This window comes from Aethalodelphis obliquidens, unplaced genomic scaffold (assembly GCF_003676395.1).
Source record: "Aethalodelphis obliquidens isolate GAN/ISIS:26980383/991018 unplaced genomic scaffold, ASM367639v1 scaffold53, whole genome shotgun sequence".
In the NCBI taxonomy this organism is placed as follows: Eukaryota; Metazoa; Chordata; class Mammalia; order Artiodactyla; family Delphinidae; genus Aethalodelphis; species Aethalodelphis obliquidens.
In genome coordinates, this window is record NW_020837997.1 from 8,108,499 (window position 1) to 8,180,587 (window position 72,089).

Consider the following 72,089-nt stretch of genomic DNA (forward strand, 5'->3'; position numbering starts at 1 on the left):
CTGAAGCTCTACCCTCAGGATTGGCAGAAAGACAGACTCCAGCCAGAGCCTCCTGATGGGGATGACTAGTCTGGGAGGAGGAGGCACAGGTGTGAAGCCTGCTAGACAGGAACCGGCAACTTGAAGGGCTGGAGACACAGGCTGACTATTTACAGTTGCGGGGCCTTGAATGTTTGATGCACAGAGCTCCTAATTAGCTAGATTAGTCCATGCCCTCCATTTTCTGAAGACTTCACAACTTTGGGAGAACCACAAGAAGAGAAAAGTCAGTGTCCATGGTTCAGCTCAATTACTTCTGAGCCCCACGTCTTCCCAGGGGAAAGTTCACTTGGCCTCCTCTCGTCACATATCCAAAGGGCCCTTCCTGTAAAGATCAGGCTTATCATTTCCTCACCTTAAAATTCAATTGCAATATTGATGACTGAAATTGCATTCATGATGAAATAATATCAGGAATATTGGCGTCTTTATTGTTAACATTTACCATGCTAGAATCCAAAAATATTTCCATGTTTGAACACTTTTATATGAGCAAGAAAACCTTCACAGTTTTCTCAATATAAGTCCTTCTCATTCCGTGTAGAGTTTAGTCCGCATTAATTTTTTGTTGCTAATTTAAATTATATCCTTGGTTTTTTTTTTTTTTTTTTTTTTGCGGTACGTGGGCCCCTCACTGTTGTGGCCTCTCCTGTTGCGGAGCACAGGCTCCGGACGCGCAGGCTCAGCGGCCATGGCTCACGGACCCAGCCGCTCCGCGGCATGTGGGATCCTCCCGGACCGGGGCACGAACCCATGTCCCCTGCGTCGGCAGGCAGACTCCCAACCACTGCGCCACCAGGGAAGCCCAAGGTGGTGGTTTTATAAGTATGTACACATGTGAAAACTTATTAAATCATGTGGCTTACTGTGTATCAATTATACCTCAACAAAGCTCTTAAAAATGTACTTACGGTTGGGTGAGAACTCTTAGGATGTACTCTTTTAACAGCTTTCATATATAATGTATAATAGTGTCAATTAGCTTTGTCATGTTGTGCATTACATCCTTAGTACTTATTTATTTTATAGCATAATGTCTGTGCCTTTAACAACCTTCATCCAATTCTCCCTCCCCCACTCCCCATTTCTGGTGGCCACAAATTAGATCTCTTTTTCAATGAGTTTGTTTGTTTTTTGAAGTATAATTGACCTACAACACTATGTTAGTTGCTGGTACACAATATAGTGATTTGATATTTCTATACATTTTGAAACGATCACCATGACAAGTTGTCATCTGTCACCATACAAAGATATTACATGGTTATTGACTATATTTTCCACAGTGTACATTTCATATCTATGACTTATTTATTTTGTAACTGAAAGTTTGTATCTCTTAATTTCCCTCTCCTATTTCTATCTCCCCTCACCCACCTCCCTGACAACCACCTGTTTGTCCTCTGTATCTATGCCTGTTTTGTTTAGTTATTTGTTTATTTGTTTTGATTTTTAGATTCCACATACAAGTGAAATCATACAGTATTTGTTTTTCTCTGTCTGACTTATCTTACTTAGCATAATACCCTCTAGGTCCATCCATGTTGTTACAAATGGCAAGATTTAATCCTTTTTTTTATAATATTCCATTGTATATATATACATACTTATGTATATATATATATATCAATCTTCTTTATCCATTCATCTGTTGATGGGCTCTTAGGTGGCTTCTATATCATGGCTATTGTAAATAATGTAATGAACATAAGGGTGCATGTATCCTTTTGAATTAGTGTTTTCATTTTCTTTGAGTACATACCCAGAAGTGGAACTGCTGGTACTTCTATTTTTAATTTTTTGAGGAATCTCCATACTGTTTTCCATGGTGGCTGCATCAAATTACATTCTCAACAAAAGTACAGGAGGGTTCCCTTTTCTTCACATCCTCATCACCATTTATTTCTCTTGTCTTTTTGATAATAGCCATTCTGACAAGTGGTTTTGATTTGCTTCTCCCTGATGATTAGTGATGTTGAGCATCTTTCCATGTGTCTGTTGGCCATCTGCATATTGCCTTTAAAAAAAAGTCTATTCAGGTTTTCTGCCCATTTTTAAATTTTTTTGGATGTCGCCATTCTGTCACCATTTTATTGTGTCACAAGGAGAGGTAGCCTATGCAAAAGGGAAAAACCACAATGATGAATAGTTTCAGATAATATACTTCTACTCAAGAAAAACAACTAGAGGCACTCTTAGAATAAAGAGTGCTAGACAATGCAAGTATACAATTTAATTATTTTCTACTATGCCAAAATAAACCAATTAGGAATAAATAAAACCAAGGGGCTTCTCTGGTGGCGCAGTGGTTGGGAGTCCGCCTGCCGATGCAGGGGACACAGGTTCGTGCCCCGGTCTGGGAAGATCCCACAACAGTGGGAGGCCTGCGTACCTCAAACAAAACAAAACAAAACAAAAAAACCCCACCACCTTACTCAAGATAATAAACGTATTCATCAGCCCCAGAAGTTTCCTCTTTGTCCAACGCAATTCCTCCTTGCCATCCCTCTGCCTTTCCCACCAGGCAACCACTGATTGGATTTCTGTCACTATAGATTTTTTTTACATTTTCTAGAATTTTAAATAAATGGAATCAGGAGGAGCTTCAAGATGGCAGAAGAGTAAGACATGGAGATCACCTTACTCCCCACAAATACATCAGAAATACATCTACATGTGGAACAACTCCTACAGAACACCTACTGAATGCTGGCAGAAGACCTCAGACCTTCCAAAAGGCAAGAAACTCCCCACGTACCTGGTAGGGCAAAAGAATAAAGAAAAAACAGAGACAATAGAATAGGGACGGGACCTGCACCAGTGGGAGGGAGCTGTGAAGGAAGAAAGGTTTCCACACACTAAGAAGCCCCTTCGCGGGCGGAGACTGCGGGTGGCGGAGGGGGGAAGCTTCGGAGCCATGGAGGAGAACACAGCAACAGGGGTGCGGAGGGCAAAGCAGACAGATTCCCGCACAGACTATCGGTGCCGACTGGCACTCACCAGCCCGAGAGGCTTGTCTGTTCACCCGCCGGGGTGGGCAGGGCTGGGAGCTGAGGCTCGGGCTTCGGTTGGAGCGCAGGGAGAGGACTGGGGTTGGCGGTGTGAACACAGCCTGCAGGGGGTTAGTGCGCCACGGCTGGCCGGGAGGGATTCCGGGGAAAAGTCTGGACCTGCCAAAGAGGCAAGAGGCTTTTTCTTGCCTCTTTGTTTCCTGGTGCGAGAGGAGAGGGCATTCAGAGCAATGCTTAAAGGAACTCCAGAGACGGGCGCGAGCCGTGGCTAACAGGGCTGACCACAGAGATGGGCATGAGAAGCTAAGGCTGCTGCTGCAGCCACCAAGAAGCCTGTGTGCGAGCACAGGTCACTCTCCACACCTCCCCTCCTGGGAGCCTGTGCAGCCCGCCACTGCCAGGGTCCCGGGATCCAGGGACAACTTCCCCAGGAGAACACACGGCGCCTCAGGCTGGTGCAACGTCACTCCGGCCTCTGCCGCCGCAGGCTCGCCCCGCATCCTTGCCCCTCCCGCTCCCCGGCCTGAGTGAGCCACAGCCCCCGAATCAGCTGCTGCTTTAACCCCGTCCAGTCTGAGCGAAGAACAGATGCCCTCAGGTGACCTACACGCAGAGGCGGGTCCAAATCCAAAGCTGAACCCCAGGAGCTGTGCGAACAAAGAGAAAGGGAAATTTCTCCCAGCAGCCTCAGGAGCAGCAGATTAAATCTCCACAATCAACTTGATGTCCCCTGCATCTGTGGAATACCTGAATAGACAACGAATCATCCCAAACTGAGGAGGTGGGCTTTGGGAGCAACAATATATATTTTTCCCCCTTTTTCTCTTTTTGGGGGTATGTATGTGTATGCTTGCAGTCTGTATAGCTTTGCTTTTACCATTTGTCCTAGGGTTCTGTCTGTCCGTTTTTTTTTTTTTTAGTATAGTTTTTAGCACTTGTTATCATTGGTGGATTTGTTTTCTGGTTTGGTTGCTCTCTTCTTTCTTTCTTTTTTTAAATATTTTATTTTTTAAAAAAATTTTCTTATTACTTTAACAAAATTTTTAATAATTATTTTTTATTTTAATAACTTATTTTACATTATTTTATTTTATCTTCTTTCTTTCTTTCCCTTTCTTTCTTTCTTTCTTTCTTTCTTTCTTTTTTCTCTCCCTTTTATTCTAAGCTGTGTGGATGACAGGCTCTAGGTGCTCCAGCCAGGTGTCAGGGCTGTGCCTCTGAAGTGGGAGAGCCAAGTTCAGGACACTGGTCCACAAGAGACCTCCCAGTTCCATGTGATATCAAACAGCGAACATCTCCCAGAGATCTCCATCTCAACGCCAAGATCCAGCTCCACTCAATGACCAGCAAACTACAGTGCTGGACACCCTATGACAAACAACTAGCAAGACAGGAACACAGCACCTTCCATTAGCAGAGAGGCTGCCTAAAATCATAATAAGACCACAGAGAGCCTGAAACACACCACCATATGTGGACCTGCCCACCAGAAAGACAAGATCCAGCCTCATCCACCAGAAGACAGGCACTAGTCCCCTCACCAGGAAGCCTACACAACCCACTGAACCAACCTTAGCCACTGGGAACAGACACCAAAAACAATGGGAACTACGAAACTGCAGCCTGCGAAAAGGAGACCCCAAACACAGTAAGTTAAGCAAAATGAGAAGACAGAGAAACACACAGCAGATGAAGGAGCAAGGCAAAAACCCACCAGACTTAACAAAGGAAGAGGAAATAGGCAGTCTAACTGAAAAAGAATTCAGAATAATGATAGTAAAGATGATCCAAAATCTTGGAAATAGAATGGAGAAAATACAAGAAACATTTAACAAAGAACTAGAAGAATGAAAGAGCAAACAAACAGTGATGAATAACAAAGTAAATGAAATTTAAAATTCTCTAGAACGGATCAATAGCAGAATAACTGAGGCAGACGAACGGACAAGTGACCTGGAAGATAAAATAGTGGAAATAACTACTGCAGAGCAGAATAACGGAAAAAGAATGAAAAGAATTGAGGACAGTCTCAGAGACCGCTGGGACAACATTAAATGCACCAACATTCGAATTATAGGGGTCCCAGAAGAAGAAGAGAAAAAGAAAGGGACTGAAAAAATATTTGAAGAGATTATAGTTTAAAACTTCCCTAATACAGAAAAGGAAATAGTTAATCAAGTCCAGGAAGCACAGAGAGTCCCATACAGGATAAATCCAAGGAGAAACGTGCTGAGACACCTATTAATAAAACTATCAAAAATTAAATACAAAGAAAAAATATTAAAAGCAGCAAGGGAAAAACAACAAATAACACACAAGGGAATCCCCATAAGGTTAACAGCTGATCTTTCAGCAAAAACTCTGCAAGCCATAAAGGAGTGGCAGGACATATTTAAAGTGATGAAGGAGAAAAACCTACAACCAAGATTACTCTACCCAGCAAGGATCTCATTCAGATTTGATGGAGAAATTAAAACCTTTACAGACAAGCAAAAATTAAGGGAATTCAGCACCACCAAACAAGTTTTCCAACAAATGCTAAAGGAACTTTTCTAGGCAGGAAACACAAGAGAGGGAAAAGACCTACAATAACAAACCCAAAACAATTAAGAAACTGGTAATAGGAACATACATATCAATAATTACCTTAAATGTAAATGGATTAAATTTTCCAACCAAAAGACATAGACATACAAAAACAACACCTGGATACATGCTGTCTACAAGAAACCCACCTCAGAGCTAGGGACTGAAAGTGAGGGGATAGAAAAAGATATGCCATGCAAATGGAAATTTAAAAAAAGGTGGAGTGGGCTTCCCTGGTGGCGCAGTGGTTGGGAGTCCGCCTGCCGATGCAGGGGATACGGGTTCGTGCCCTGGTCTGGGAGGGTCCCGCACGCCGCGGAGCAGCTGGGCCCATGGGCCTGCTGAACCTGCGCGTCCGGAGCCTGTGCTCCGCAATGGGAGAGGCCACAACACTGAGAGGCCCGCGTACCGCAAAAAAAAAAAAAAAAAAAAAAGGTGGAGTAGCAATTCTCATATCAGACAAAATAGACTTTAAAACAAAGACTATTACAAGTGACAAAGAAGGACACTACATAATGTTCAAGGGATCAATCCAAGAAGAAGATATAACAATTGTAAATATTTATGCACCCAACATAGGAGCAACTCAATATATAAGGCAAATACTAACAGCCATAAAAGGGGAAATCGACAGCAACACAATCATGGTAGGGGACTTTAACAGCCCACTTTCACCAATGGACAGATCATCCAAAATGAAAATAAATAAGGAAACACAAGCTTTAAATGATACATTAAACAAGATAGACTTAATTGATATTTATAGGACATTCCATCCAAAAACAACAGAATACACATTCTTCTCATGTGCTCATGGAACATTCTCCAGGATAGATCATATCTTGGGTCACAAATCAAGCCTTGGTAAATTTAAGAAAATTGAAATCGTATCAAGTATCTTTTCCGACCAAAACGCTATGAGACTAGATATCAATTACAGGAAAATATCTGTAAAAACTACAAACACATGGAGGCTAAACAATACACTACTTAATAACCAAGAAATCACTGAAGAACTCAAAGAGGAAACCAAAAAATATCTAAAAACAAATGACAGTGAAAACACAATGACACAAAACCTATGGGATGCAGCAAAAGCAGTTCTAAGAGGGAAGTTTATAGCAATACAATACTACCTTAAGAAACAAGAAACATCTCAAATAAACAACCTAACCTTGCACCTAAAGCAATTAGAGAAAGAAGAACAAAAAAACCCCCAAAGTTAGCAGAAGGAAAGAAATCATAAATATCAGATCAGAAATAAATGAAAAAGAAATGAAGGAAACAATAGCAAAGATCAATAAAATTAAAGCTGGTTCTTTGAGAAGATAAACAAAATTGATAAACCATTAGCCAGACTCATCAAGAAAAAAAGAGAGAAGACTCAAATCAATAGAATTAGAAATGAAAAAGGAGAAGGAACAACTGACACTGCAGAAATACAAAGAACCATGAGAGATTACTACAAGCAATTATATGCCAATAAAATGGACAGCCTGGAAGAAATGCACAAATTCTTAGAAATGCACAACCTTCTGAGACTGAGCCCGGAAGAAGTAGAAAATATAAACAGACCAATCACCAGCACTGAAATTGAGACTGTGATTAAAAATCTTCAAACAAACAAAACCCCAGGACCAGATGGCTTCACAGGCAAATTCTATGAAACATTTAGAGAAGAGCTAATACCTATCCTTTTCAAACTCTTCCAAAATATAGCAGAGGGAGGAACATTCCTAAACTCATTCTATGAAGCCACCATCACCCTGATACCAAAACCAGACAAAGATGTCACAAAGAAAGAAAACTACAGGCCAATATCACTGATGAACATAGATGCAAAAATCCTCAACAAAATGCAAGCAAACAGAATCCAACAGCAAATTAAAAGGATCATATACCATGATCTAGTGGGGTTTATCCCAGAAATGCAAGGATTCTTCAATATATGCAAATCAATCAATGTGATACACCATATTAACAAACTGAAGGAGAAAAACCATGTGATCATCTCAACAGATGCAGAAAAAGCTTTTGACAAATTCAACACCCAATTATGTTAAAAACCTTCCAGAAAGTAGGCATAGAGGGAACTTACCTCAACATATTATAAGGCCATATATGACAAACCCACAACCAACATCGTTCGCAATGGTGAAAAACTAAAATCATTTCCTCTATATCAGGAAAAATACAAGGTTTTCCACTCTCACAACTGTTATTCAACATAGTATTGGAAGCTTTAGCCACAGCAGGCAGACTAGAAAAAGAAACAAAAGGAAACCAAATCCAAAATGAAGAAGTAAAGCTGTCACTGTTTGCAGGTGACATGATACTCCACATAGAGAATCCTGAAGATGCTACCAGAAAACTACTATAGCTAATCAATGAATTTTGTAAGGTAGCAGGATATAAAATTAATGCACAGAAATCTCTTACATTCCTATACACTAATGATGAAAAATCTGAAAGAGAAATTAAGGAAACACTCCTATCTACCACTGCAACAAAAATAATAAAATACCTAGGAATAAACCTATCTAAGGAGACAAAAGACCTGTATGCAGAAAACTATAAGACACTCAAGAAAGAAATTAAAGATGACACAAATAGATGGAGAGATATACCATGTTCTTGGATTGGAAGAATCAACATTGTGAAAATGACTGTACTACCCAAAGCAATCTACAGATTCAATGCAATCCCTATCAAACTACCACTGGCATTTTTCACAGAACTAGAACAAAAAATTTCACAATTTGTGTGGAAACACAAAAGACCCCGAATAGCCAAAGCAATTTTGAGAAAGAAAAACGGACCTGGAGGAATCAGGCTCCCTGACTTAAGATGATACTACAAAGCTACAGTCATCAAGACAGTATGGTACTGGCACAAAAACAGAAATATAGATCAATGGAACAGGATAGAAACCCAAAGATAAATCCATGCACATATGGTCACCTTATCTTTGATAAAGGAGGCAAGAATATACAGTGGAGAAAAGACAGCCTCTTCAATAAGTGGTGCTGGGAAAGCTGGACAGCTACTTGTAGAAGAATGAAATTAGAAAACTGCCTAACACCATACACAAAAATAAACTCAAAATGGATTAGAGACCTAAATGTAAGGCCAGACACTAAAAACTCTTAGAGGAAAACAGGCAGAACACACTATGACATAAATCACAGCAAGATCCTTTTTGACCCACCTCCTAGAGAAATGGAAATAAAAACAAAATCAAAAACAAATGGGACCTAATGAAACTTAAAAGCTTTTGCACAGCATGGGAAATGATAATCAAGATGAAAAGACAACGCTCGGAAAGGGAGAAAATATTTGCAAACGAAGCAACTGACAAAGGATTAACCTCCAAAACATACAAGCAGCTCATATAGCTCAATATCAAAAAACAAACAACCCAATCCAAAAATGGGCAGAAGACCTCAATAGACATATCTCCAAAGAAGATATACAGATTGCCAACAAACACATGAAAGCATGCTCAACATCAGTAATCATTAGAGAAATGCAAATCAAAACTGCAATGAGGTTCACCTCACACCGGTCAGAATGGCCATCATCAAAAAATCTACAAACAATAAGTTCTGGAGAGGGTGTGGAGAAAAGGGAACCCTCTTGCACTGTTGGTGGGTATGTAAACTGATACAGCCACTATGGAGAACAGTATGGAGGTTCCTTAAAAAACTACAAATAGAACTACCATATGACCCAGCAATCTCACTACTGGGTATATACCCTGAGAAAACCATAATTCAAAAAGAGTCATGTACCACAAAGTTCATTGCAGCTCTATTTACAATAGCCAGGACATGGAAACAACCTAAGTGTCCATCTATAGATGAATGGATAAAGAAGATGTGGCATATGTATACAATGGAATATTACTCAGCCATAAAAAGAAATGAAATTGAGTTATTTGTCCTGAAGTGGATGGATCTAGAATCTGTCCTACAGAGTGAAGTAAATCAGAAAGAGAGAAACAAATACAGTATGCTAACACATATATATGGAATCTAAAAAAAAAATTGTTCTGAAGAACCTAGGGGCAGGACAGGAATAAAGACGCAGATGTAGAGAATGGACTTGAGGACATGGGGAGGGGAAAGGGTAAGCTGGGACGAAGTTAGAGAGTGGCACTGACATATATACACTACCAAATATAAAATAGATAGCTAGTGGGAAGCAGCTGCCTAGCACAGAAAGATTAGCTTGGTGCTTTGTGACCACCTAGAGGGGTGGATAGGGAGGCAGGGAGGGAGAAGCAAGAGGGAGGAGATATGGGGATATATGTGTACATATAGCTGATTCACTTTGTTATAGAGCAGAAAGTATCACACCATTGTAAAGCAATTATACTCCAACAAAGATGTTAAAAAACTGTTTTTAAAACAGAGGAGATTTAAATTAAAGATAATCTATCATCATATTTTCCTGTAAAAATACTTAATAGGTAAAACAGATATGTTTGTGTCTCAAGTATTATTTTTTTTAATATAGATGATTTAAAATAAAAAAGAAACAATAGTGCAGCCTTTGAGCAGGAATATACATAACAATATCTTTGAGTTGTTTTGCAGATACTGAAAACCCCACCAGGTGGAAGAACTTAACTGTGTGCTGCCCACAGGCACGTAGACCCCAGATCGATTGGAACCAGAAGGTTGATGACAGTGACTCTCACTTCACCGTCAACCAATCAGAAGAATGTCCAGGAGCTGATCATGCCCTCTTTGAACCATATTGTAAAACTCCTCACTACCCACTCCAGGTTGGGACACACAGTTTTGAGGGCATTAGCCTGCTGTGGCCCCCTTTGTCTGGCAAAGCAATAAAGCTATTCTTTTCTACTTCACCCAAAACTCTGTCTCCAAGTTTTAATTCGGTTTTCGGTGTACAGAGGTCAGATTCAGCTTCAGCAGCTCTCACTACTTGTACCTGGTAGCTTCACTACTAAAGAGGAACTGGATTCAACATAGCTGCTCAGGACTAAAAACATATATCTATATCTATATCTATATCTATCAGAAAAGAATTCTGATTGGTACAATCATGTCCCCTTTCCACGCTGGACAAATCAACTGTGGTCAAGAGACAGTGTGACTGGCAGCCCCTTCAGAGCCACATTCACTTATTCAATTTATCAAACCTATTTTTAATGAGTATTTACTATGAGTCGATCATTATTTTAGGCTCAACTACCACAGGATAAAGAGAATCAGGAGCATGGGGAGGACAGGTTGTCCTAGTAAAAAAGGGTGGTCCTAGTAAACTCATTGAGAAAGTTACATTGGTGAAGATGGTGAATGACTTAGGTGAGTGGTTTCTGGGGAAAGAGTGCCCCAGGCAGAGGGTAAGGTTAATACAAAGATCCTGAGGTAGGAGGTTGCCTGGGGGGAATGTAGCTGGAGCAGAGCGAGTGAGCACAGAAGAGGAGAACAGGATCATGGGCTGATCGTGTGAGGCTTTCTCTGCCACTGAAGGACTTTTGCTTTCATTTTCTCTGAGTGATGTGAGGAATAATTGTAGGGTTTACAGCAGACACATGACATGATTAGGAATTTTAAAAGATTATTCTAGATGCTGGGTTGAGTGTGGATTGTAGGATGTGAGGAAGCCTGCTTGGAGTTTACCTGTAGGCAAGCTAGGTGAGATATAGGTGGGTAGGACCAAGGTGGAGATAGCAATGTAAGGGTTGAGAATCGGTCTGTTGAGCTATATTTTGAAGGCAGAGCCAAAAGGATTTGCTTCCAGGCAGGATACATGTGTGAGAGAAAGAGAGGAGACAAGAATGTCTCCAGGGTTGGGGCCTGATCAACTGAAAAAATGGAATTGCATCTATTGAGACAGGGAGGGCTGTGGGTGGAGCAAATTTGGGAAGGAAAAGGGACATTAGAGATTCAAGTTTGAAATGTCAAAATTGAGATATTTCAAATGGATATATATTATATGATTCCACTCACATGAGGTAGCAAGAGACAGAAAATAGAATGGTGGCATCCAGGGGCTGGAGGAAGGGAGGAAATAGCATTAGCATTTAATGGTTACAGAGATTCAGTTTGGGAAGATGAAAAAGTTCTGGAGATGGATGGTGGTGATGGTTGCCCAACAATGTGAATGTGTTTAATGTCAAGTGTACACAATTATACATTTAAAAATGCTTAAGATGGAGATGGATCCAAAAAATATTGCTGTGATTTATGTCAAAGAGGGTTCTGCATATATTTTCCTCTAAAAGATTTTTAGTACCCGGTCTTACATTTAAGTCTTTAATCCATTTTGAGTTTATTTTTGTACATGATGTTCAAGAATGTTCTAATTTCATTCTTTTACACTCATGTTATGTAACTTTGACCACAATAAAAAACATTAAGTAGTGCAAAACAATGGAGAAAGATTGAGATTTATTTCAGATAATGTTTTCAATGTCATTATAAAATAATAGAGATTGATTGGAATTTTTTAGATAAAAATTTTAATATCATTCCTCAACAGTCTAGACCAGGGTTTCTCAACCTCAACAATATTGATATTTTTGGTCTGTATTCTTTTTCATAGGGGACTGTCCTGTATATTGTATGATATTTAAAAGCACCCCTTACCTCTACCCACTAGATGCCAGCACTGAGTTATGATAAGCAGAAATGTCCCCTGTTATTGTGAGGTTAAGACTCACAGACTAAAGGATGGGGTTTTAAAAGCTCTAAAAATAATAAAGGGATAAAAAAGTGAGTTTAGAAATTTCCCAATTACACATCAAAAAATTAATGTGAGTAGGTTTGTGTTCTTTCAAAGATACTCATCATGTGTGGAGGAATTGAGAAAAACAAAAAGAAAAATAACTAATTGTACTGCATAAACATCAATATCTGTTTTTCATGTACCACTTCTTGTATGCTCATCTTTGGCAGTGACCCTAATATCTGATCTTTTCTACTCACAATGCTATAACTTCATTTTAACATTATTTTTGCTAAGGTCCAAACACATTAAAGGACCGCAGCATTTACCTCCAGTCTCTCCAATCCACCTTTGTTCACTTGGTATTTGGCCAAGGATACTCACCATGGAGGTGGGGGGGGGGGGGGGGCACTGGGAATTGGGAAAAGAACAAAGCATATGTCACATTATAGGACACAGACATAACTATCTTTGGTTTTAATATCCCAATTCCTATAAATTCAACTTTGTCATTGACTCTAGTAAGTTATTCATTTTACTCTCTATGAAATAACTGCATTTTAGTAATACATTTTTGCCGTGGATGAATTATTTTAAATATGTCAACACATAGTCTCTCCCTCTCATATCCACCTGTACCTATCCACCATGTGCTCTACCCTAAAAATACCCCCTGTCACTTATCCCCACAAGGTAAATAACATCCTTCTCTCTATATCCAATTTGATTTTGGTATAAAGTTTTCTTCATATCAATGACAAACCAATCTCTGCCTTCCTCAGAAAGAGGTCTCTGAGTCAGGAAGGCTGCATGGACAGGATTTAGAAGGTTACATCACTCCACTTTCCACCTACATCCCACTTTATACAGTAGAAAAAAACAGGTGAGCCCAAGCACATTTTACTTATTAAAGTCTTCAAGATCTAAGACCACAATGAAATCTAATGAAAATATATATTCTGGAGTGAGTTGATTCATCTCTACTTAGAAGAAATCATGTTCACTGGGAACATTTGTTACGTTTGGCCATGGAATAGCTGTAGATTGGCCTGGTGTTGATAGAGGGGCTCTCCTAGTGCATCAGAAACAAGGGGGTCTACTTGAGACTGCATGACCTAAAGCAGTAGAGTGGGATCTGTCGTACAAAATGCAGTACCCAATGGAAAGAAAATTCTACCCATATGCTAGTTTGTGTCCAGGGATTTTTTTTTGAGATCATGGTGGTGTGACTAATTTGGGGATATGCTGAAAAGTAGATGGACAGGGCCTGAGTCTTGAATTGCTTAGAGCACATAGTCTTTACAGAGGATGAACCCTGTGTGGTGAGCAGTATCTGAGATACTCTCACTGATCCCAACTCCTGGTTTTCATTGCTTTGTGTATCTTACTGCCATTGAGGGTGAGATGTACATAGAGACCCACTTCCAACAATGAGAATGTGGAAGAAAGGTTGGGAAGTCCCTGCTGAGAATAGAGTAAAAAAAAATCTGGCTTTCTTCTTGCTGCCTCTCTCTTGCATTCTTGATGGCTCATATTGATAAAAAAACAACTGCCCAACCTGGAGGCCATGTGTCAAGGAACTGAAAGAATTCTCTGGACAATATTCTGCAACAGGTGAATCCTACCAACAGCCTTGTGAGTGTGCTTGAATGTGGACATCTGCTGATCCAGTTTTGAGATGCCTGCAGCCCTGGCTGATCTTGACTGCAAATTTCTGTGAGGCCCACTGAAATATTTAATTAAAGTATCAGGTATTAAAGAATAAAAGTCAATAGTTTTCTAATATCCCAATGTAATTCATTTAGAGAAAAAACTTAGAAATGAAGATTCAAATTAGCACACACACACAAAAAAAGGAAAGAAAGAAGTCCAACCCAGTAATCTCTACCGTATCTAATGCCAGCTGAGCAAGGGTAAAGAAATGAAAATAAGAAGTTATCCTTAGAGACAAATATTAACTGTGAAAATGGAAAGTATCACATCCTTGGTATAGACCTAGTGCTGCATAGATTTCATGATCGATACAATGGATTTGTAGATAACAAAACCACACACTGAGTGGTTAAACTGAGAAAAAAAGTCTGAGTTTTATGTTAGAATCCTGCAAGTTAGAAGTAAGAAGGAAGAGTACAGGTGAATTTCCTCTTGAGGAGAAGAGGGACCTAGATCCTTCCCAGGACATTCACTTTTATCCTTTTTCTGTTCCGTGAATATTAGCAAGTCTCCAGAGATTGGGACAATGTGGACCAACTGACTAATTATGAGCTTTGGACATTGAGCCCTAAGGTCATACCATTGTAAATAATTGGCCAGTGTCTTCAGCTCATTAATTGGCCAGTTCTAACATTGTGGCTCCCCACCTGTGTCTCCATCCTTTGTAGGAAGCTGTATCAGAAGGTCCCAGCCTGAGCCTGTCTTCCTGCCAGTCCTGAGGGTACACCCTGAGACTTCATCACACAGCAGGCAGGAGAGGGGCAGTGAATCTGTGCTCCTTGGTCATGCTCCAGCAGAGATGCAGCCCAGCCCAGTAAGTGCTGAGGGAGAAAGTGATGGAGGAAGGGAGTGTTGGGAGCATGATTTTTTCCTCAACAAGACAAACGTGGCAGTTGGGACAGAGAGTTGGGGGGACACCAGTATACAAATTTCAGATTAGAGCCCTATGACATTTATGTTCTTGGTTCTGGTTGGGATTTCCTCCTCAAGAGGACAAATGTGATATTTGGTATAGAAAGATGAGAGGGCACGAATACAAACAGTTTTGGAATAAAGCCTTTTGAAGCTTAACGTTCTTTGTTCTGGTTGGGGTGTGAGAACTCTCATTCAGAGATCTGCTTCCACCCTCACTTGTTCTGGCTCTGGCTGGCATCTCCCCCACTGTAGCAGCAAATGGGTCTCTGGAACCTTCCCCCTAAGCACTTCAAATAGTTATGAAAGTGGCAATAAGGATGAGGAGGATGACATGAACCATAACATCAGTTATGATGTTATGTTATGTTATGTTATGTTATGTTATGTTATGTTATTGAAGGCTTCCTAAGTGTCAGCCTCTGAGGTATGACTTTTATGTTTCTTGTTTGATTACACCTGCATAATTTCTCCCAAATTATAAGTGCACACCTAAGTATTATTATAGTAAGAGGAAAGAAGCACAGCATTTTATGTAACAGGTACCAGGTCATGAGTTAGAAAGTGTTGAAGCCAGTCATTCTGGGCAGACTGAGTCCAGGCACAGGGCATCTGGGCAGTTTTCCCCCTCCCACCCCAAACAGTCATGTTACTTTCCTGTCAGTCCTGGTAGAGATTCCCTGCTCACTTTGCCCTTCCTATTTGGAGTTTTCTGGAGGACACAGGGGAGGGTAGTAGGTAGCACTTGCTGCATCAACTATAGGAAGGATGTCTAAGAACACAGGTGAGGTCATAGAAATAATTGGCACCTGACATTTCAGGGTAGATCTCTCTGTTGACCCTGTTCCTGGATTTCATGTCACCTGTCCACCTTCTCCTCTGTACTTATAATCATCTGACTCAATCATGAAAGGACACACAAAATCAGAGTCTTAAGGTTCATTCCTATTCAGGAAAATGAAAACAGTTTTAAAAATCTACCCAAGATGCATCTGTGGTTAGACTGCTGTACCTCTGCTTAAAACTTTCAGAAAGTCTGAAAACAATGACATTTAGGGCATGGAACTTAGAGAATAAAAACTTAATTTTGGAGCAGCTGATTCGGGGGCTCTGGCAGAAACTAAACACACCATTGTAAAGCAATTATAGTCCAATAAAGATGTTTAAAAAAACAAAACTTAATTTTGAATCGTGTATGCTCCACTAATTCTTAGTGTGTTATGGGACAATTTCTTAGAATCCATAAGACTTAGTATTGTCAACTGAGTTGATTCCTCATTGATTCAAACCCACTGAATCAGGACTAAAAACATAATGGTCGCCCTCTATGCAATAGCTATGTGATGGATGCATAAAGAAAGGGCAAAATACATTTTTGATATTTTGTTACTAATAATGATAAAGCTAATGCTCGTGTCATTAGACTTAAATATCTGTTGATCTGATGTTATGGTTTCCCTACATCCCTGACAGGACATTTTATTTTATTTTATACAAGTACATTCTTCATAGATGAAAAGAAATGACTGAGGCTCATTTATTTCTGATTCCCCAGAGCCTATACCTTGTTAGCACAGAAGAGGCACCAAGGATTAAAAAAAAAAGAAAACTGTTAAGTGTTGAATAAACCGTGTGGGCAATATAGCTTCCACACGGTGGACCGTTCATGCTGGTGTTTTCATCTTTTTCAGAATGTCACATAGGAATAGAGACAAGATAAAATAGTGCTTGTTTCTGTCTATGTCATGGACTTTCTAAGGGACATATTTTCTTTTCATTTAACAGCATATGCAGGATTCAATCATTGAAAAGCCATTGCAGAAATTTTCATAAGTATGGGGAAAAAAGAGTCAGAAATGGAGGGGACGACCCATCTTAATGCATGGGCTGAGACACATTTTAGGATTTCATATCATTCCATGCTCCAGTGTCCTGAGCCAGGAAAGGCTTCGATCTTTTCTGCCATATAAAACATTATTAAATTTGGGGGATTATATTTAATTAATAAACATACTATCTGAATAATGATTGACATTCTTTATAAAAATGACCCAATATTTATAAGTTACAAACATCCCTTAAGTGCCACACATGGTGTAGTGCTGGGTATTAGACTTTTTTTCCAGGAAGGTACAGAAGCATCGAGAGGAGAAGTTTATACACACTCCACATACATGGGGTGAAAAATCCAGGACTCAATCCTTGACTTGCTTATTCCTGCACCAGTTCTCAGTCATCTCCACTGTAGCTAAATAGCGTTTCTTTTCTAACCTAGTTTGTTGGCTCAGAATGTGAAATGAAGGTAGAAGAATTGATTCATCCTCTTTGGTTCAGTGAGTCTATCTGTGAATTACAGGAAATCACCAGTAGTTCACAGGGGCCAGAATGGCACTAACATGATGGATTATAGGATTTTCTATAAATAGTGATGTTGTGCAGTCCAGTTTTGAAATCTAAGGTTGAAACAATTTCCTGTATAAGATGAAAATGTCATGTGCAGATATCATGACATTGTCACAAGGTAGACCTCAGGAATATTTTCAAATGATATCTTAACAAGTGATGATGTGGTTGATAGAAAATGATATTTGCATTGAAACAAATACAGACAACATTAGTAAAACTGAACATGCATCAATTCTTAGAAACTGCACAACTAGTCACCACTCTCATATTATATACAAATTCTCATTTGTATGATACCATATGAGCGAGGTACAGAATGTTCATAGGATTGTTGTAAGAAGAAAATGATATAAATAATAGTATACTATAAAATATGTAATGTAAATTAAATATTTATTTAATAGATACTGAAAATACATTATATTATATTGTTACATTTTAAATATATGTGAAATATAAATTTGTTATATTTATATGTATAAATATAAATTTATAAAGTAAATGATGTTTTCCCTTATATAATACTGTGCATTGGGTAAATGTTTGAAGTAACTGTATGTACTTCACAAAGAGACTTAACCACAAAGTTGTGGTAAACAAGCACATTTCAGAGGAAATATGTGTAGTATTCTGTTTAGGGAAGATTTTAAGAATGCAGTTTAGATACATAAATGAATATTGACATTACAGAAGCACTGACAGGGAAATATACCCATCAACTTCATCACAATGGTGGCTTTTGGGGGCCAGTTATATAGAGGAATGGGATTGAGCTAGATACCAAGAAAGTCCCTTTTTATGAGTAAATGTTCAAATCTCTATAAAAGCTGAGATCTGAAGGAAATATTATTAAATGTTTATATTTAAAAATAGGTGTTGGTTATTGATGAGACTAATAATAGGTAATATTAATGGAAATTTTTATAAGTGTTAGGCAATATTCTAAGTGGTATTTATCAAGTCCAGCTTGACATTAGGGTGACCAAGAAACGCACATGCCGAGATTCTGAAATAGGTCCTAGGCTGAGACCAGGGTACCTGTGAACTTTAAAATAAGCACACGTAAATTACCAATCAACGGGAGATGAAAACCATTGGTCTAAGCAATATTAATAATTAAAAAAAATCTTCCAATACTACTACTAGGTAGGTTCAATTATTATCATAATTTCATAGATAAGGAAACTGCCCAACTGTGTTTACAGTACTTATTTTGAATAATTCTAGATTAAATCATAGTGTGACATGCCAAAATAATTAAACTGAGTTACCTTCAGGTAGGAGAAGACAAGGAATTGCAATCCCTGTATCAGGAAGAATTGACATGAAAATCTGCTGCATCTACATCAGAAGGCTGGGTTCAGACCCAGCTGTGGGACCTTCCCTGGTGCTGAACTCCTAAACCCTCCATAAATAGGAGGGTTTATGATGAGAACAAGACCACCAGGTATATGAAAAAGCGCTCAACATCAGTTAGTATCAGGAAACACAAGTCAAAACCTAAATCAAATATCACCTCACATCTGTTAGGATAGCTATTATTGAAAAAAAAACCATAACGAATGTTGATGAGGTTGTGGAGTTTAAGGGAACTCTTCATTTTCTTGAAAGAAACTGTGGCGTGTATATATTAACAAAGGAATATTATTCAGCCATAAAAAGAAGGAAATCCTGCCATTTGTGACAACATGGATGGACTTGGAGAATATTATGCTTATTGAAATACATACACCAGACATAGTCAGATACTGTATGATCTCACTTATGTTTGCAAGCTAAGAAAATCAAATTCTGAAAACCACAGATTAGAACTGTAGTTGTGAGGAGGAGGTGGTAGAGAAAGTGGGGAGATGTTGGTCAAAGGGTACAAGCTTTCAGTTATAAAATGAATAAGTTCTGGGGATCTAATATATAGCCTGATGACTTGTTAATAATTCTGTATTGTAGTCTTGAAATCTGCTAAGAGAGATCTGCTTAACTGTTACTACACACACACACAAGTAGAAACTATGTGAGGTGACAGATATGTTAATTAACTTGATTTTGGTAATCATTCCCAATATCTATATGTATTAAATCATCATTTTGAACATCTTTTAAAAAGCTTCACAATCCAAATATGTACAATTTTGTTAATCATGCTTCAATAAATTGAAAAAAAGGAAAACAATGAAGTAGTATTATCCTACTAGTACTATCCCAGCACAGAATAGAGTCCACAAAAAGTAAAGTGGTCTCACACATCAGACATTTTACCAACATGGTATTGGGTTGAAACAAATAACCTTGTATAAAATAAAAAATTTCAAGAGGGTTTCTTAAATTTTATTACCGTTTAATCACTGACAATGCTCTATACACTAACACCACATTCCAAGTCACCAATGCTGTATGATTGATCATGTGTACTTAAATAAACCACACTGATCAAAATTTGAAGTCCACCAAAGTCAAAGATATGAAGTATATACTTAATAACTTTTAAAACACAACCCTGATGTTTGAGTAATTACTTATTTCATGAAGGAGGGAAGACAGAGAAACCAATGATAAAACTCTGCATATCACATAAAAATGTTTTCTGATTATGGACCTTCATTTTTAATTTAGAATCCAGATGACACACTCTCTCATTTCATAGAGATTTATAAATATTCTAAATAAAAGAAATATCTAGAATTTTATTTGAGTAAAATAAGATTTATATATCTATGGCTTAATTTCTTTTTTATGGCTTAATATCTTAAATTCAAATTATATTTTTTCATAAAGAGGGAAGGGAATTTCACATTCTGTATTATTTCTAAAGTAGGTTGTATTTAACTGAGATCATGAATTTATTACCTCTAACGTTCTTGTTTCCGTTCACTTTTCAGTGAAGTTTTATAAAGAAAGAGTGAATAGACAGAGGTGAAAAACACAGAAACTGATGAGGAAACAGTTCTAAGCAGATAGAATTTGTCACACGGAGAAATATTGCTGAAGGTGCTGAGGTGTATGATCTTAGAAATGAATTGCTTGAATCCAAAATATGGACACAGTGCCGCATGCCCATATACTTGTTTCCTTTTTTTTCCAGCCGACTTTTTTTTTTTCCAAAGGTGTCTAAGCTACACAGAACTGGAAATGTAACAAGTGTCTCAGAATTCTTCCTCACAGGCCTCTCAGATGATCCAGAACTGCAGCCTTTGCTCTTTATCCTGTTCCCGTCCTTGTACCTGGTCACCATATTGGGGAACCTGCTCATCATCCTGGCTGTTACCTCTGACCCCCACCTCCACACTCCCATGTACTTCTTCCTCTTCAACCTGTCCTTGGTTGACATCAGTTTCATCTCCACCACTGTCCCCAAGATGATCGTGAACATCCAAACTCATAGCAGAGTCATCTCCTATGAAGCCTGCCTGACACAGATGTCTTTTTTTATCCTTTCTGTGTGTATGGATGGTATGCTTCTGACTGCAATGGCTTATGACAGTTTTGTGGCCATCTGTCACCCACTGCGCTACCAGATCGTCATGAACCCGCGCCTCTGTTGCGTTTTAGTTTTGGTGTCATTTTTTGTTAGCTTTTTGGACTCCCAGGTGCACAATTTGATTGTGTTACAAGTTGCCTGCTTTAAGAATATGGAAATTTCTTATTTCTTCTGTGACCCTTCTCAGCTCCTCAAGCTTGCCTGTTCTGACACTTTCACCAATAACATAGTCCTGTATTTTTTTGGTGCCACCTATGCTTTTCTCTTTTTCTCAGGGATCTTTTTCTCTTACTATAAAATTCTTTTTTCCATTCTAAGAGTCCCCTCATCAGGTCGAATGTATAAAGCCTTCTCCACCTGTGGTTCTCACCTGGCAGTTGTTTGCATATTTTATGGAACAGGCCTTGGTGTGTACCTCAGCTCAGCCATCTCACAATCTCCCAGGAAGGATACAGTGGCCTTGGTAGTGTACACTGTGGTCACCCCCATGCTGAACCCCTACATCTACAGTCTGAGGAACAGAGACGTCAAAAAGGCCATGTGGAGGTTCCTCAGCAAAACGTTCTAATCTTGGTACCTGTGTCATCTATTTGGAGTGTGGGTAGGCAAATGTAGCAAAATTAACATCCAGACCTGAAAATTCTACCTCTCTCATCACATCATTTTTGTAGCTCTTATGACCTTCATGCCTCTCCTAGCGTAACACCTGGATATTGCTTCTCTTTATGGTTTAATGTGACTGGGGGAGAACTCTAGGATCCTTTGGGTGTCATAATTACTCCTTGACTGAATTTCGTTACATCTATGGAAACTCTATAGTTTATCTTTGGTAGCCCCAGCATCCTCAAAAATGACTAATTTCCCTTTAATATATTGAAAATTTACAAGTTTTCCACAGCACTTATGTATTCTCCATAGTAAATTCTATTTTTCAATCTGTGAATGCAGCTCTGTGTGAGGATGCATGTCACTGCTTCTCAACCTTGGCTGTCATCGAAATCATCTGGGAAGCTTAAAAGTACTGACCACTGGGTCTCACCACCAGATATTCTGATTTAACTGGACTTGGGTGTGGTCTGAGCATAAGGATTTAAAAAACCACTCAGGTGGTTCTAGTGTGTGGCCAAGGTTGAGAACTACTGATCCCAGTCAGATCTTTCACTCAAAGGTGACCTGTATGCCTTGTGTCCTAACTGCTCATGGACAAATGCCCAAGATCTGAAAGAGATCAGAGGTCAAAGGGGGAAGATATGAAGAGCCTACTGTAGTAACAGGCAATGTGTTTTCCCCGTTATTTCTTTCTTTCTTTTTTTTTTTTTTTTTGCGGTACGCGGGCCTCTCACTGTTGTGGCCTCTCCCGTTGCGGAGCACAGGCTCCGGACGCGCAGGCTAAGCGGCCATGGCTCATGGGCCCAGCCGCTCTGCGGCATGTGGGATTTCCCGGACCGGGGTACGAACCCGTGTAACCTGCATCGGCAGGCGGACTCTCAACCACTGCGCCACCAGGGAAGGCCTTCCCCATTATTTCCGATTATTTTCTTCACATAGCTTCTCTACATCATACGCATGGGCCTTGCTTTGGGGTGGGGTGCTTGAAATCACTGCTCTATGTTCCATCTTGTGCTCATCGTACATATTTTCAACAGTGGTCTGTAAAAGCCTTAGTGCCCCAAATGCTCAACTGATCCCTTTATACCCCTCAAGCCCTTGGTGGAGTAGCTTCTTCCTTCAGTTATGATTACTATGTTACCACTTTGTTCTTTCTTGCCTTTCAGTCTCTCAATAATGCTTTAACTAACTCTCTATATTAAATGTTCTTCGTTAAAATAACTAATCGGCTTCTTTTTTTTTTTTTTTGACTGAACCTTGACTGATATTGTAGCACAAGTTATAAAAGTGTGTTGTGAGGTGCCTGCAATTGCATGATTACAAAATGTGCACAGGTAAGATGGGTGGTTGTCAATAATACGTCTTAGGCATGGGTATGCAACTGGAAAATAGGCATTGGTATTATTTTTCCTATTGCACTGGCTCTAATGATGCCTGAGGACCATTAAATCACCCAAGTCATCACAATAAATTTATCTTCTTTTACATGACCATAGGATTGCAAAGGATCATGTTGTCAGAATGGGGAGGTCTCTCCTTTAACTAGTATCAGCCTGGTTATTAGCACTTCACCATGCTTCACTGTCTTCAGTCAGGGTAACTCAGTCTTTGGGCTCCTTTTGTTTCCTACAAGATGGTTTTCCAATATTCCTTAGAGATGTCACACATCATTTTTGTGGTAGTTATCTTGGCTTTCTGAAAGCTTTCCATAACTAGTTTTATTGCTTTGCATTTTCTAACTGAGGATAAACAACTACTGCATTGATGGCAAACTTAGATATTAAGGGAATGCATGTGACAGAAGAGAATTACAATTATTTAGTGGGAAAAAATATTGCTCATTAAAATTATTAATATTTCTAAAATATTATATAAATATATATCTTAAAATATTATATTTTATATCCATTTATGCCAGCTTAAAAGACAGCCAAGAAACCTTGGAAAGCACCAAAGGAATGTTGCTTTTTTGTGTGTGCATGGTTTAATTTCCAGTATGTTCCGCTAAATTTACTAGCTCTTATTTTCACATAGCACCTTCTTAAAATTTTCAAAGATTGCTTCCATGTCCTGGCTATTGTAGATAGTGCTGCAATGAACATTGTGGTACATGACTCTTTTTGAATTATGGCTTTCTCAGGGTATATGCCCAGTAGTGGCATTGCTGGGTCATACAGTAGTTCTATTTTTGAGGACACAGGGAGAGGGAAGGGTAAGCTGGGACGAAGTGAGAGAGTGGCATGGACATATACACACTACCAAATGTAAAATAGATAGCTAGTGGGAAGCAGCCGCATAGCACAGGGAGATCAGTTCGGTGCTTTGTGACCACCTAGGGGGGTGAGATAGGGAGGGTGGGAGGGAGATGCAAGAGAGAGGGGATATGGGGATATATGTATATGTATAGCTGATTCACTTTGTTATACAGCAGAAACTAACACAACAATGTAAAGCAATTATACTCCAATAAATATGTTACAAAAAAAAGAAAGATTTGTGCAGAAGCTAAAAAAAATAAAAGTAAAAATAAATAAAAATTTCAAAGATAAATGAACATAGGGATTTTTAAATCTGAAAATATAATAGAATATACACACTTGAGTATTAATCTTAGATTTTCTACGAATTCATGAAATGCCTTTCCATAATGTTCACTATTGGTAAAATGGTAATAAATGCACTTTCAGGACAAGATTGGGTAAATTTAAATGATTAAAAAACAATGTGAAATTGATTTAGTTTTAAAATGTTGCCTAATGACTAGAAAATGGGATAATTTAGACTTACACTTCACCTTGTCATTCAGGACAGCTTTTTCCGAACAAACCAATTCATGTCCTCTTTTCTGGCTGTTATCCCATTCCATTAATTCTTCTGGAACAGTGGTGAACATAACTACAGACGTTCTTCTAGAGGTAGATGCACCTGTTTCCCAACAAAAATAGAGCAGCGTTTTTTGTGTTTTTTCCCAGCGTTATTGAGACATAATTGACATATAACATTGTGTAAGTTTAAGGTGTACAATATGCTGTTTTGATACATGTATCTGTTGTGACATGTTTACCAAAAGAAGGTTAGTTACCCATCCTTCACCTCACATAACTAGCATTTTGTTTTTGTTGTTGTTAGGGTTTGAACATTAACTTCACTCCCATAGTAAGTTTCAAGTACAAAACACCATAGTGTTACCTATTGCCACCATGATGTACATTACATCGCTGGAATCTGTTTCATCTTATAACTCTAACCAACATCTCCCCATTCCCATCACCCCTCAGCCCCAGGCAACCACCATCTACTCTGCTTTGATGAGTTCAATATTTTTAGATTCCTCATGTAAGAGAGATAACACAGTTGTTTGTCTGACTTATTTCACTTAGTATAATGCCTTCAAGTTTCATCCATATTGTAGCAAATGGCAGGTTTTCCTTCTTTCCCCTGGCTAAATAATATTGCATTGTATGTACTATTAGTATATCACATTTCTTTATCCCTTCATTCATCTATGGCCACTAGGTTGTTTCCATCTTTTTTCTGTTGTGGAAGATGCTGTAATAAACATGCAATGCAGTTATCTCTTCAAGATAGTTTTGTCATCGTCTTTCGACATACATACCCAGAAGTGCAATTGCTGTATCATATGTCAGTTCTATTTAAAATTTTTGAGGAATTTCCATATGGTTGTCCACAGTGGCTATACATTCCCATCAACAGTGCCTCTGGATTCCCCTTTTCTACACGTCGTTGCCAGCATTTGTTTTCTTTGGCTTTTGGGTAATAGCCAGTCTAACAGGTGTAAGGTGGGAGAACTGTTTTCACGGTGTCAGATCCCACACTGAGGTGTCTAATATGGGGTTTAAACCCCTCACGCCCTAGGGAGATTATCCCAGCCTGTACTATATTCCCCTCCTTTTCTGTGTCCCCTCCTAGGGGCACGGGTCCTGACCTGATCGCTTCTCCTTTCCTCCTACCCAACTCCGTGTGGGTCCTTCTCTACAGTTTTGTTGTTGTTGTTTGCAGAAGAGTGTTTCTGAGTTTCCAGTTTGTTTTCAGTGAGAATCTCTCCACATACAGATGTATTTTTGGTGTGTTCATGGGGGGAGGTGCACTAAGGGTCCTCCTACTCCACCATCTTGATCTCTTCCTGATAATGAAGTTAATTTTAAGGGAGCATTCCAGAATTCATAAGTTACCTGATATTACAAACTGTGATCTTGGGTATAATACAAATCATCTTTCTGTTTAACTTCCTCGTCTGTAGAATAGTGTTAAAAAAAATTCTTAACTGAGAGGGTGGTTGAGAGGAGGTAACCAAAGTACTTATTAGAATAGTGTTTATGACATAGTAATGGATCAATAAGTGTACACTATCATATTCACCACATTAATAGGCCAGTGCAGTGTTTAAACTAATGCACTTTTCAGACAGAAAATTTGATTTTCCCTATCACCTTTCTAAATTTGTAACCTTGTGGGACAGTATTTTTTTAATCTCAATGCAGTATAATTCTTAATCATTTTTAATCATAGAACTTAAAGCACTCTAGGAATAAGCAGATAATATATGCACATGGTAAGATATTTATAAAGGTTGATATCCTTTCTACCATCTATTATGAGGTTGGTATATTTCAAATTAATTGAATACCATTAGTACTTTATCCTGGATGCCTGATTGACCATTACATTTTTATTTTTATGCAATGAGACCTTGACCAGGTTGAGGTCATGGACTGATAAATATCATTTTTCTATATAGTAGAAGGTAGCACAGTGTAGGTGGAGATTAGGCACAGCTCTAGTTTGTGTAACACTGAATAAATTATTCACTACATTATGAGAAAACGTGAAGACAATTTAACATTTATTCATCCAGTACCTCTCTTCTTCCCTGGAACCCTCACCTTCTATAGACACCTCCAGGAATGCCTGAAAGAGAAAAAAAAGTATGGTTTCCTTGTGTTTATTATCAGGACCCTCAGTGGAATCTGTTTCTCTAATAGTCACTGCATGATTAAGATTCATAGAATAAAGGGTGGGGTTTGAAAAGTTCTACAAATAATAAAGGGATAAAAAAGTGAGGATAGAAATTTCTCAATTACATGTCAAAAAGTGAATGTGAAAAGATTTCTGTTTCCTTCACAGAATGTAGGAGGAATTGGGAAAAGGTAATCACTAGTTTTACTACATACACATCAATCTCTGTGTTTTTTCATACATCATGTCCTGTACATTGATATATTTAACCATATCAAAAGAAAACTGTAGTTTTATTAAACTGTTTTCTACTTACTGTTTGATTATTTGCTAGAATGAGATATTTTATTAATGAAAATAATATTCAATAAATGATTTTGAAATAAAATGATACCTGTTGAAAATTTCAATGAAATATGAACATTTTAGCAATACGCTTCCATTGATTTCTTCATCTGTAAAATGGAGATAGATAATAGCATTTCCTTATGGGTTTCCATGAAAATACTCAGGAGTAACGTACATAAAATGCTTGTCATGTATTGTGGAATGTAATGCCTATTCCTTTTTCCACCAGGGTGATTATAGCTTTTTTTTTTTTTAATGCTTGAAGTCTGCGGTTCTTAAAATCTATTTTTGCAAAGTGAACCTTTTTTTTTAAATAAGTTCTTCCTAGAGTTTGATGATCCCTTTGGAATAAAACTTCAGGTTTCTGTGTGTGTGTGTATGTATGTCTATACACATATGTCTCAAATAATATTTTAAGCCTTATGAAAAGCTACATCCCCCAGTCTTTATTCTGACTCCCACAAACAACTTATTTGTTTTTCTGGTTGTAATTCTGTATTTCTAAATTAGCTCCTTATACAGCTTTTTCATTTTTCAGCTTTTGATTTTTTCTAATTACCTTCTTCTCTGAAAAAATTAGCATGTAGTTCTCTTGCTATTTTAAAACATAAATCCCCTCCCCCAATATAATTGTATAATAAATTAGGATAAATCGAAAGTCAGTGTCTATTGTTTTATTACATAGATGTTTACCATTTTATGACATATGAGCTTGATCCAGATTTTATTTTATTTTATTTTATTTTTGATCCAGATTTTATAAATACATTCTCTTTCTCACTTTTTTCTTTGGATTTTTTAAATGGTAAAATTCCTTGTTTCTTTGTTTTATTTCTATCAATTCATCACTGGTTCATCCTCTCCGGCATAAATTTAAATCTCTTTTCAGTAGATCCAAATGAATGAGACAATTTACCAGCTTCATTTCCTGCTGGGGGGCATCCCTCTTGGGCCTGTACGTACATACACACATACATACATATACACACTGTATCTGGAAGGACAGAGGAGAAAATGATGTTTATCTTTGGGAGAAAGGACCGGGAGACGGTATGGGAGTGAGAATATTTTACTGACTACCACTGTTTGAAGATTTCCTATATGTGTATCTATGACCTAGCCCCCTCCCCCACAAAAAAACATTTAAAAAAATAGCGTTAGATCCCTATCTACTGGCTTGTGACAGCAAGTTAAAGAGAAAGGTGAATATATGATCCAATTTTTTAAAAAAATTTAAGAACATCAGTAAAAACAAGAAAAAAAAATCCTGAGCATGAGCATATCGTTTAATTGGGCTGTGTGAGGCTCCGCACTGAACATGGGGAAAGGCTTGAAGAAAAGTTGTTTGTTTAGCATCCGTCTACCTGTACAGCCTGGAGAGTCCACGGAAAGCCCCGTCTTCATCCACGTCCCTGGAGCTGATTTTCTCCCACTCTCCTGCCCGCCTACCCAAGACCCACCCCCGCCTTATCCCCGCCCCTGGGCCTAGTCTCTGCCCACCTTCAGGCTGAGACTCTAGCACCGCCCTCCAGATCCGGTACCCAGCCACAGCCCCGCCCTCAGTCCCGTCAAGAAACGGGTGTCCGCCCACAACCCTGCCCTCTGGGTTTGGTTCCGCCCACAAGCTGGTACCATCCCACAGCCCCGCCCCTAGAGTGGGTCTCAGTCGCTGGCGCTGACCCAGCCCACGGCCCAGCCTTGCACTCACTAAGCAAACGAGAACACCTCGTCGGAGGCTTGGGTGCGAGGCCGCCGCCCGGCCCGCCGCCTTAACCCAGAGGCCCGCAATGCCCCGCTATCCGCGTCTGCTAGGTACCGGAAACTGAAGCCCCGGGCTACTGCCCGAGACCGGAAGCGGAAGTGCCGGGCGGTGCTGACGAAGGAGACGCGGGCGGCTCACTGTGCTGTGTGTAAAGTTTTCTCCGCGGGCGACTGGGTTCACGTGGTACGTTCGGCCTTAGTGCGAGGGTCAGGACTCTGTGAGCGGCGGGCAGTCCCGGGGCTCCTGTAGGAGTCTAGGGAGGGGCATGGGTCTGGGGCACCCCCGTCACAGGCTCCGGCGTTCCTCCTCCTTTCCCGCGAGCCGCGTTTCGATCCCTGAGGCTCATCCCTCTGGTTGACCCAAAGCCTCCGTTTCCTCCTAGCTCTGGGCGCCGCCGTCCCCTCCTCAGAGTTCCCCCTCTCCCCATCACCTTTCCTCGGTGTGACTTTGCCCCCTAGGGGACTTCTAGTCACGTGTGGAGGCATTGTTTTGGTTGTTACAAATGGGAGGGGCTGCTACTGGCATCTAGTGTGTGGAGGCCACGGGTGCTGCTGGACATCCTACAACGCACTGAACAGCACCCGTGACAAAGCATTATCAGTAGTGCCGAGGTTTGGAAACCCTGCTCTAGGGTCTTACAATCTTCAAAGCCCTGAATGAACTTAAAGGTTAGCTGAGTCACTTTTAGCGCCCCTGAGTGACAAGCCGTATTAAAAGCGTCTGGAGTCACAAATCACTATCCAGCCAGAAGAGTTCAGCAAGGCGAATGAATGCACACCGCATGAAGCCGCCTTCTCCCACTTGGAGAGCAGATGGCTGGATAGGAATCAGGAAAATCCAGTCATAGCCAACAATTACACGTTCAATCAGTACAGTAAATACAAAAAAGAAAAGTGAGTGGTGTGGCCTTTGCATCCAGCAGCTGTATTATGCCCTATAAAAGGCCTCAAAAGAAATCTTTGCACCCTTCTTTTTTTTCCTACATACAAGTTATCTCTGGAGTTCAAGTTTAAGTTGAAACCAGCCTCAAGTTTCACCTGTCCTCACTGACCCGTGGATTTCTGCGTGACCAGGTGAGTACCGTGTGGAACTTGTAACAATAGTGCCAGCAGCCTCAGCTGGCAGAACTGCTACTAGGCCTTCCCTGTGCTCAGGTGTAAACACAAGGAGTCGCTAAGAGTGAGGGCATCTTAAAAAAAAATGATATATTTTTGACGGATTATATTCAAGGGAAAGATAGTAAGGTGTGTGGTGATGTGAGTGTAAATAAGTAAATACAGTTATGTGCAAATAAATACACATTAAGCAAGCATGTAAATAACTGTAAATAAGTAACAAATATAGATTTACTTGCATTCCATAATACTAAAAATTTTAGGATTTTATATATAAGTATAAATATATAAATTTTTTATGTGTATATCAGGATTACTGAACAACATTCCTCAGGCCCAGTTCAGTTTGACTTCTAAAACCCTATACATCTTCCACAAAGATTCAAAATATAGGGGTACATGGGGGAAAAATAATTTGAACTTCTTTATATTGGCAACAGAAATTTAAAATTGAATTGACCAGCAACCAGATGTATTTTCTGCTTGCAAGTGTTTTCTGTTTGGTTTTGTTTCTTGTTTTGTTTTTTGTTTGTTTTATTTTTTCTTCATGATATTTAAAATCACTTGGAGGAGTACTAAGCAACAACTTGCAGATTGAAGGGTAGGGCAACAGTTTCCAAAGATTGTATTCTACAACTTGGCTTCTATAAGAATTAACTTTGTTTCTCTAAACTTTTATGAAATAACAGTCTGGTGATTCATATTGCAGAGAACCATTTTGAGTAATTTTATACTGTTGGGTTTTATCAATTGTGTGTGTGTGTGTGTGTGTGTGTGTGTGTGTGTGTGTGCATACGCCTTTTTCATTCTGTCTTTCCTTTGACATTCTTAAGGGGAATGTTTGCTTGTCATGCAATAGATATTCTTCAGGTGCACAATTTATGGTGACCAACCATGCTCTTTTATTCAGGACAGAGAGAGAGAGAGAGAGAGAGAGAGATCTTTTTGAATAGTATTTTTGTTTTCTTCTGATAAATACCTGGAAGTAGAATTGCTGGATCATATAGTAGGTCTTTTTAAAAATTTTGAGAAACCTCCATACTGTTTTCCTGAGTGTTTGCACTGGTTTATATTTCTCACAGTGTTCAGTGGTCCTCTTTTCACCACATCCTCACCAACACTTATTTCTTGTCTTTTTCACAGTAGTCATTCTAACAGGAGTGAGGTGATATCTCATTGCAGTTTTGATTTGCATTTCCCTGATGATTAATGATGTTGAGCATCTTTTCATGTACCTGTTGGTCATCTGTGGAAAAATGTCTTTTGCCCATTTTTTAAATCTGATTGTTGTTTTGCTATTGAGTTATATGAGTTCTTTGTATATTTTTGTCATTAACCCCTTATCAGATATGTGATTTGCAATTGTTTTCTCCCATTCAGTAGGTTGCCTTTTCATTTTGTTGATGGTTTCCTTTGCTGTGCAGAAGTTTTTTAGTTTTATGTAGTCTCACTTGCTTATTTTTGCTTTTATTTCTTTTGGTGTCAGATTCAAAAAATCATCACCAAGACCTATGTCAAGGAGCTTACCACTTATGTTTTCCTCTAGGAGTTTTATGGTTTCAGGTTTTATGTTCAAGTCTTTAATCCATTTTGAGTTAATTTTTGTTTATGGTGTGAGATAGTGGTCCAGGTTCACTCATTTGCATTTGGCTCTCCAATTTTCCCAACAGCATTCTTTGAAGAGACTGCCCTTTCCTCATTGTATAGTCTTGGCTCTTTTGTCATAAATTAATTGGCCATATATGAATGGGTTTATTTCTGGGTTCTCTAGTCTGTTCCATTGAGCTATGTGCTAATACCATACTGGTTTAATTACTATAGCTTTGTTGTATAGTATGAATCAGGGCGTGTGATGCCTCTAGCTTTTTTCTTCCTCAGGATTGTTTTTGTGGTTCCATACAAAATTTAGGATTGTTCTATTTTTGTGAGAAATACCATTGGAATTTTGATAGGGATTACATACTGCTTTCGGTAGAATGGACATTTTAACAACATTCATTCTCAATCCATGAGCACAGAATATCTTTCCATTTATTTGTATCTTCTTCAGTTTCTTTCATTCATGTCTTGTAGTTTTCAATATATAGGTCTTTCACACCCTTGGTTAAATTCCTAGGTATTTTATTCTTTTTGATGCAATTGTGAATGGATTGTTTTCTTAACATATTTTTCTGATAGATCATTATTAGTACAAAGAAACAACAGATTTTTGTGTATTGATTTTGTACCCTCCAGCTTTACTGAATTCGTTTATTAGTTCTAACAGTTTTTTAATGAAACCTTTAGGGTTTTCCATATGTAAAATCATGCCATCTGCAAATAGTGAAAAAGTTTTACTTTTTTCTTTCCAATTTAGATGCCTTTCATTTCTTTTTCTTGCCTAATTGCTGTGGTGAAGACTTTCAATACTATGTTGAATAAAAGTGGCAAGAGTGTGGGCATCCTTGTCTTGTTCCTGATCTTAGAGGAAAAACTTTCAGCTTTTCAGCATTGAGTATGTTGTTAACTGTGGGCTTATCATATATGGCCTTTATTATGTTCAGGTGTGTTTCCTCTATACCTGCTTTGTGGAGAGTTTTTATCATAAATGGATATTGAATTTTGTCAAATACTTTTTCTGCATCTATTGAGATGATCATATTTTTTCTTTATTTTTTGTTTATGTGGTGTATCACATTGATTGATTTGAACCATCCTTGTATCCCTGGAATAAATCCCACTTGGTCATGGTGTATGATTACACCATGGTGTATGATTTAATTTATTGTTGAATTTGGTTTGTTAATATTTTGTTGCATCTGTATTCATCAGAGATGTTGACCTGTAATTTTCTTTTTTTGTGGCATCCTTGTCTGGTTTTCAGTATCAGGGTAATACTTTCCTTGTAAACTGCGTTTGGAAGAACTACCCCCTCTTCTGTTTTCGGCAAGAGTTTGAGAAGGATTGGTATTAGTTCTTGGAATGTTTGGTAAAATTTATCTGTGAAGCTGCTTGGTCCTGGACTTTCGTTTGTTGGGAGGTTTTTGAATACTGATTCAGTCGCCTTGCTAGTGATCAGTCTGTTTAGATTTTCTGTTTCATCAGAGAAATAGAAAATACGAACTGCCACATTGGACAGAGCAGAAGTATAGAACATTTCCATCATACCTGAAAGTTCTGTTGAGCAACACTGGTATAGAGTGGCCCATCCTCTGACCCTCTCTCAACACTGACTCCAGGTGCAGGAGTCGCTGAATCTGTAAACTGAACCGAGACCCCTCCTCCCCTAATAGGAGGCTTCAGCTGCCAAAAGACCTGGAGAGGGTACTCAGGACCTGGGAGTGTCCTGGGCACCTTCCCAGCCTGCTTTCCTCTTGGGGCTTTGGGGGTGTCTGGATCCCACCCCTCCTGTCACTCCTCAGCTCATGACTGTAACTATTCCTAAAGGCAAATTGGGTTCCTGGTGGGAAGAATGTAGACTTCTTCTACCTGCAGAGAGTGGAGAAGATCTTCAGCAATTATCTGGGTCTGCTGGACTCACACTAAGACCTCAGGGAAGATTTGGTATGAGAGGTTGTTCAAGTTTCCTATGGCTGCTGTAACAAACTACCATAAACTTAGTGGCTTACAGTAACACACATTTATTTTCTTGCTCTGGAGGTCAGAAATCCTAAATGGGTTGGCAGGGCTGCATTCCTTTTCCATCTTGTAGAGACCACCTGTATTCCCTGGCTTGTGGCTCCTTCCTCCATCTTTAAAGCCAGTGAGAACATCTTTAAATCTCTCTCTCTCTCTTTTTCTCTGACCTCTGCTTCCATCCTCACATCTCCTCTGACCCTGACCTTCCTGCCTCCCTCTTATAAAGAAGAACCCTTGTGATTTCACTGGGTCAATATGTATATTCCGGAATAATTTTTTCCATCTCCAGATCCTAACCTTACTAACATCTGCAAAATCCCTTTTGCCATGTAAGGTCACATATTCACAGATTCTGAGGAGTAGAGCATGGACATCTTTGGGGCAGAGGCATTAATCTGTCTACCCCACAGGCCCAGGAGTCAAAGACTCTCTGCAACAGTTTTTCACCTGGACACTCAACCGTAGTGTCCAGTGTTCCCCTCCCTGCACACACTCACTTTATTGCTTTTATCTTTTGGATGCAGGAAGGACACAGATAGAGACCTTGAGAAGCTGGTTTTATGGAGTTACGTTGTATTCTGTAACTCCAGGGAGAGGAGGCATTCCCTTATAGAAAGGAAACATACCATTTCTGTTGCTTTTTACCTTGATTTTGTTGTTGTTGTTTTTGTTTTTCATTTAAATTTATTGGAGATAAAACTCTCCATCAATACCTAGAGATCGTGTCTTTCTTCTTTTGGCTTCATGCTTTTTCATTATGAGGATATTCCGTAGTTTACTGAACCAATTTCCTATATATAGCAATTTGTGTTGTTTCCAATCCTTTGATATTATAAATAATGCTACAGTGAGTAACCTCGCTCTTGTCTTTTAGTATTTGTATATCTTTCAAATAGATTCCTTGTAGTGTGATTGACAGGGAAATGATAAATGTTTTTGCATTTTGCTTGAGGATAACAAATTTCCTTCCACAGGAGTTCTACCCCAACAGTGTATGAGAGTGCTTTTTTCTACAGCCTTGCCAATGAAAGATGTGGTTGGTCCCCTGTGTCTTTGTTGATCTGACAGATAAGAAATGGTATAAGTGTAGTTGCAATCTGCATCTTCATCCTGTGAATAAGATCAATGATGATTCTACTGATTGAATTGGTAGTGGTGGAAGCCAAATTAAACTGTGTCTCAGAGTGGGTGGGACATGAGGAAATGAGACAGAGAGTAAAAAAAAAAAAAAAAAAAATGATGAGGGAGACAGACTGGGTGGTAACTAGAAAGAAAACTATGCCCTTAGGATAAATGTGTCTCACTACCAAAAACACTTTATTGAGGTTAAATGGTGTGAGGGAGTCCAGTAGAGTGGGAGAGCTTGAAGGGAAGGATAAAGGAGAGAGAATCGATGGTGTCCAGCTCCTAAAAAGGCAGATGGAGTGGAACACAGAACAGAACTGCAGAGCCCAGTGTTATAGAGAAGGCAGGTCCTGGTTTATAACAAGAGAGGGAGGAAACTATGGTGCAGAATATAGTTTTGGTGGCAAGATACGAAGGTAGATTCCTTCTCATGGAGATGACTTTGAGAAGTAAGGTGCAGGACCATCTGCTGAAAGTGAGGGTGTATTTGTTATGTATTGCTGCATGACAGAGCATCCCTAACCTTAGTGACTAAAACAATAATCATTTGCCATCTCTCACAGTTTTTGTCGTTCAGAATTCAGGAGCAGCTTAGCTGGAAGGTTCTGGCTTGGGACTTTCATGAGGCTGCAGGAGGTTATCAGCTGGGACTGCAGTCATCTGAAGGCTTGGCTGGTGCCAAAGGGTTCACTTCCAAGGAGGTTCCCTCACATTCTGGCACATCAGTGCTGACTGTTGGAGGGGACAGTTGCTTTCCAAGTAGGTCTCTCCACAGGGCTGCTTGAGTGTCTTTGAAATATGGCAGTTGCCTTCCCTTAGAGCAAGCAGTTCAGAAGACTAAGCAGAAGCTACAGTGCCTTGTAGGGATCTACCCTCAGAAGTCATCTCCACAATTTTCTATTGGTCACACAGGTCAGCCCTGATTCAGTGTGGCTGTGAATACCAGGAAGCTTGGATCATTCAAGCTATTCGGGAAGCTGATAACCATAGAGGGAAAAGGTGAGGCTGTGTGAGATTTAAAGAGATAAGAGAAGGGTTCACGAGTAGGAAGTTACACTGACTTATAGAATTGCCCTGCGGTGTTGAGGGCTCTTTTCACGTTGCTGACAGTGCTTTTCTAGAGGTGGCAACATGACCACTCTGGTGCAGGTTGGTCTGCCCAGATGTTGCCATGAGCAGGCAGATGATTGGAACCATGCCTGGTTGGAGTTCTGCTGGGCCAGAGTGAAGGTAGGAGGTAGGGGTGAGGAAATTTGTTGAAATGAAGGACGGTGAGACCCAAGCTGGGAAAGTAAAAAATGAGGAGAGGAGGTGGCTCTAGCACGAGGGTGGGAGAGTATGTGGACTGAGCCCTTTGCGTGGGAGAAGAACACATGTAATGAAAGAAAAACATGAATGAGCAAGGTCGAAGTTTGGGAGATTGGCTTCAGAGAGAGAAATTTCTGAACTATTGTTGTAGGTGTAGAATCATGTCCGGTGATAACAAAGTCTAGGGTGGTGCCTGGGGAAGTGCGTGGCCAAGGTGGAATGAGGACAGACTCATAGTACTGTGAGGGCCACCCTCCTGGGCTCTGATGTCATTCGAGTGCGGTAGGATGGGAGGTTGAAAGAATATTGGGAGTCAGGGGCCAGAGTCTCCACTGAATGAGGGATTGTAGCTGGGAATGTGTTTGTGACAACCACGTGGATGGGAAGAATGTGCCCTGAGACTCAGTGAAGCTGAGGTTTTAAGATGGATGGAGAAGTAGCCACCATTGTGGGCAGAGGCAGACGCATTTTGAAGGAGGAAATGGTGGACAGGCTAAAGATTTGTCCTCAGTACCCTGGAGAGGGAAGTTGGTTGTGAACACTTTGTGCTTTCCCGTTTATTCCAGAGCCCTGTCCTGAGTGCACTGTGGGGATACGAGGAGGAGCATCCTCGTTCTTCTGCTCCCTGTTGTTCAGGAAAACTTACTGTCTGAATCACAGGATGGCGACCATGGTTCTGTCCCCCACTTTTGGTGAGTTTGAGGGTCAGCCCTCAGAGCCCAGGTGTTAAAGGCCCCTGCACCACAGAGCAGGTAGAGGGAAGGGACTGAGAAGTTGAGGTGGGTGTGTTACCCCATGAACCTGGAGGTCATTGGTGCCTGACTGTGGTTCTTGGGATTTGGGACTTAGCTGGTTTGAGTGTCTCTGGAGATGTCACCTGTGTGGCGAATGTGTGGGAGCTTTTGAATTATACTTCTAATTCTTTCTATAAATTAAAAAAAAAATAACAGTGGTGTCCTTTGGGACTTCAGTTTCTTCATCTGCAAAATGGAAATAGTAGTCTTTTCCTCCAGCATGGGAGGGCGCTTGGCCCTATTTTCTGGCCCTGGGTGAGACAGTGCTCTGTTCCGTTTTCCTGTGGAAGCTGGGTGTGGGTGTTTGGGTGTCGGTATGTGCTGGGTGTGGGAATAGTCATTTGTGTCTGTTGGGGATACAGTCAATCACAAGTAGGTGGGAGAGCCTCCAGATTTGTGAGTGTGAGAACAGGGGGCAATCCTGGATTCTTGGGACATTTCTTCTTCTCCAGCTCAGTCTTCCCCGTACCCAGCCTCTCACCAGAAAGGATGCACAGAGGAGGAAGGGTTGGCTAATGGCTTCCTGACAGACTGGTTACAGGTGAGTCAGATATTCCTGTTTCCAAATCATTATTCCTTTGACCAGAAGTTGGACTTGTTATCCTTCAGTGACCTGCAGCATCAGAGCCAAATCAGGTCTTTGGGCATCTGATGGAGGGTTTGGGGCAACCCAAACAGTGTTAGCATATGTCAGCATTTACTGCAATGTAGAGCCTCCTCCAGGGTCACTGTCTACACCATGTTCTGCTGAGAGGTTTTTTTTTTTTGTTTTTTGTTGTTGTTTTTTAAATTTTATTGAAGTATAGTTGATTTTCAATGTCATGTTAATTTCTTCTGTGTAGCAAAGTGACAGAATATGTGTGTGTGTGTGTGTGTGTGTATTCTTTTTCATATTCTTTTCCATTATGGTTTATCACAGGATATTGAATATAGTTCCCTGTACTATACAGTAGGACCTTGCTGTTTATCCATCCTATATATAATAGTTTACCTCTGCTAATCCCAAACTCCCAATCCTTCCCTCCCTACTCTCCTCCCCCTTTGCTGAGAGTTTTAAGGGGAAGCTAAGGAAAGACATGACTGTGTCCTAAACTCAGGCAATTGGTGATGGCCATTAGGGCATCATTCATCCATTTACCAAGTACTTCTCTAATTTCTGCAATGTCCTAGGCCTATGCTCATCCTTTGAGATTGAGGGGAATTCGATTGCAGGATGTCACAGTCTCACTGGGAAAGAAAATCACCTGTGTGTTAGAGGTACATTTAACATTGGGGGTGGGCATGAATAGACAGGAGAAGAGAGTTCAGGGCTGACCCTAGGAGCAGTTGAGAGCAGAGATCAGAACCCTGCCCATACAGCTTCTGCTTTGGATTCCCTGCTCCTACTCCTCTCTCATCCTTGGCTCTTTTCCTGTCCACATTGGTGGGGTTGGTCCTTGGCTAAGCCATAATGTTTGTGGTGGTTTAGGACTTGGTGACTTTTGAGGATGTGACTGTGGAGTTCACCCAGGAAGAGTGGGCACTGCTGGACCCTTCTCAGCGAACACTGTACAGAGATGTGATGCTGGAGAACTGCAGGAACCTGGCTTCACTTGGTAAGCCTGACATCATTCCTGCATTTATTTAATAACTCAGGTAACAAGACTTTTTTAAAATTGAGGTATCATTCACATAACATAAAATTCACCATTTTAGTCATTTTAAAGTATGCAGTTCAGTGGCTTTTTTAAAAAATCTTTATTGGAGTATAATTGCTTTACAATGGTGTGTTAGTTTCTGCTTTATAACATAGTGAATCAGTTGTACAGTGGCTTATGATAAATTCACAGTGTTGTGCATCACCCCTAAAACCTGTACCCATTAAGTGGCCAGTACCTGTTACCTTCCCCATTCCCCACTACTGGCAACCACTAATTTGCTTTCTATCTCTGTGGATTTGCCTATTCAGAGCAGTTCATATCAATGGAATCATAAAATGTGTGATCCTTATGTCTCATTTCTTTCAAGCAGCTTAATGTTTAAAGGTTTAGCTATGTTGTAGCATGTATAGTTTCTTTATTCCTTTTTATGACTGAATAACATGCTCTTTTATGGGTATACCACATTTTGTTTATCCGTTCATTTGGTTGATAAACATTTGGGTGGTTTCCACTTACTGCCTATTGTAGATAATGCTGCTTTGAATATTTGTGTACAAGTCTTTGTTCAAACACCTATTTTCAATTCTCTCCACTATGTATCTAGGAGTGGAATTCTGGGTTATAGATTACTATGTTTAGCTTTTTGAGGAACTGCCAACCTGTTTTTTACAGCAGCTGCACCAATATATGAGCGTTCCAGTTTCTCCATATCTTCCCCAACATTCGCTTTTTTGAATATAGCCATCCTCCTGGGTATGAAGTGGTATCTCACTGTTGTTTTGATTTGCATTTCCCTAATTACTAATGACACTGAACATTTTTTTCATGTAATTGTTGGCTGTTTGTACATCGTTTTTGGAGAAATGTCTATTCAAGTTCTTTGCCAATTTTTTAATTGGGTTATCTTTTTTGTTTCTGGGTTTTAGAGGTTTATTATATTCTGAATACTAGATCCTATTTGCAAATGATTTCTTCCATTGTATGGTATCTTTTCATTTTCTTGATAGTATCCTTTGATACACAAGTTTTAATTTTGACGAAGTCCAATTTATGTACTTTTTCCTTTTATTTCTTGTGCCTTTGGTATCATACCTAGTTATTGCCACCATGGTCCTGAAAATTTAGCTCTATGTTTTCCTCCAAAAATTTTATAGTTTTACCTTTTCAATGAAATCTTTTATCTATTTTGAGTTAATTTTTATATGGCTTAGGAGAAATTGTCAGCTTCATTCTTTTGCATGTATTAATCCAGTTGTCCCAGCATCTTTGTAGCAAAGACTATTCTTGCCCCCATTGAATTGTTTTGGCACAATTGTCAAAAATTATTTGACCATAAAATGCGAGTTTATGTACTCTCAATTATTTTCCATTAATCTGTGTTTAGCATTGTGCCAGTACCACATTACCATTGCTTTGATGTCAGTAAGTGTGATTCCTCCTATTTGGTTCTTTCTCAGGACTGCTTTGTTTATTCAGGATGCCTTGCAATTGGATCACCTTTCCATTTATGTAAAAAAAGCTGTTAGAAATTTGGTAGCGATTTCATTGAATCTGTAGATGATTTTGGTTATTATTGTCATAACAATATTAAATTTTTCAATACATATCCTCTGTTGCTTATTTTTAATTTGCTTCTGTTGTGGTCAGAGTAGATACTTTGTATGATTTTATTGTTTTTAAATTTATTTAGACTTGTTTTGTGGACTAACATGTGCTCTATTCTGGAGCATGTTTTCCATGCACTTGAGATGAATGTGTGTTCTGTTGTTGGGTGAAGTGTTTTATGTCTGTTAGGTTTAGTAAGTTTATAGAATTGTTTAAGTCCTCTGTTTCCTTGTTGGTCTTTTAACTAGTTGTTCTACCCATTATTAAAAGTGAGCATTGAAGTCTGCAACTATTATCGTGGAACTCTATTTCTCCCTTCAATTCTGTCAGTTTTGAATTTGTATATTTTAAGCCTTTGTTGTTAGGTACGTATATGTAATTATTATTATCTTCTTGATTAATTGATCTTTTAATCATCATATATTTTGTTGTGTCTTGTAAGAATTTTTGTCTTAAAGTCTATTTTGCCTGATATTAGTATAGTCACATTCTCTCTTTTTTAGCTGTGGTTTATATGGAATATCTTTTTCCACTTGTTGACTTTCAACCTGTTAGTGTCTTTAGATAGAAAGTGAGTCTCTTATAGATAGCGTATAATTGATTATTTTCTATCCATTCTGCCAAAATCTGCCTTTTAATTGGACAGATTAGTCTGTTTACGTTTAATGGAATTACTTATAAAGAAGGACTTAGTTGTGTCATTTTGGTGTTTGTTTTCTACATGCTTTATATCATTTTTATTCCTCAGTTTCTCCATTATTGTTTACTTTTGTGTTAGGTATTTTCTAGTGGACCATTTTGATTCCCTTCTCATTTCTGTTTATATTTTTTAGTTATTTCCTTAGTGGTTGCCTGAGGGATTGCAATTATCATTTTAATTTTAAGCAATCTATTTTGATTTCATATCAACTTATTTCAACAGTATACAAAAAATTAGCTCCTGTATAGCTGTGCCCCTCCTTATGCTGTTTTTTGTTTGTTTGTTTGTTTTTTACAAATTATAACTTTATACATTGTTTCATTAACATGGATTTATAATTTTTAGTTCAGACATTTCTCTTTTAAATCATATTAGAAAAAAAGAGGAGTCATAGCCAAACATACATGAGTTACAAACCAAAAATAAACAATTGTTTTTGACTTTTATATTTACCTATTTATTTTCCTTTATTGGTGTTCTTTATATCTTTGTGTGGATTTGAGTCAGTATTCATTGCCCATTCATTTCAGCTTGGAAGTCTCCTATTAGCATTTCTTGTAGGATAGATATGTTAGTGACAAACACTCAGATTTTGTTTATAGGAATGTCTTCATTTCTTTATTTTCGAAGGACAGAATTTTTGGTTCACTTTTTTTTTTTTTTTTTTTTAAGCAGCTTGAGTATATTATCCCAATGCCTGTTGCCTCTGTGGTTTCTGATTCAAAATTATCTGTTACTCTCACTGATGATTCTGTGCACATGATGAATCTCCTCTCTCTTGCTGCTTTCAGGATACTCTGTCTTTGTCTTTCCAGAGTTTGATTATGTGTTTCAGGATGGATTCTGACTCTTTGAATTTATCCTGTTTTGGGTTTGTTAAGCTTCTTGGTTGTGTACATTTATGCCTTTCATCAAATTTGGGGAAGTTTTTAGCCATTATTTCTTTAAATATTCTTTCTGCCTGTTCTTCATTTAAGGGAATCCTATTATGTGTATGTTGGTATGTTTAATGGTATCCCGTGGGTCTTTTAGGTGCTGGTCATATTTTGTTTATTCTTTTTTTCTTTCTGTTTTTCAAACTGAGTAATATAAGTTGTCCTATCTTCATGGCTACTGATTCTTTCTTCTTGCTCAAATCTGTTGTTGAACCACTCTTCTGAATTTTTCATTATAGTTATTGTACTTTTCAATTCCATAATTTCTGTTTGGTTTCTTTTTATAATTTCTGTCTCTTTAAGATGTTTTCTGTTTGGTCAGAATTTGTTCTTATGGTTTCCTTTAGATCCTTAAGCATATTTAAAACAGTTGATTTAAATTCTTGGTCTAGCAAGTCCAATGTTTGGACTTCCTGAAGGATAGTTTCTACTAAATTTGGGGTTTTTTTTTCCTGTAATGGGCCATACTTTTGTGTATTGGCCTGCCTTATAATTTTTTGTTGTTGAAAACTAGACATTTGGAATATTACAACATAGTAATTCTGGAATCACATTTTTCCCCATCCCTAGAGTTTGTTGTTGTTGCTGTGGTATGTATGTTTAGTGATATTTCTGAACTCATTTTTGTAATGTCAGTATTTGTTGTATGTGGCCACTGAAGACTCTGCTCTGTTATCTTAATGGTTAGCTAGTGATTTATCAGATTTCCTTGAACACTTGGAACAAAAAATAAAAAACTCCTAGTCTCTCTATACAGGGGCATACCTTCAAAATCAAGCAGTTTATAACTCTGCCTTAGTTTTCACTTCCTGTTTGTGCAGAGCCTGAAGGTCTGCCAAAGGTGAGGACTTAGTGCCCTCTCATGTCTTTTCTGAGCATGTGCCCAAGCCTGGGTATGCACATGGCTTTCTAGATTCAAAGAAATATGAGGGAGCTTTTCAGAAAGCTTTTCAAAAATTCCCCAAAACATTTTATTCTATACTTTTCCTCCAGGCTTCTTGGTTTGCCTTTTGCTTTCCTTTGCTGTTTCCACTTGCCTCAGGCAGTAGTGGCTAATATATTGCTTTTTAATGTCTTCAGCACATGCCCACTGGGTAACCAGCTCAGCCTTCGGAGAGTTTGGGGTTAGATAAGTAAAGGCAAGCCCTTTGAGCCAGTTCTTCAGGGAGCCACCAGAAAGGTCAAAACAAACAACCATAGCTTGTTGAGAATAAGGTCCATCCTACTCCCTCTAGTACTAGGAGTTGTCTTCAATGTCACAGCCAAAGCAAGGAGTAGAGGATGAGGCAAGGGTCAGTTAAAATGTCAGCTGTTTTTTGTCTTTGATTAAGCATTTTCCTGGTTGCTGTAGACTTTTGATAAGTTTTCAGAGTTGTGATAAAGTTGTTCTGACAGTTTTTGCCAGTTTATTCACTGTTTTCATAGAGAGGGGGACTTCTGAAGTTCCATATTCCATGATTTTCATTGTCATCATTTCTCACAAGACGTCAAGCATGTGTCTGTTTCTGGGTCTGTTACTGGGGTGTAGGAGTACAGTGATGGAGACAGACATGGTCCCCATGCTCATAGAACTTTCTGTTTAATTCCTTCCCTATGAACTGAATATTTCCTTACCCTGACTTTATATTCTCCATATGTAAAAGCTTTATAGCTTTTGAAGTGTGTATTTAAACTTGGGCATGATTCCCCCACACATACCACCACCACCAAATGGAAGATATTAACTACTTGATGACCATGAGCACATAGCCCCAGGCCTCCTGGAGCCTAAGGACTGATAAAGTTAACCCTTGTGGCAGCACCCTGTTCCCTCATCATCAGCCAATCAGAATTGTGCACGATCTGATCATGTATCTTGCAACTCCCCTGCCCCCCCCGCCACCTGACTTTTAAAAATGATTTGCCAAAACCCTTCGGGGAGCTCGAGGCTTTTTAGGGCATGAGCCACCTCCTCTCCTTGCATGGCCTTGCAATAAACCTTTCTCTGCTCCAAAATAAATAAATAAATAATTTTTTAAAAAAACTTGGGCATGGACTTTGGGCCTATGTGTGCCCTGTCACCTGGATATTGAATGAGTTGCTCGTATTTTTGTTTCCTGAGAGTTACTATATTCATTAGAATTTAGATGTAATTATTTCATTGCTTCCAAAGCCACACTTGCCCGTCTTCAGAATTCTTGGCTTCAGTTTCATGCAGTTGCTTGTCACTTGCACAGCCCCCCTATAACACGGCTTTTTTCCGCAAATAGGCCATCATGTTGATAAACCCAGTCTGATCTCCCAGTTGGAGCAAGAAGACAAGGTGATGACAGAGGAAAGAGGAATTCTTCCAGGCACCTGTCCAGGTGAGCACTAGGAAGATATGAGAAATAGTCTTTTTGAGGAATAGCTCTAGCCGATGATTCAGGGCATGGGAGTATTACATTTGGAAATGGCAACCAGGGAACTTTGTAAAATGTCCTTTTTTTCTGACAGAGATGGCCATGAACATTTGTTATGAGCTTCCTCATGCACCTTCTTTCTTTCCTCTTTAACTTCCTGTTCAACATCTCATACTTTACTTTGGACTCAGGGGGAAAAAATAAAGACGTCTCTTTTCCTTTTTAAATTTAAGTCTCATGTGAGCTCTTTGTCCAACTCCTTCCTACTTTACCTTCCTGATAATTCCTCCCTTTGTAAATCTCTGATCAGTCCTCATCCTTTTAGAAACCTTTTTTAATACCTGTAATTTGAATACTCATATCCCTTTCATTGCAAACTTGCTCAAAAACCCTAATCCCTCAGTCTGTCTATACTCGTGTGTACTTTTGTGTTTCTTTTCTCCATCAGCTTAAATTTCTTTTCAATTTGTTTCAGATTTGGAGACGGTACTTAAAGCAAAATGGTTAACTCCTAAGAAGCATGTTTTTAGAAAAGAACATTCTAATGGTGTAAAAGTGGTAAGACTAACATGGTTGATTGCTGTTTTTTCACAGTAGGAGAATTCCATAAGTTAGAAAAGCCACAGAATAAACAGGAGAGTCATTAAAGGGAAATGTCATTTATATATGAGATAATGGTGTCCCAGAAGAGATACTGTAAATCAGTTGTGAATTTGGAGAAAACTATAAATTAACTCCAGACTTGTTTCTTTACTGAGAGTTTCCACAAGTAAATATTTCCTTAAATGTGATTAAAATATTGACTGTCGAACTATAAAGTGGTCTTAAATTTATCAGAAAATGCTCTGTGAATATGATAAGGACTTGTGGCAATGTGTCTGTCTCTCTTTTTTTAACTTCTAAGAGCTCAAACTGGGCAGAAGCCCACTTTGACAGGCATTTAAAATAGGTAACCAAAACATCAATTATAATAATGTAACAGAATTCCTGGGAGAGAGAATTTGTATAACAGCATTGAATATTTAAAAATATTATAAATTATAGTTTTCATTCATCTCTTAACAGGAGAGAAGTCATCTGGGAGTGAAACTCAATGAATGTAATCAGTGTTTTAAAGTCTTCAGCACAAAATCTAACCTTACTCAGCACAAAAGAATTCATACTGGAGAAAAACCCTATGACTGTAATCAGTGTGGCAAATCCTTCAGCAGTAGATCCTACCTCACTATTCATAAGAGAATACATAATGGGGAGAAGCCCTATGGATGCAATGACTGTGGAAAAGCCTTCAATGATCCTTCCTCCCTCAGACTGCATGTGAGAATCCACACTGGAGAAAAACCCTACGAATGTAACCAGTGTTTTCATGTCTTCCGCACTAGTTGTAACCTCAAAAGCCACAAGAGAATTCATACGAGGGAGAATCACCATGAATGTAATCAGTGTGGCAAGGCCTTCAGCACGAGGTCCTCCCTTACTGGGCACAACAGCATTCATACAGGAGAGAAACCTTACGAGTGCAGTGATTGTGGGAAAACCTTTAGGAAGAGCTCATATCTCACACAGCATATGAGAACTCATACTGGAGAAAAACCCTATGAGTGTAATCAGTGTGGAAAATCCTTTAGCAGTAGCTTTTCTCTTACTGTGCACAAGAGAATTCATACCGGTGAGAAACCCTATGAATGCAGTAACTGTGGGAAAGCCTTTAATAATCTCTCAGCTGTTAAGAAACATGTAAGAACTCACACTGGAGAAAAACCCTATGAATGTAATCATTGTGGGAAATCTTTCACCACTAACTCTTACCTTTCTGTGCACAAGAGAATCCATAATAGGTGGATATGACTACAATAACTGGGAAAGCATTCACTGATTTCTTATCTCTCAGACAACTTGTGATAACTCACGCTTAGGTGTATGAGTTATCTGTTGCTGCATAACAAATTTCCCTTCAAAACATAGTAGCTTTAAACAGCAAACATTTATTATCTATAGGTCAGGAATTCAGAACCAGCTTAGCTGTGTAGTTCTAGCTCAGGAACTCTCATGAGGTTGTAGTCAAGATGTCAGCAGGAGCTACTGTCATCTACTTTACTGCTGGCTGAGGAGTCCACTTCAAGAATAGCTCAGTCACATGCCTGGCAAGTTAGTGCTGGTTGTTGGCAGGGAACCTTCATTTTCTCACCATGTAGGACTCCCCACAGGGCTATGTGTCTTTATGACATAAAAGCAGGTTCCTCCCAAAGCATTTGATTTAAAGAAGAGCTAATGCAGAAACCACAGTGTCTTCTACGACCTAGTCTCAGAAGGACATATCATCACTTCTTCCATATTTTAATGGTCACACAGACCAATCCTGATACAGTGTGGGAAGAGACCATACTCAGTATGAATACCAGGAAACAGATTGTTGGGAACCATCTGAGCAGTTTTCCATGAAATCACTGATGTAAGACCTTCAGGAGACCCTCATTCTTTCAGTCTGTTCAGTATGAAGTAATATTTAATAACTCTCATGTTAATTCACCCGTGAAAGAAACCTCATGAGTCCAGTCTTTGTGATAAGCTTTCAGCTCAAATTCACCCTAATGTACACAAAAGATTAAGTATTGTGGATAAATCTGAGGAATACAGTGGTGATATCTAGGGAGTCATGTGACAATTCACACTAAGGGGAGAGTCCTATGAATATCATCAGAATGTAGAAGTCTTCAGGGACACTCATCCCTTAGAACACACATGAGGAATCACTACAGAGCAACACTCACTCATATAAGGAATGTGGAAAACCCTATAGCACAAGAGTTTACATTACTGAACAGAAGATGAAGAGATTCCGAGTGCAAGTACTATGGGAAAGCCTTCAGTGTTCTCTCAACTTTTAAGAGATACGATGATTTATTCTGGAGAGAATGTCCCATTGAATGGCATCAGTACTGGAAAGCCTTCCATTTTCCCACATTCCTTAAACTGAAAAGTCGTTGCAGAGAAATTTATGAGTATAAAGAATGAGGGAATGCCTTTAATGATATCTCTTATGTTAGGAAAGCTATGAAATTCCTGGATGCAAAACCTGTGGATTAATTTTGGGAAATCTTTCGGTGAGTCCTGTCTGTTGACTTCTGAGAAGTCACACAGGTGGGGAACCCTAGAAGATACTCAACGTGAGATTGCCTCAGCTCTTCTCTGAGTGGCCACAGAATACTTTAAACTGGGAATGAAAAGTGTAAATATTATGAGCATGGGATTACCTTTATCAGTGTCTCATCCTTAGGGTGGGGCAACTAACTCTTTAATTTTCAGTCTTTGCTTAAGTATAAACATTTATGTCTATAGCTATACCCTAAGATAAACCTTAAATTATGTTCCATAGTTTTATATGTAGTATGTTTATCATCATTTACTCTAAAAATATTAACACATTGCATATTTATAAAGGTATTTCTGATTATCTCCTGAGTGATTTAGTTTATCCTAGTAGAAATTAGACTATATTTGCTACATACCTTTTTCTAATTTAATGACATTTTTATCAAATAAGTGGACTTTATGATGTTCAGATATTGTATGTACATTCAGGTTGGTTTTTATTTTTCTTTCAAGCTTATTTAGTGATAGATGTGAATTAAAGTCTTCCACCGTTGTTACGGATTGACAAATTCTTCCTGGTAATTGTCATTTTTTCTTTACGTATTTTGATGTAAATAGGTACATAAATGGTTAGGTATTGTTTTGTGAATTGTTCTTTTTTATGTAGGGGCCGTATTTTTTCATAGCAACATATTTCAACACAATAATAAAGGTTTGGGGCTTCCCTGGTGGCACAGTGGTTAAGAGTCCACCTGCCAGTGCAGGGGACACAGGTTCGTGCCCCGGTCCGGGAGGATCCCACATGCCGTGGAGCGGCTGGGCCCATGATCCATGACCACTGAGCCTGCACGTCCGGAGCCTGTGCTCCGCAACGGGAGAGGCCACAACAGTGAGAGGCCTGCATACCGCAAAAAATAATAATAAATATAATAATAAATGGTTGAACATTTATATAGCTCTTCCCAAAGACCACGCACTCTTCTAAATGCCTTATGGATATTAACTTAGTACTCAGTATAAGCTTAAGAAAGGTGGACTATTAATATGCCATTTTGCAGATGAGAAAACTGTCATGGTACACTTACATTACTTGCCTGAGTTCACTGGCTAGTAAATGGTAGAGCCCATATTTGAATCCAGACAGTCTGTGCTCTTAACCACTAGCCTATTTATTGAGTGTATTCTATATGCCAAGCACTGTTTGAGACACTGGTGTCTATAGCAATGAATGAAACTCAAGTTTTGCCATTAAAATACATCCTAATGGTTTTCCCTACAGAAAAATCAAGAAAGTATGTTGTTATAAGTGTGATGTAGAAAACGAAAGCAGTGTAAGATAGTTAAAGGGGATTGGGATCCTGCTATTTTATGTCGAATCGGAAGGAAAAGTCTCATAGTTAAGGTGCACTCGCACAGAGACCTTAATGAGTTGGAAGAGTGAGTCACATGAATTCGTGTGGCAAGAGTGGTCTTAGCGTATGCCGAGGCCTGCACCACGGAGGCCAGTGTGAACAAGCTGGGGATGGTGAGGGGGTGGGAGAAGATGGACTGGCAGAAAAAACTTGGTGGATCCTGCTCGTGTTGGGTTTTATGGGTTATTGTTAGGACTTTCCCTTATACTTTCAATGAGTTGGCCTCTTAGAGCCCCAACAGGAAACAGCTGAGACGTTCAGGCTAGGGCAGTTCAAGTAGAGTTTTCATAAAAGGGCTACTTACAGAGTAGTGTAGGAAGGATGTATCAATAGAAAGACCACAAAAGGCGGTTGGTATCCAGTAGCTGGTAAAGGCAGTGCTCTAACACCCGTAAGCCTGAAGGGGCAAGGGGAGGGAATGCTTATTAAAATCCAGAGATAAGAGAGGAGAGAATCATATTCCAGGAGCTGAGAGGATGACAGGGGTGGTGTCCAGACCCAAGTTCTGCAAGAAATAGCCAGTGCCAGACTTCAGTCTATTTCATCCTCCTGTTTCATGCCCAGGCTCCCCATTGACTAAACCCAACCAGAAGCCATAAGGCAAGAAAGCCCATTGATACAGTTCATACTGACTAACCTTCTAAGGTGCAGCAAGGTAGAGTAAGTGGGTTCTCTGCGGGGGAAGAAAACCAGAACTGCTCACCCCTTTTGCTTCTTAGAATCTACTCTTAACAGTCACCTGGGTGGAAACTTCATGTCCCTACCCAGGAATTCCATCAACTACTCTAGCGTCCTGGGTGCTGTCAAAGTGCTGATATACTCACATCTGTGGTCTAAACTAGTCTCCTCCACAAGTGTTCTTCAAGATGGATATGGGGTTCTTGGGAGGAAAGTGCAAAAAATAACCTAAACGTCCTAGTTCCCAGAAGGCGAACACTCCCACTGGGAGGCAAAGTAAGAACCCCATTGAACTTTATGGCTGCTATGAGGCCAGCACACAAGGAAAGACGTCACCATGGCTTTTGGCATGGGTAATTAGTCCTGTCACCCAGAAGATGTGGGTTTTCTGTTACACAGTGAGGGCAAAGAAGAAAACATTCGGAATTCAGGTAATCCAATGAGATGTCTCTTGATATTCTTTTCCCAATTTTGTTGATGAACAAGTGTAGCAGCTCTATCCTGAGAAAGGTACGGTGACCAGGTGTTCAGACTCCTCGATGATCTGGATCATCCCGCCAGGTAAGCCACCTAGACCAGCGGAGATGCTAGTCAAGGGTGAAAGGAATGTAGGGTAGGGTAGGGTAGTAGAGGAAAGTGATAAGTGTCAGTTGCAGCTGACGCTTAGAATAGCTGAGAATAGCTGCTGTGGACAGTTGTCTGTAGTTCGTCCCGTTTATCTTTCTCTTGGAAATGTCTCCAGGCAACAAGAGCAACCAGAATCCTATGTGCATTCACTGTAAGAAGCAGGTACATCTGAGTGGCATAATTGGAGGACCATAAGGGAGACCAGTATATTTCCCAGTTTCTTCTTTTAGGACTAAGTCACTTCCCCAGCTGCTGGAAGTGTTGGCTGCTAATGGCTCATGCTGACAGCCTCTCTGGGAATTCCCTTGGGCCAAAGAAAAGTGCGACACCTAAGATTATGGCAACTGTCCAGGGGCCAGTCCACTTCCAATGACTGGTTCATTTGGGGGGTACAAAGGTACAATTACTTTGCCTCAATTTGAGACACCCCTGAAGGGTCAGCCTCAGCTCGGGAACTCCCCATGGGATCAAGGGTAGTCTTCATTCTTAAATTATCACAGTTCAATCTCTTATTCTGCTCAATCCTGGTTCTCTAGAGATAGTTACCTTAGGCAAGTGACAAACTTTTCATGCCAAAGTTTTTTCATCTGTAAAATGGAAACAATAAGAGTGCCTACTTTTTTAGACATATACTAAGGATTCAATCAATACATGTAAAACACTTAAGAGACTTCCTGGTGTATAGGAAACATTGTATATTTATTTCATCTTTTATTATGAATTAATTAAAATTCACTGTGGGATTATACTGAGCAAAATAAGCCACACTCAAAAGAGTAAATATTGTACAGTTATATTTGTATGAATTTCAAGGACAAGCAAAAAATCTGTGACAGGAAAATAATCAGAACAGTGGTTGCATTTAAGCTCAGGTTGTGAGGGAGGGGCAGGGATTGACTGAAGAGACATGAAGGGACTTTATGGGGTGAGGAGAGTGTTCTGTATCTTAGTAGCAGCATAGGTATATGCATTTGTCAAAACACACTGAACTGTACACTTAAGGTCTCTACATTGTACTGCACGTAACATACCTAAATTTAAATCAGATTTGTGCCAAGTGAAAGGAGCCAGAGACAAAAAGACATTTATTGTATAATTCCATTGTATGACATTCTGGAAAAGGCAAAACTTTAGGGAAGGACAAATCAGTGGTTTCTAGGGGCAAGGAGTAAGAGAGGGGGGTGACCACAAAGGGGCAGAACAAAGGGATTTGAGAGTGATGAAATTGTTCTGTCACAAATGTGTTGATGTTCATGTGTGTATCATGTTCAGTCGTGACTGTGTTGATTGATCCATAACTCTAGCATTTGCCAAAACCTACAGAACTGTACCAACCACCACAGAGAGTGAATATTACTATGGGTTTACAAAGAAAAAGTAATCCCCCAGATAGGGGAGGGAGTGCAAACTATAACAAATGAACCTAACTGTATGACAAATGAATAACATAACCACAACGAACAGGGCAAAAAGGAAACCAAATTTACTTTAGAAGACTGTTTTGACTGGATACTGTAAGGTTGAATACAAAAAGAACTGTCCAGAAATTCTGTACTCTAGTTTTTAAAAAATTGTTTTTCAGATGACACGCATTAGCACTTCTGAAGCTACTTTGTGTGTATACTAGTGTTGAACAACTAAGTAAATAGACAGTAGAAAATGAGAACTAATTAATCAGAGAAAGATGCTTTAAAAACACATTAAACCGGGCTTCCCTGGTGGCGCAGTGGTTGAGAGTCCCCCTGCCAATGCAGGGGACACGGGTTCGTGCCCCGGTCTGGGAAGATCCCACATGCCGTGGAGCGACTAGGCCCGTGAGCCATGGCCACTGAGCCTGTGCGTCCGGAGCCCGTGCTCCACAATGGGAGAGGCCACAACAGTGAGAGGCAAGCGTACCGAAAAAAAAAAAAAATGGGAGCAGAGGAATTGAATAGACATTTTTCCAAAAAAGATATACAAGTGGCCAACAGGTATGTGAAAATGTGCTCGACATTACTAATTATCAGAGAAATGCAGATCAAAGCCACAAGACATCACCTCATACCTGTTAGAATGACTAGCATCGAAAAGAGATAACAGGGACTTCGCTGGTGGCTCAGTGGTTAAGAATCCACCTGCCAATGCAGGGGACATGGGTTCGAGCCCTGGTCCAGGAAGATCCCACATGCCACGGAGCAACTAAGCCCGTGCGCCACAACTACTGAGCCCACGTGCCGCAAGTACTGAAGCCCATGCGCCTAGAGTCCATGCTCCACAACAAGAGAAGCCACGGCAATGAGAAGCCCGCACACCACAGCAAAAGAATAGCCCCCGCTAGCCGCAACTAGAGAAAGCCCGCATGCAGCAACGAAGACCCAACGCAGCCAAAAATTAATTAATTTTTTAAAAAAGAGAGCGGAGAGGGGAACCCAGATTAAATACTCTGGGAGCTTTCTGGAGCAAGGAAGGGCCCACCCTTACATCCCACCACCCCACTCCTGCATTGTGAGCAGCAAAATGACGTCATAGACCAGCGGCCCCGCCCCCTCTCCCTCTCTCCGCCTGTGCTTGCCCCAGGCCTGGCCTCAGCCTTTTCTCTCCACACCCCCCTCACCCCAGAGGAAAGTGGGCTGCCTTGCCAAGCAACCCACGCGACCACTTACAGCCATGGATCCAAATCGGGGCAACCCCCCGGGGCCCCAGACCTCCCCAGAGGCCCCCAAGCCTAGCCCGAACCCCTGCTCAATCCTGGCGAACAATACCATGCCGCAAGAACCCCCCAGCTTGGTGGGCGACAGGTTGCCCCCAAAGACCCGGGCGGTGGTCATCGACATGGGCACAGGCACCTGTAAGGTGGGCTTCGCGGGGCAGGCCCGGCCCACCTACACCGTGGCCACCGTCGTCGGCTGCCAGCCCAAGAAGTCGACCACCACCGGGCCGCCGGTGCTGGAGGCGTTCATTGGCGAAGCAGCCCGCGCTCGCCCTGAGCTGATGCTGGTGCAGACCGTGCGGAACGGCATCGTGGTGGACTGGGACGCAGCCGAGCTGATCTGGCGCCACATGCTGGAACACGACCTCCTCGTGAACCCCCGGGACCACCCGCTGCTGTTCTCCGATCCGCCCTTCAGCCCCACCACCAACCGCGAGAAGCTGGTGGAGGTGGCTTTCGAGTCACTGAGCTCCCCCGCCATGTATGTGGCTTCCCAGTCAGTGCTGTCCGCCTACGCGCACGGGCGGGTCAGCGGGCTGGTGGTGGACACGGGCCACGGGGTCACCTACACGGTGCCCGTCTTCCAGGGCTACAACCTGCCTCACGCCACAGAGCGCCTGGACCTGGCGGGCACCCACCTGACCGCCTTCCTGGCGGAGATGCTGCTCGGCTCCGGTTTGCCGCTGGGGCAGCATGACCTGGACACGGTGGAGAACATCAAGCGCCGCTACTGCTATGTGGCCTCCGACTTCCTGAAGGCACAGGCCCGGCCCGAGGAGGAATGCCGCCAGACCTTGAAGCTGCCTGACGGGCGGATGGTCACGCTGGGCAAAGAGCTGTTCCGGTGCCCTGAACTGCTGTTCAGCCCCCCCCGAGATCCCAGGGCTGTCGCCCGTGAGCGTCCCCACCATGGCGAAACAGAGTCTTCAGAAGGTGCCGCTGGAGTTGCGGACTGATTTGGCCCAGAACGTGCTGCTCTGCGGGGGCTCTTCACTCTTCACCGGGTTTGAGGATCGCTTCCGCGCTGAGCTGCAGCGCGGTCTGCCCCCAGAGGCCCACGTGGTAGTGGCGGCCCAGCCCACCAGGAATTTCTCCGTGTGGATCGGCGGCTCCATCCTCGCCTCGCTGAGCGCCTTCAAGTTCTGCTGGGTCTTGCGGGAGCAGTACGAAGAGCAGGGGCCCCACGTCGTGTACCGCAAATGCTGCTGACACGGCCAGGGGTGGGTGTGGGCGGTGCTGGGTTGGGGCGAGTTATGGGCAGTAAAGTTTCTGCTACCCAGATGGCTCCGTCCTGCCTTCCCCCAAGGCCGGGCCCAGTCCACTGCTGGACCCACCCAGATGCGCCTGGCTGTGACCCCACAGACACACCCGCCCTGGTGGACTACCTCCCAAGACATCCCTGGTTCTGCCCTGCTTTGACTCACCTCCCAGGAGCCATCCCCTGAGACACCCCAGTTCTGACTCCCTGACCCTCCGTCCCCCACGATCAACCCCCCTACACACACACACACACACACACACACACACACACACACACACCACCATGTGCTAACCCTGTCAAACCCATCTCCCACAATCCTAGTCTCCCACCACACTCGGGTTGGGATCTCCTTCCCAAGCCCACCCCAAAACTATCCCTGGTTCTCAGCACCCCAAATCCACCCACTCTTTGGTTTCCCGGGTCTGATTATCCAAAGTTCTCTGACACCCTGATGTTCTGAACATCCCCCCACAAGTGCTGCATCCCCACACCACCACAAAGATCCAGAATCTGACCCTCAAGGGTCTCCCCTACAACAGCACACTAAAGGATCCCCCAGTGTTCAAAGTCCATCCCCCAAGTTCCACCCTCCTCCAAAGCTCTGACCTCCCCACATGATTCGTTTCCCCAAACTCCTTCCATCCAGATGCTCCCACAACCCCTCCCCCATCTTTACCCCCAAAGAACCCCAAGTTCTGAGACCCCCCAAACCCCCCGGCTGGCCCCCCCTCTGCTCTCAGCCCACCCCCCCCCCCGCTCTGTAACTTCCCCAGAAATACTCCCACGTGATTTCTCAGTGCATCTCCTGACCCCATTCCTCAGCTCCTGGAATATCCTCCCAGGAAGGCTACGGCCCCCAGGACCATCATGTGATGACCCCAGTAATGCACCTGTGTTCTGAATCCCCCAACTCCCTCCCCAAAGACATTTTCCCAGGGTTGCCCTCTGGTGAACCCCAGGACACCCCATCCTGGTGTTCTCAGGCTCCCGGAACTCACCCCCAGGACCAGCCACAAGGTCCCATCCCATTAGTTGAGACACCAACAGCCAGTGACATTTACAAGGACTGCCCAGCGCAATGTGACCCTGAGGCAGATACCCCAGGTGGGGGGTCCCCCTGGACACTGGCTCCCTCCTGCCAACCCCACACAAGTCTCCAGTGCTAGTTGTCCTGGGCTGTCCATCCCCATCACCTTCCATTCCACTAGTGTTTCATTCCAAGTCCACCCCATCTCCCCAGACCTCTCTCGGCATATTCCTTCTATGCCACTCCAGGGGCTTTCTCTGGGACCTGCCCTGAGGATGTCCTATGAAGCCTCTACTACCCCACCTGCAGGGTGGAGGGGCTGGACATTCTCCCCACAGGGTAGCCTCAGTCCCCTCTCCCTGCTCTGCCCTTATCCTCAGCTACCGAGGCCCCTGCTGGAGGCAGGACCCTTTGCCTTTATGCCGTCTAGCCCAGCCCAGTTAATGTTAGGATCCCTGGCCAGCAGCCTGGACACATCCTCCCAATGTAGCAACAAAATAAGCCTGAGCTGTCAGAGCTTATCCACGTTCATGCTGGGTCCAAGGGATCATTCATTCATTCATTCAAACAGTCAATGCTTACTAAGCTTCACTCACAGGCTTTGTCTCTCCCTGAGTCTTTCTGTGTCTTTTTGGTTTTGGTTTTTATTTGTTTACTTGAGGTGTTTTTCTCTCTGACTCACCTACCAGCACTAGTTCTTATGCAGGAATTTTCCAGCGTGGAAACTCCTATATTCATGGAGCGTGTGAGCCCACCCCACTCCCCCATCTGCCATCAGGCAATGGGAGGGAGTGAAGGCCCTGGTCATCCCCACCCACCCTGTACCACTGTGTCCTGGGCAGTGGCTCCAGCCCCCTCACAGGCCAGTGGGTGGTCCTCAGCTGAGAGGACAGCCTCACAGACAGGCTCAGATCCCCATATCACAAGCATGCAAGGTTGGACCCCCTCCCTTGCCTTACCTCCTGCAGGCAGCCTCAACCTGTAGAATCAGCAAGATCTCCCAGGAGGTTATGAAGTGGTGAGGGGAACTGCTCATTCTTCCCACCAGGGGGCAGCACCTCCAAGCACAAGGCCTTAAGGGCAGAGCCGAATTTAGAACCACGATGGCTGCAGCAAACTTGGCATCCCAGACCCACCCCAAACCATGATGTCAGGGCACTGCCAGCCACACACACACAGAGAAGGGATGTGGGACAGGCTGAGTCTCAGAAGTCACAGGAAGTGAGGAGGATGCAGAAACCCCTGCCACCCTTGAGCTGCTGGGAAACCCAAAGGACACTCACTTAGACCAGGCTAAGTTTCCCCCAGCTCCAAACCTTCCCTGGGATAGAGATTTCCTCTGCAACCCTCTGGAAATGTGCCCCCCCATTTGCACATTCCCAGGGATGGGGAGCTCACTACTTCAAGTCTGTGTTAGAAATCTCAACTCATGGACTTCCCTGGGGACGCAGTGGTTAAGAATCTGCCTGCCAATGCAGGGGACACGGGTTTGAGCCCTGGTCCAGGAAGATCCCACATGCCATGGAGCAACTGAGCCCATGCACCACACTACTGAGCCCGCGCACCTAGAGCCCATGTTCCGCAACAAAAGAAGCCACTGCAATAAGAAGCCCGTGCACCGCAATGAAGAGTAGCCCCCGCTCACTGCAACTAGAGAAAGCCTGCGCACAATAACGAAGACCCAACACAGCCCAAAATAAATTAATTAATTAATTTTAAAAAAAATCTCAAGTCATCCCAGGAGTCTTAGGTAAACCTCTGCAGTCTGCTTGCCACCCCCCATCCAGAGCACTGAGAGCACCAGAGACCCTGAGCCCCCCACTCAGGCCCACATGCACCCCTGGACTCTACTCTCTCCCAAACCCAACATCCTCAAGTTTTTCCATTTCTGGCTTTAAGTCACTCACGCACCCATTCCACAAACATTCATTGGCCACCCACTACATGCCCGGCACCGTGCTCAAATCTAAGGAAACCACAGTGATCAAGAAATGGGGTCTCAGGAAACCACAGTCAACAAGAAATGGGGTCTCAGCCTCCCAGACCCTCCTCGGAAGGTCTGACCAGGTCACTTCTTCCATCAACTTCCAACTGCCTGATATCTGTTCCACACACTGACCCACAAGTCCTTTCCTTCTTATGGCCTCAAAAGCACACACTTCCTTCCCACCCCAGCCCAGGCCTCTTCATTGCTCACCTGGAGGATTGTGGGAGCCTCCGCCCTGGTGCCCTGGTTACCTCTCTCACCCTCTGGAAGGCCCTTGCAGAGGATTTCCGCAAAGCGTAACTTAGAACCCTCTGGTGGAAAACAAAACCCAAGTTCTTATGATAGCTCTGAATCCTCTGCCAACCTCTCCAGACTTCTCCTTGACTTTCCCTCCCACCACCTTCACCCCCAACACACCAGTTGCCTTTCTGTTCCTCAAACATACTGTTACGGGCTGCATGTGTCCCCCCCAGAATTCCTATGCTGGAGATTGGGCCCTAATCCAATATGACACGTGTCCTTATAAAAAGGGGAAATTATGACAACACACACAGAGGGAAGGCCATGTGAGGACACAACAAGAAGACAGCCGTCTACAAGCCGAGGAGAGAGGCCTCAGAAGAAACCAGCCCTGCCAACACCTTGACCTTGCATTTCTAGCCTCCGTAATTGTGAGAAAATAAATGTCTGTTGTATAAGCCATCTAGTCTGTAATCTATTTTGTTATGGCAACCCCAGTAGACTAAGAGAGATTTTACCAAGTGTGGTTCGGAAGGTAGTTATAATGCCAGCTACAACCATGTGGCCAATTACAGAAATGAGGACTATAACTGTCATGAGTACTTCTCTCTTGTTTTTTATGAATATGTGTGTATATTACATATATACACACATATGTATGTATATGTATATATATATACATAAACCAAATATCTTTGTTTTCTTCCCTCTTTTATCTCCATATCATGTAACATAAGATGTATTGACTTTATAGCATAGTATTTAAATATTGTTCACTTTACACCCTAGTATTTAAATTAGGGTATCAAAGAGAAGGGTAAACGTAACTCAATTACTTTATCTCCTCACCCTGAACAATGTTAAGACAAATGACAATTCAAAAAATAAATTAAATAAATTATAAGTAATTTTTAAATGACAAATGGAGTAAACTACAGTTCATAACACAAAGGGACAGTGTCCATAATATATAAAGAGCTCTTGGAAACAATCAACAAGAAAAATATTACAACAGTCCATGGAAAAGTTAAAAAAGGATATTAAATTTGAGCTCACAGAGAAAGAAACACAAATGGTTCTTAGTCACAAGAGAAGATTCTCAATCTCATAAGGGAAATGAACTTTAAAACTACACTGCAAGACCATGTTTAATCCATCAGATTGGCAGAGATCAAAAGGTTTGATAACTCCCCAGGTTGGTGAGGCTCTGGGGAAACTGGTACTCTCTTATTCTGATGATGCAGAAGGAAACTGGTACAAACCCTTACGCAGAACAAATGGTAATATCTACCTAAATGACAAATACACACACCTTCCAAGCCAGCTATCACACTTCCAGGAATTTCTCCTTCAGATACACTCACTCGTATGTGAAATGACATCAGTGCAGTTATCCACTGTACGGTGCAGCACTTTATTGTGGCAAAACATAGGAAAAAACATTACGTGTTGCCAACGTTATGTGACCATCCATGGAAACTGGTTACATAAATGTCATTCAAACATAGAGTAATACTACACAGCTCTTAAAAAGGAACCAGCAAGCTCTGTTCACTGACATGGACTGCAAGCCAACATATATTTTAAGTGAAAAAAAAGAAGGCCCAGAATGGTATGTTACCATTTATGTAAAAAAAAAAAAAAAAAGGATTAAAGGGATATGTAGATATTTGCTTGGAAATGCCTAGAATATCTCTAGATGATCTCACAAGAAATCTGACTGGTGGCTGCTGCTAGACCAGATTTTTTCCAGTTTTATTTCATTATTACGCTTCAAGGAACAATCATTTTTAGACTTTTTTTTTCTTAATTGTCCCATACAAAAGTTTAACACAACAGAGGTACTATGTATCTATACTATATCTATACATATATAGTCTGTGTATACCTGTGCTTTATACATAAACAGGTTTTTTTGCACACACCCCTAAACCAATTTTCACTCCTTTGGGGACAATATCATCTCCACTGAGGATTGATGCTCTTGGGGAGGTGACCAGGGAGCCTTTGCAAAGTGGGGAGGAGACTGCTCACTGCCTGCCCTTGTGAAGTACAGTAAGTCCCTTACATACAGACAAGTTCCGTTCCAAGAGCACGTTCGTAAGTCAGATTCTTTTGTAAGTCCAACAAAGTTAGCCTAAGTACCCAACTAACACAATCGGCTGTATAGTACCATACTGTAAAAGGTTTATAATACTTTTCACACAAATAATACATAAAAAACAAACAAACACACAAAATAAAGGAAACATTTTTAATCTTACAGTATAGCACCTTGAAAAGTACAATAGTACCAGCTACATCACTACTACATTTACGCTTGCTTCCAGACATCCTGGGCTTGAAATAAAGATACAGTACTGTACAGTAAAGTACACAAAGCACTTGTAGAGAATGAACACACAGGAATGAACACACATGACAATGTACGTCAGACACGTGAACTAACTTACGTGATTGGACATGAGAACGCACGTTCACATCTTTGAAAGTTCCTTCGTACGTAGGGGACTTACTATATTAAAATTTTGAAACATGTAAATATGTTTTTGGGGGGTGAAGTAGAAAAGAACAGCTTTATTGCTTTGCCAGGTGAAGGGGGCCACAGGGGGCTAATGTTCTCAAAACTGTGTGTCCCTATGAATATATATTTTTTAATATGGAAATTTATTTTAGGTTCCTCTGGCGTCCACCCAGGTAGCTCTGTTTTCTCTCTCTCTCCCTAGCTGTGATCCTCTGATTTGTTTGATTCCTTGTCAATGGATGATGTCAATGGATGGTGTCTCCCACCTCAGCCTTGAGTTTGGGGAGGGCAGAGGCCCCATGTGTATATGTACCCAGCGCACAGTCATGCCCAATAAACGTTTGTTGAACGACTAAATGAATAAGCTGTGACTTTGGCTGAGCTAAGAGGAATCCTCCTACATAGGGACCCCTCTTCCTCTCTTCCTCCTGACACTGGAGTCATAGAGACCAGGGTTCTAGCATCATCTCTTCACATGCTGTACGACCTTGGACAAGTAACCAGACCTCTCTGAGTCTCACTCAACGCACCTGTAAAGTGAGGGTGACATCAGTGCTCACTGCAGGGAGGCTTTATAAGGGTTAAGTCAGATCATACAGGTGCTCTGGGAAGTATGGAAGGATACATGTCAAACTGCCATTGTCTTTGGGGCTGTGAGGAGGGACGGGAGTTTTTGCATTTACTCTGTATATCAATGCATTGTTTGAGTGTTCTACAATGCAAATGCCTCCATAGAAATAATTCCTTCAAACCATTTTGAGTAATGCATAAAATGGACTTAACACACTCAGTACACAGCAAGTGGTTAATACATGGTGATGAGGCAGCTGTTTCAACTAGAGTGTGCCAAAGACAGATTCCATGTCGTCCAGCCAGCCCACTGGCCACCAAGAGTCTGGAGACAGACCCTCCTCCAAGAGTTTGACCAGAGAGAGAATCCACCAAGTGACCTTAGTCCAGATTGCCTGTCCTTTGGGGGACCCAGCAGAGGAAGTCTTTGGAGGAGGTGGGGTCATCCCACCAGGTAAATCACAGACCAATTGGAGATTAAGGTGGAGTGAATATTGCACGGCCGAAAAGTACAGCATCAGAGCTTGGCTTCCTTTTAAAATTTGACCGCTTGTTTATCATGGAATTTTTTGCATTAATTTTTATTTTTTTACATGTTGCATGGATGCCAGGAGCTGGGGGGAGGGGGCAGCGCAGAGTGATGCCTATGGGTATAGGGTTTCTTTCTGGGGTGATGAAACTGTTCTGTAGTAGACAGGGGTGATGGTTACACAACCCTGTGAATGTACTAACTACCTTGGAATTGTACACTTTCAAAGGGTGAATTGTATGGTATGGGAGATAATCTCGATTAAAAGCATTGCACTGAAATATTCTTTATTTTATAAGCCCTAGAGATCTAATGCACAGTATAGTGAATATAGATAACAATATTGTATTATCATCATCAGATTTGCTAAGACTGGAACTTAATTATTCCGACCACTAAAGACAAATTATAATAATGGACCGCGACAGAGGTGTAACTATCACTACAGTGGCAATCATGTTACAATACATAAATGTATCAAATTAGCGTGTTGTACACCTTAAATTTACACAATGTTATATGCGAAACATATTTCGAAGTTTTTTCACTTTGATTACTGAGATGTTGGGAGCCCCCTTAAATTTGCTCATGAGAATGCCTCACTCGCCTCACCCTAATCCCAGCTGCGTGGACACTAGGAGGTGGTGAGGATCTCAGATGGTTTTCGTGAGACTGGCCCAGGAAGAGACACACGAAGATCAGACTCCTCTAGACCTTGGCCGCAGGGCCTGCTTCCTTCCAGGAAATCACCGACACCACCACCTACCACCCCCAGTTGGGTACCTGCAGCTGCTGGTTGCATCCCCCAGCCAGGTCACTGCCCCAGGAGCAATGAAGGACTCAGCCAACACCCCACCCCATCCCAGCACAGTGAAGTTAAACCCAACAGGGAAGTTTAACTCCCGACAGACAGGGAATTCTGGTTTTAGCAGGATTGTTCACACAATCACACACACAATCACACACACACACACACACACACACACACACACACACACACCCTTACCCCAGCTATCACCTGGGGCCTCTTGAAACTTTGTATGGACAGATGAGGCTGTCAGATGTGTGGAAGAAAGGTGGAGGAGGGGGTACTGGACCAGGGGACAGGGTTCCAGATCAGGGGCTAATAGATTTTCCAGGAACCCCACTCACAGTTGATCAAGTCACCAAGCAATGGGTGGAAAAGCCTAGTCCACCTGGTTGGCAATCACCCCTCAGTGGGCAAGTCAGCTCCAGGGTCTCACTATCTTCCACCCACTTCTCACCAGTCCACGCCTCCCCCAACCCGGGTTGCCACCCCCATCCTCCTGATGGGCACCCAGCATCCCTTTCTTCTCCTCCATTCTGACTGCCACCCCCCTTAGAAACCCATGAATCTCTTTTGCAAGAAGCAAATCTGATCACACTCCTCTCCTGCTCAATATCCCTCCATGGCTCCCCATGGCCCTGGGGCTAAATAATTTTCCCAGAACCCCAATGAAGCCTGGACCAAAGCCCTGCTAACCCCGCATGGCTCCCCACTGCATTCTGCATTCCATTCCCAAATGCTTCTTTCATTCCCTGGAACTCAGCGCTTTCCCTCCCGCCTCAGAGACTTTGCACAAGCTGCTGCCTCCACCTGGAACACTTTCTTTTCTCCCGTCTTTCCCTAGTTAATGCCTGTATCCCTGCTTCAAATCTCAGCTCTGGGAAGCCCTTTATGACTGCCCAGGTGGGTCAGGTCCACCAGCACCAGGCATCAGTCCCACCTAACATTTATCAGGATTGTGCATTATGTCTGTGCATGTGACTCAGCCCAGGTCAGCCTCCCCCAGTGAACTGTGACTTCCAGGAGGTCTGGAAACTGGCACATAGTAGGTCCTCAACAAACACTTACTTGACAGTTTGATTGCTTTCTGCCCAGTAGAAGGAACATATAATAAACACGAAAAGAAATAAGAATTTTAGATGGTAAAAATACACAATACTATATATTAAATAGATAACTAATAAGGATCTACTGTATAGCACAGGGAACTCTACCCAATATTCTGTAATCACCTGTATGGAAAAAGAATCTGAAAAATGGTGGATATATGTATATGTATAACTGATTCACTTTTCTGTACACCTGAAACTAACACAACATTGTAAATCAACTATACTCCAATAAAAACAATATGCCCTGAAGAAAATTAAACAGGGTGATGTGATGGGTGATCAGACAGGAAGGACCAAGAAGATGAGGGAAGAGCATTCCAGGCCGAGGGAACTGCAAGGGTAAAGGCCTGGAGGCAGGGCCCACTTGGTGTGCTTGGAGAACAGAGTGGAGTGAGTGGGGAGAAAGAGGGAGGGGGTGAGGGCAGGTCGTGATATATTCCAATATGATATATTCCAAAAGTTTCATTGTTTGTGGCAAGAAGAGCCCAGGAAGATGGCTCAGCATCAGGAGAGGACAGATAAGCTTGGGGCAGGGCGGGGTACAATGTCCCTACGAAGATCATTCATCAGGAAGGCTTAGAACCACAGAGCATCAGAACCCGACAAGGGAACCTGAGGCCATCTAGCGTGCCCCTGGCAGAGCACGGATTCGAACCCAGGTTCCCTGTTTCCCGAATCCAGCTGGTCTCACTGCTCTCCCCTATTTCCTGAGGATCTGAAATTTGAATGATTCCTGGGTTTGACTAGGGGGACAGGAGGGAGGGCATGCTGGGTAGGGGAACAGCAAAGGTAGCCGTGTGGAAGCCACGGGAAAGCAAGGTGCAGGAAGTGGAGAATAATAACCACTAGCAAGTATCAGCCCTTCCTACCTACCAGACGCTGCTGCACTAACCGCCCAGGGCGCGTTACCTCCTCCTCTTCTCCCTCTGAGGTTAGAACTATTATTATCTCCACTCCACAGAAGGGGAAACTGAGGCCCAGGGAGGTGATGCAAAGGCCCCAGAAGCAGTGCAGAGCCCTCCTTCGCTTCGAGCCGCACACCCAGGCCCCAAGACAGGAAGACAGTGGCCAGGACAGCCCTGTTAGAGGGCGGGGGAGGGGCCGGGCCAAACCGCGGACAGGATTTCTCAGAATTTACAGTATGATGGGGGGAGGGGAGGTTGGGGACGCCCCCAGAACCTGCGGAGCCACAGGCGGAGAGGCGGCGGGAGAGAGTGGGTGGCGAGGGGGCCCAGCTCGCGCTTTATGGGAGAGGGCTCCGCTCTCCTCCATCCCCCCACCTCTTTGAGCCTCAGCCCCCGCAAGAGGGCTTAGGGGGCCACGTATGCGGAGACTCGAGGGGCTCCCTGCACACCAGGCTCTAGCATATGTGTGCAAGTGTGTGCTTCATGTCCCTACACAGACCCTAGCACACACATGTGCATGCATTTGTCACATCACACGTGCACACCCAGGCCAGTGTGTGTGTGTGTGTGTGTGTGTGTGTGTGTGTGCGCGCGCACACAAGTAAACTCAGGCAGACCCAGGCGTTTCACCCCCAGTCACCCAGGCATACCACAAAGTGGGGGGCTGGTGGAGTTCCCCTGAAGCAGGAGATAGATGGGCCCCAGACTGAGCAGCTGGAGTTTGTCCCCTGTGGACAGATACTCCAAAATAACAGGAGCCAGAGAGGAGGCTGGGTCCTGCCCAGATAACAGAGACCGCATATGTCTCAGTCTTGAGGTCAAGGAGACCTTCCTGACTGTACATGTGCAGAAAGGCTCCTTGGAGGTCAAAAAGGGACTGATGTCAACGTACCCATAGGCCTCTTCTCTAGAATCCATCTTGGCTAAGAGCTGCGCTCTCACACATGGGAGGACCCTGAGATAAACCAAATTCGGACTCAGAACCAGGCAAAGCAAGAGGACGGGCCAGAGGAGACCCGGAAGAAATGCCCCATGTGAGTGACTCAAACTACCGTGAGGGCGCAGCTCTTTCTCTGAGTCCGCCCACGTGTCTATCCACACATACCCTTTTTCCTCCTAATAAACACTTTACTTGTTTCACCACTTTCTGTCCCTTTGTGGAAATTTACTTCTACAGTGCTGAGAGAGGCCAGGGCCTTGTCACTGGCCACTGGTCCCTGGTGGTCTAGTGGTTAGGATTCAGCCCTCTCACTGCCTCGGCCTGACATCAATCTCTGGCCGGGGGACCGAAATCCTGCTTGAAGCTGCTGCGGGCCAAAGCCACCCTAGATCAGCCCCTCCCCCATCTCCCCAAGGGCGGTGTGCCCAGGCTGGGACCCGACAGGGGGCCGTGTCCTTCCACATCCCCTCTGCACTCTGTGCCCAGTTCCCTGGTCAATCTCTTCTTTTCCATCTCTCAGGGGCCCATCTGTCCTCTGTGCATGGCAGACTCAATGGCATTTTTTTTTAATTGAGGTGAAAATTAACATTTTGTGTGTGTGTCAGGATTATTCCATTTTATTCTTTTTTTTCAACATCTTTATTGGAGTATAATTGCTTTACAATGGTGTGTTAGTTTCTGCTGTACAACAAAGTGAATCAGCTGTACGTATACATATATCCCCATATCTCCTCCCTCTGGCATCTCCCTCCCACCCTCCCTATCCCACCGCTCTAGGTGGTGAAAATTAACATTTTAAAGTGAACAGTTCAGGAGTTTTTAGTGCATTCACAAGGTTATGCAACCACCACCTCTCTCTAGTTCCAAAACATTTTCATCTCCCCAAAAGGAATCCCTGTGCCCATTAAGTAGTCACTGCTGACTCCCCCCAGCCCCTGGCAACCAGCCACCAACCTGCTTTCTGTCTCTGCGGGTTTGTCTATTTTGAATATTTTGTATAAATGGAATCATACAACACGTGGCCTTTGGTGACCGGCTTCTCTCACTCATGTTTTCCAGATCTCGGTTCAAATGTCACCTCCTCCGAGGGACCTTCCCTGACCTCCCCCCGCCCCCAAATGCCTCAGCCCACAGCCCTCAGCAGCATCTGACATAATCTTGACCATCTATTTGTTCACTCAAAGGCTGTCCCTCTCCTCAAAGACACAGGCTCCAAAGGGCAAGGATTGGTTTCATCCTCTCTGAAAAGTTGTCAGTGACGGAATGAATGACCCACGTGACACTGTCCTTCCTTGTCTCTCTCTGCCCCATAACGTGGCCTCAATTTCCTTGTCAATCGTCAGATTCAATTCGACAGTATTTATCACGCACCTGCTCTTTGACAGATCCTGTCCCAGATACTTGGGCTCCTTCAGGGAACACAACAGACGGGCCCCCTATTCCCATGGCACCTTCATCCTCGAGGTGGAGACAGACAAAACTGGTGACACAGGATTCAACTGCAGTTGAAGTTGTTACTAGGAGGATCAACTGTTCTTATCCAATTCGTTTATTCATTCAACAAATACTTATGGAATACCTACTGTGTGTAGGATAGACGTAAAGAAGCAGAGGCATTTTAGAGTGGGTGTTCAGGGAAAGCCTTCCCTAAGAAAGTAGTGCTTGAACCAAGACCTAAAAATGGAAAAGGAGAGCTTTTGGGGTTTGGGGGGGATTTTTTGTTGTTGTTATTGCTGTTGTTTTTTGGCCATGCTGCATGGCATGTGGGATCTTAGTTCCCCGACCAGGGATTGAACCCATGCCCACTGCAGTGGAAGCACGGAGTCTTAACCACTGGACTTCCAGGGAAGTCCCCAGGAGAGGCATTTAAAGACTGAGGGAAAAGCATTATAGGCAGAGGGAACAGCAAGGACAGAAACCTGAGGCAGAAAAGGATTTCAAGGAAGAGAAATTTGGCCATGACACCAGTGCAGCGATGAGGGGGTGAAATGGCCCATTTGGTGTTGGCTGTTTGATGTTAGGCAACGTGTATAACTGCTCCAAACCTCAGTTTCCCTGTCTGTTAATGAGGATAATAATAATGAAGTCTTTGCAGAAGGTGAAACAAAATCCAAGGCAGAGGGACTGGCTCAAACCAGGCAGCTGGGAAATGAGCCCACTTGTCCTGGGTGACAGACCCTTAGGGGTCACAGTAATTGTAGAGCAGATGTAAACCTCTACCTCATTTTCACCCCCTGGTCTTGTATAGCCGTCCTCCCACTGTTGCCATATGGAGCCAATTATCTCCAGCTTATCTCCAACTCTTCCAGTTTACCTGAGCCCACTCAACCTCACCTTCTCCTGCTCACTAACTTGCTGACCTCCCCCCAGCCTTGGCATGCCCTGCAACTTTCTCACCGAATACACACATACCTGACAGCCCTCCCTCCCACACTTGTCCAAAATGGGTTTTTTTGGAAGGCAGTTTTATAACGAAGAAAAGAAAAACATGTGCATTTACCTTCCATGAATCTGCCTCATGGAGCAGCTTTACCTGCTTCACCTCTCATATCACAGAAAGGGTTAAAAACAGGGATAGGATAAGCACCCTGGCTCTAAGGGCAGGGGACGTGTGGCCATCTGTGGGAAGATTAGTCACAGCAACACTGTGGTTAGTCACCCCCTTTCTCAAGACAATGAGCCAGTTCTCTTGTGCTTGTGTGGTGGCTTTATTTATTTTCACTCAGCCTCACACACCACAGGATGGAGTGGGGTGGGGAGGAAGGACAGTTACAGCAGAATTATGCTCAGAAACTCCCCGGCACCCCCGTCTCACTCAGAGAGGAAGCCAGAGTCCTCACCTCAACCCACAGGCCCTGTGTGACCTGCCCCCCATCACCTCCCTGTCCCCACCTCCTCCCACTCTCCCCCCTCCATCATGGCCTCAGCCACATGAGCTTCCTCTATGTTTCTCCAACTCAGCAGGCATGGTCCTTTCTCAGGACTTTGGCACAGAGAGTTCTTTTTGCCTAAGGAGGGCTCTTCCCCCAGCACATGTATAGCTCCCTCAAGTCTCTGCTCAAGTGTTACCTTCTCAACAAGGACCTACCTGACCTCTCGATTTCAATTTTTATAACTCACCCAAAACTACCTCTCCCAAGCCCCCTACTTCTTTGTTCTCCATGACACTTATCACCAGTGATCCTACTATACGTTTTTCTTGTTTATTTTTTTATCTGCCTCCCTCACTAGGCTGCCAGCACCACAGAGGCAGGAACCATATCTGTTCTGTTCATTGCTCTTTCTCCAGTGCCTGGAACATGGTATGTGATCAATAAACATTTTCTAAAGGAGTAAAGGAATTTTTTAAATGAGTGAATGAACAGTTATTATGACTGAGCCATAAGTTTAGCCCCAAGCCCCCCGGTGGCCAAAACAAAAATGGAAACAGGATTAGTTATATTCTCTATGAGGATGAAACAAGCCAGTTCCCAGGGAAAGGCGTGTGCCCAGCCATTTATGTACTTCTCAATTAATCTTCACAAGACAACCCTGCAGGATGAGCGTGTTCAGAATACCCATTTACAGATTACAGCTGGTCCTGCCCAGCTCCCAAACCCATCTGTTAACCACTAAGCCAGCTTTTCCCAAACTGGTCTGATTATAAGAGTCACCTAGGTGCTAGTAAAAAAGATTCGAAGGCCTGTCTCCTGGAAAGTTTGAATTCAAAAGGTCTGTAATTAAACAAGCACCTGTGGGTGATTCTTTTGATCAAAGAAGTTTGAGTAATGGCACTTGATGCTACAAGGTGAGAGAGAGAGATACACACAAAGAGATGGACTAAGCAAAACTCTAAAACAGTTATGAGAACATTTAGGAGATTATCTTTATGACCTTGAGGCATGGAAGGATTCTTAAGAAAAAAATGTACAAACCGTAATACAAAAGATGGATACATTTGGCAACATCTGATTTAAAAACTGTTGTTCAACAAAACACAGCAGAAATAAAGTGAAAAGACAAGTTAGGTGAGAATGCTGAGATGTTCATATGTGACAAAGGATGCATATCTGGAATATATAAAGAGCTCTGAGAAATCAACAAGAAAAAAGTAAATATCCCAGCAGAACAGGCAATTCATAGAAGAGGAAACCCAAGTGGCCAACAGATTTTGGCAAAAATGTTCAACAGAGAAATGCAGGTTAAGTTCATTTTACACTCACCAGATTGGCAAAAATCAAATAGTCCATAAAAACCATGTTTTGGCAGAACACGAACTTCCTTTACATGCAAGAAATTGTAGGTTGGTAATACCACTCGGTGGAACACTTTGGCAATATCCAGGTTGTAGACAAACACTCTGAGGATCTGCAGTTTCCCTCCTAGTTGTACACCAACAGCAAACTATGGCCCATGGGCCAAATCTGGCTATACCTGTTTTGAGAAATAAAGTTTTATTGGAACACAGCTACGCCCACTTATTTACATATTGTCTATGGCTGCTTTCATGCTACAATGAAAAGATGGAGTAGCTGCAACAGTGGCCATCCCACAAAGTCAAAAATATTAACTCTGTGGCCCCCTCTGTACAGGAAGAGTTTGCCAACCCCCTACTCTGGATCCATGCTTTTCAAATTTCAATGTGCATGTGGATCTTCTGGGCATCTTATTAAAATACAGGTTCTGATTTACCTATTCTGGGAGGGGTCTAAGAGTCTGCATTTTAACAAGCTCCCAGGTGATGCTGATGCTGCTAGTCGGTGGATAATGACTTGAGTGTCAAAGATCCAGGTAGCACAGGGTTCAGCCAGGATGTGTCTGTGAATCTTTGCAGACAAGACAGATAAACATGGCCTGATCAGCATCTTCAACTCATTTTATCTCTGCCCCCAGCAATCACCAACTCAGTGGGCAGAAACTTTCATTCATTCAACGTCTGTTGCAATCTCAACCTGAGCCAGACACACCCGAAGCAGGAAGGGAATTTCGTGCATTGATAGCCAAAGAAATCTCCCCAGCCTTCAAGGATGGGTGGAAGAGGAAACATAACATGTAGTTGCACAGGGTCCTAAAATCCAGTCCCCGAGTCAATCACGGTGTGACAGACATGACCCAAGGGACCCATGGATGCCCCAGGGTGGAACGTGGCACTGGATAGTTCTTATAGCAGCAGCTCCCAGGCAGCCACACACAAGGTTGCCAGATGCCCACTGGCTCTCAGAGGGCAGAAGACACACCTGTGGTCCCAGAGCCCAGCACAGGAGGACAGTAATCAACACGTCTTGGGTGAACATTCTAGACATTTGTGCAAGTTTCCACTTGCAAATTCCTCAGTGTGGAGTACTTTTTCCCTCATCCAGTTCCTGTTTTACACACAGTAGGAGCTCCAAAAAATATTTGTTGACAAAATATATGTATGTGATGAATGCAGAAATGATTCATACTCAGTTCCAAGAGCAATCATATATAAACAGCATTGACAAAAAAATAATAAGAGCCAGGCCAGAGTGAAGGGAAACAATTTTGAAGAATGAGAGGACATTTCCCCTGAAGACAGCACTACTCTGGGGCTGGGAGCATGAGTGCTTTCTAAAAAGGAAAAGGAGAGAGGAGCTAATATTTGTCAGGCACTTGTGTATGAAATGCTATGCACACAGTAAATGAGCTTTAAACTTCTCAAACCATCTGAGGTAGGTGTGATGGTCTCTACTTCGGAGAAGAGGAACAGGAGGCTCCACCAGCCACCTCCAGGTAGAGGGTAGGGGGTCTGAATGGCTCCCCCTTGGTAAGAATAGGATCAGAGATAGAAGTTTGCAAGAAGTGGGTTCTGGCTCTAGAGAAGGAATGGTGATGGGGTTTTGGAGGAAGTGAGTTCTCCATCCTTAGAGGAATTCAAGTAGAGACTGGATGACCACTCATCACTAGATTCTTGGAGCCCCTCCTGATGTCAAAATTCTATGATCTGTTTTAGGCAGATCCTTCTCCAGGCTTTTCCAACTGGAGCAGGAAGGTTAAAAGGGGCCTGAGTCACCCAAGGGCAGCCAATCCCCACCCCCGAGTCCATGGGATGTGAGTAAGCTGGGCCCAGACACTTTAGACACACCTGGTGGGTGGAATCACCAAGAGGAAGCACTAAGCTACCCACATCTCCCAGCAGCAAGATGCTATGCCCCCACTTTGTCCTTCCCTCTCCTTGTTAGCATTTTTTAATATTTCCAGGGCCAGGGCTGCACTAAAATCCTCTAGGCAGGATCAGCCACAACTGTGTGGCATCTTTTTTTGGGGGGGGGATCTTAGTTGTGGCACGTGGGATCTTTCATTGCGACGCACCGGCTTCTCTCTAGTTGTGGTGTGCAGGCTTTTCTCTCTGTAGTTGTGGCACGCAGGCTCCAGAGCACGTGTGCTCTATAGTTTTGTGGCACGCAGGATCTCTAGTTGAGGCGGGCGGGCTCAGTAGTTGTGGCGCCTGGGCTTGGTTACCCCAGAGCATGTGGGATCTTAATTCCCCGACCAAGGATCGAACCTGAGTCCCCTGCATTAGAAGGTGCATCCTTTACCACTGGACCACTGGAGAAGTCCCTGTGTGGCATCTTTGTGTTGAGAACTGGCTCCTCTGCACCCCCAGTCTACCCCCTCCCAGCTGTGCGTGCTGGCTGAGGAGGGACAGGCCAGAGTTGCCTCCTCCAGGCAGCCCTCCTTCCTGCCTCCCCAGGACATTCTTGGGAGATGTAAGTCTCCAATCCCAGCCCAAAGGTGGGGGAGAAGGCAGGACATTGGGCGCCCCCCCACCCTCGCTCAGGGGCACAGCTGAACTGGCAGTGCAGGTCCTCAGAAGGTCAGGTGCCCACCAAGGCCCCCATGGCTGATTGCTGCAGCTGTGACCAGCAGGATGGGAGACCTGGCTGGGTACTTGTTTTCTCCCACTGTAGGGCCGAGAGTGGGTGAGGGACCAGAACAAGGAGTGAACAGGCAGAGGAGGGCCAGGCCGTGATATGCAGGGTGCCCTGTGCTGCGACCATGATAAAACTGGGCTGGCTGAGAACGAGCCCAGCCTCCAAACCTGGTAAGGGCAGAGGGGGGAGGGTGCACCCATGGCCCAATGACTTGGCTGACCAGGGACATCCAGTGCTCAGCGGCTGCACCAGCCCAGAGGCATACCCCACCCCACCCCAGCTCTCCCCACAATTGGAGCTGGGATCTTTTTTTAACCAGAATCTAACAAATGCTCTGAAATGATTTTTTTTAAAAAAAAAAAGAGGAGGGTTCTGAGTGAGGACTGATGAGGGAAGGGGTTTTGGTGAGCTCTGGGGGCTCCAGGGGACCTGGAGAGTGGTCTTTTCTCCCATCCAGCTGGGACTGTGTATGCTGGGGCTGAGAGGTCTTCAGGGGCACAAGCAGCTGGGGACAGAGAGAAAACTGACCCCCCCCTTCAGATATTGCTGGCCTGTTCCAATGGCTCAAGGCCCTGACCCAACACACAGAGAAAGCCATCTGAACTGGATAAGTCTGATCCCCAAACTGGGTGGTAAGCAAGCACCCCAAGGGGACCCTAAGAAATGAGGGGTCAGACATCTTGAGACAGTACGTCCTCCTTCAAGTATGGCCCTCAGTATGTCTGTTCCCAGCCCCCCATCATCCCCCCTAGAACAGGAACCCCAAAGCCAGGAAGGTGTCCTCACGCTTGTTACTAAGTTGGGCACTATGAATTGTAAATAAATGAGTGAGAGAATGAATGAATGAATAACCAAATGAGCACGTGAATGAGTGATTAAATGAATAAAAGAATCGACAAATGGATAGACATATGTGTAGACAGATACATGGATGAATGGATAGGTGTGTAGATTCATAGCAAAGTGGTTGGGAGGATGGATCGATAGATTGAGGGAAGGAAGGAACGAATGAATGAACGAACGAACGAATGAAAGAACGAAGGAAGGGAGGGAGGAA

The 72,089-nt window shown here is 42.3% G+C and overlaps 3 protein-coding genes across 9 annotated transcripts; all 3 read left to right on the top strand.

The window, feature by feature from the left end:
• Positions 1–20,375: 20,375 nt before the first annotated feature.
• Positions 20,376–21,409, top strand: LOC113608962 (putative gustatory receptor clone PTE01). The gene is given in 2 exon segments (XM_027086019.1): positions 20,376–20,484; positions 20,487–21,409. Coding segments are annotated over 2 exon segments (1,032 nt in total).
• A 7,182-nt stretch (positions 21,410–28,591) lies between these two features.
• Positions 28,592–47,421, top strand: ZNF558 (zinc finger protein 558). Of its 7 annotated transcripts, none has more exons than XM_027085277.1 (10): positions 28,592–28,720; positions 29,528–29,610; positions 35,308–35,394; positions 36,270–36,395; positions 36,950–37,038; positions 37,668–37,754; positions 37,966–38,092; positions 43,627–43,722; positions 44,234–44,316; positions 44,824–47,421. In XM_027085277.1, exons 4-10 carry the CDS (start codon positions 36,365–36,367, stop codon positions 45,604–45,606), a joined length of 1,296 nt encoding a protein of 431 aa, XP_026941078.1. In that variant the 5' UTR covers positions 28,592–28,720; positions 29,528–29,610; positions 35,308–35,394; positions 36,270–36,364; the 3' UTR covers positions 45,607–47,421. The 7 variants fall into 7 exon arrangements, with proteins under 7 accessions (XP_026941078.1, XP_026941079.1, XP_026941076.1 ...); XM_027085278.1 differs by lacking the exon at positions 35,308–35,394 and adding an exon at positions 35,545–35,625; XM_027085275.1 differs by lacking the exon at positions 35,308–35,394.
• Positions 47,422–52,214: 4,793 nt separating this feature from the next.
• ACTL9 (actin like 9) lies at positions 52,215–53,466 on the top strand. Its single transcript, XM_027086020.1, is given in 2 exon segments — positions 52,215–53,123; positions 53,125–53,466. Coding segments are annotated over 2 exon segments (1,251 nt in total).
• The last annotated feature ends 18,623 nt before the right edge of the window (positions 53,467–72,089 follow it).

Bases quoted from the DNA above. Each gene is read 5' to 3' on its own strand.
- ZNF558 (XM_027085277.1), top strand. From the start codon at position 36,365: ATGGCGACCATGGTTCTGTCCCCCACTTTTG. The intron at 36,396-36,949 runs GTGAGTTTGAGG...CTTCTTCTCCAG, and splicing joins GGTTCTGTCCCCCACTTTTG to CTCAGTCTTCCCCGTACCCA. The intron at 43,723-44,233 runs GTGAGCACTAGG...AATTTGTTTCAG, and splicing joins TCTTCCAGGCACCTGTCCAG to ATTTGGAGACGGTACTTAAA.